Source organism: Mus caroli, unplaced genomic scaffold (assembly GCF_978045245.1).
Source record: "Mus caroli unplaced genomic scaffold, Mus_caroli_1 scaffold_7, whole genome shotgun sequence".
Taxonomy (NCBI): Eukaryota; Metazoa; Chordata; class Mammalia; order Rodentia; family Muridae; genus Mus; species Mus caroli.
Genome location: NW_028227262.1, coordinates 47,760,311 through 47,821,258, shown reverse-complemented (window position 1 = coordinate 47,821,258; position 60,948 = coordinate 47,760,311). Strand labels below are relative to the sequence as shown.

The window sequence follows — 60,948 nt, the reverse complement described above, 5'->3', positions numbered from 1 at the left end:
TAAACAAACAAACATTGAAAATTGCATTCTCTGAGCTCTAGTGAAGACAGAAACAGTACACAGGGACCACAAGAGTGGTCGGCACCAGCGCCTTCAGTGTACTGATGGGAAAACGGAGGCTCAGAGAAGCAATGTGGACACCTCAGATACACTCTTTCTGCTCAGCGCCGTCCGCAGCGCGCAGCTCCAGCCGCGGGCTCCGAACTCGCGCTTCGGTCCCTCGCGCCTCCGCCGCGCACGCGCACTGGGCGGGCCGGGAGCGCTCCTGGGCGTGTGTGGGTGTGCGCGCGCGCGCGCAGCGGGCGCGAGGACGACAGCTGTGGGGAGCGTGCGCGCGCTGACGTGCCGGGCGCCATGTTGGAGGGCTGGTGGTAGCGGCTCGGGGAGGTTCTCGCTCTGTCCGTCTCGCTCCGTCTCTCGCTTCCCCCCGCCCCGGCTCCCTTCGGGACCCCCCTCCCCGGTCGCCGGCGTGTGGCGGAGTGTGTGCGAGGGCGGGGGCGGGCGTCCGGGGGGGCGGGGGCGGGCGCCGCGGCCCCCGGGACGGCGGCCGAGGGAGGTGCCGGCGGCGAGGGACTGCGCGGCGCCATGGACGTCGAGAGGCTGCAGGAGGCGCTGAAAGGTGGGGGTCGCCGCGCTGCCGGCCGCGCGCTCGGGCGGAGGCCGCCCGCGCCTCCCTTGCTGTCGCTGTCGCCGTCGCCGGCGCGGGGCTTTGTGTGGGCTGCGGGCGTGGGGTGGGGGGGAGGGGAGCGCCTAGCACCGGCGCGGCCTCGTCGGGCGGCGGCGGCGGCGGCCTCCGGGCCTGGGGAGGCTCGCACTCATCAGACGCTGGGGCCGCGGCTTGGCAAGCAACAGGCTCGAGAACACTGCTTCCCAAACTTGGAACCGCGGGGTCCCGGCGTTCTGAAAACACCCCCACTCCCTAGGACATGCGGGAGCATTTGGAGGATGGCGGCTCGGTTGGGTGGCTTTAGTGGCTTGGGGCTGGATTCATTCAGATGCACGCTGCGGCGGTCGGGGTTCGGGTCGGATGCCGGGGCTCCCCTGCGCCACACTTGGGGAACACTGAAGGATAGTCTGTGAGGTGGAGTGCCCCCTTTAGGAGAATTTGCACTGCCGGTGAAAAAGGGTAACGAGGAGGTAGGAATTCAGGGTGCACGTATGTGGGTATTTTGAGTGAGAGGCTGATTTTCTTTCTTAAACAAAAAAATTCGTTTTGACACAGTTTTTCTGTGTAGCCCTGGCTGTCCTGGAACTCGTCCTGTAGACCAGGCTGGCCTGGAACTCAAAGAAATCCGCCTGCTTCTGCCTCCCAAGTGCAGAGATTAAAGGCTTGTCCCACAGGCGCCCAGCTGAGTCTGATTTTCATAATTGTTTCCAAATGTAGAGAAAGTTTGAATGTTCTTGTCGAGGACGTAGTGATAACCCTTTTTTTTTCTTTCTCTTATCTAGATTTTGAGAAGAGAGGGAAAAAGGAAGTTTGTCCTGTACTGGATCAGTTTCTCTGTCATGTAGCTAAAACTGGAGAAACAATGTAAGTAGAAACATGGGTTCGTGGTCACAGGCCTACCTGTCATTCAGAGTTGCTCAGGAATGTGGGGGAGAGAGGATTTCAGTATAGTCACGGAATAGATCTGTCCAAATTCGAGACCCCTGGGGATGGGTGAGATAGCCCAACAGGTTAAGGTGTTGGCTAGCTAGCAGGCCTGAGGGCTTGCCTTTGATCTGGGAGTGCCACATGATAGAGCTGATTCCCAAAAGTTGTCTTCGGACTCATACACAAATCAATAAATGAATGTAATTTAAAAAATTGAGATGCCTTAAAGCTCACAGTAGAGGTGAGAATCCTTTCTGCATGTTGCATAACAATTGTTAAGAATTTATCAGAGTTTTTTTTTTAGATTTCTATGCTTTGGCACAAAGAACCTACTAGTTTTAGTTGGAAAGAACTTAGGAAAGAATGTTCCATTGTGTGGCTTTGATACTGTTTGAGGGATTTGTTGAGGATTTTTTTTTTTTTTGTGCTGTTGCATACCCAGCCTTTTGTTTTCTTACTAATTCTTGTAGTTGTTTGAAGTCTAACTTGTATTTATTGCCTTGAGGACTTAAGGTGATTATCTGACACAATCCAGATGGTGAGGTTGTCACTGTCCTGACCTTCTAGGCTAGCTAACGTACATATATGCCCAACATCTTCCTAGGCTCTTTTCTAAAAGTCGCTCTCAACTTACACTGTATTTTTTATCCAAAGGAAGAATCTAGTTTTATTATTCTATAGCTTGTGTGGAAAAAGTTGCTCTCACAGTTTGGCTCAGTTACTCTGGAAGATAACGCATCTTTGTACACTGCTCTGAGTAGTGTAGGGTGAGGAGCAGGAAAGAGAGGAAAGGTTGTTTTGGGTTCAGTGTTGGTGAATTGCCTGCTTAGTTTGAATAATATAATCACTCAGCAAGTGATTATACAGCTTCTCTGTCATTAGCACTGTCCAGTCAGGGCCTGGAGCCACAACTATTTAGACCAGGCTGGATTTGAACTCTGATCTGTATTGCCCCTGCCTTCTTAATAGGTAGCCAAGCCAGGCTGTTTTTATCCTTTTAGGTGTAACCTTCACCTAGCTCAGGTGGTTTGGAACTCAGTAGGTAACCCAGACTGACTTGATACTCAGACGTGCCTCAGCCACCAAGTGCTGGGGTTACAGATGTGACTGCCACCTCGGCTTCATCTTGCTATTATTACCGATTACCAGAGGGCACTGGAGCTGGGACCTAGTGTCTCATGTGCAAGACAAGAGCCATAACACTGAACTACATTCTCAGCCCCCTTAAAGATTTTCTTGAAGCCTTTAATCCCAGCACTTGAGGCCAAGGCAGGCAAATAAATCTCTTGTTGAGTTCAAGCCAGCTTGGTCTACAGAGTGAGTACTGGGACAGCCAGGGCTACACAGAAAAACTCTGTCTTGAAAAAAGAAATATTTTGAGAGTTACCCACACTGGCTTTGAACTTAGGGTCCTTCTGCTTTTTCATCTCTGTAGTGCTGGGACTACACTACTACATGCATGCCCCAACATGCTCAGATCTGTCTTTATTAACAAGTATTCATTTCTTACACGATTCATTTATGGTTGTAGTTTAGCTTTCTAATAACTAGCTGCATTTTAGAAATATCTGGTGTAGTGTATAATTTAGTAGTTATACAAGCAGAACCTTTTCAGTGGTCTGTTAAAATATATCTTCCAGCCGAGCGGTGGTGGCATGCGCCTTTAATCCCAGCACTTGGGAGGCAGAGGCAGGCGGATCTCTGAGTTCAAGGCCAGCCTGGTCTACAGAGTGAGTTCGAGGACAGCCAGGGCTACACAGAGAAACGCTGTCTCAAAAAGACCAATATGACTAACGTGACTATAATTCATTCACTTAATATTTCTTTGCATGTCAGTTTTAAGAATGGAATTCTTAGCCGGACGTGGTGGCGCACGCCTTTAATCCCAGCACTCGGGAGGCAGAGGCAGGCGGATTTCTGAGTTCGAGGCCAGCCTGGTCTACAAAGTGAGTTCCAGAACAGCCAGAGCTATACAGAGAAACCCTGTCTCGAAAAACCAAAAAAAAAAAAAAAATGGAATTCTTGCAGGACATGGTGGTGAACTCATCCCAGTAGAAGATTAAAGGCACAGACAGGTAGATTTTTACCAGTTCAGGTACAGCCTGGTCTACAAAATTCTGTGACAGCTAAGGCTACATTCTGAGACCATGTCTTAGGTGGGGTTAAGGGAACCCTCTCCCGGAGTGGAGAGATGGCTCAGTGGCTGAGATCTGACTGCTCTTTCAAAGGACCCAGGTTTGATTATTGGCAGGCACTTGTAGGCTCACAAGTCTCTGGAACTCTAGTTCCAGGGGATCTTTTCTGGCCTTCAAGGGCATAGAACACACATATGGTTCACATTTATACATGCAAGCAAACACCCAAAGTGAATGCAAGTCACTAGTTTTACTTATAGAAAAGCCTAAAAATGACTAGGTACCATTTTTCAAACGGAGTCCCTAAGTGAGTTCCTAGAGTATCATTGCTGTATTGCCTTTCTTTCTCTTGAGCTGTTAACTAGACTGAGCTATTTCTGTGTCGTCAAAAGAAAAACATTTATTTATTTATTTATTTTTTGACAAAAGATTATCTTAGCTTTGACTATTCACACCTTTGTTCCCAGCACTTTTGGGAAGGCAGAGGCAGGCAGATCTCTTGAGTTCAAGGCCAGCTTGGTCTACAGAGTGAGTTTCAGGACAGCCAGGGCAGTGCAGAGAAACCCTGTCTGGGGTATAGGAGAGGGGTATCTTACCAGTCAGGTCTATACACATTGCCTTATCTGTTTGATTAGTACAGTGCCTATAGTTGATGTGCTCTGATCTAGAAATTCAGCTCTCTGCTCACTACATTGTTTGGCTAGTGTATATTTAGATGTTTGTATTAAAATGAGTGGTGTTTTTATATTCTTTATTACACTTAGTGGAGCTTGAACAATATTTTATTTTCCAAACTACCTGTAGCCTGTCTCTGCTTGCTTTTTTACTAGTTGGGGGTGAAAGAAACCTGGGTCTTGTATATGTTAGCCCAGTGCTCAGCCATTGAGTTACAATGCAGAACCAGATAGGGATTACTTTGTTTAACTGGTTCTGGAGATGATATTCATCACTGGGCAATATCCCCAGTCCAGTACTGTGAGGCTTTTTTTTTTTTTTTTGTCCACAACAAATTCCCTGGTTCTGGAGATGAATGAGTGGCTCAGTATCTCTCACAATTACTACATGAATCTATTTTACAGGAGAAAAGATGGAAATGATGCTAGTGTTACTTCCATAAAACAGGAATGTTAATTTTTTTAAGGTTTATTTAATTTATTTTTGTTTTTTCAAGATGGGTTCACTGTGTAGTCCTGGTTGTCTTGGAAAACACTCTATAGACCAGGCTGGCCTGAAACTCACATAGATCCCCCTGCCTCTGCTTGCCGAGTACTGGGATTAAAATGTGTGCCTGGGTGTTTTCCCTGAATATATGTCTGCACTGTGTGAATGCTGTGCCTGCCAGGATCAGAAGGGAACGTCTGGAGTTTCAGGGGATTTTCAGGTGCCTATGGGTATTTGGAAATGAATTCAGGTACCCTTAACTGATGAAGCATCTCTCTAGCCCCGAGAAAGTTATTTTATTTTTTAACAAATGCTCCCACTTCATAGTGCTTTCCCTCTACCTGTTTACAGGCAGGTTCATGTGTAGCCATAGTGGTCTCTTTATGTGGAGTTGGTATCTGGACATGAGCTTTGTTAATGCCACATTTAGGAGCTTAGTGAGCACAAATGGCCCCTTCAGATCTTCTCTTCACTCAGTGGTGGAGTGGCCAAGAGTATTTCATTTGTAACTGTGGCTCTCAAGTCAGGCTGCCATGGCTCTGGTGATACCTGCTGGACCTTTTGTGTGTGTGTGTGTGTCTTTGTAGTGAAACTGATGTTCGTGGGGGGGGGGGGCGAGAGCCAATGGAGGGAAGAGGGGGGCAGGGAGGGAGGGAGGGAGGGAGGGAGGATTCTTAGTTCAGAGCCTTGACCTCTACCACTGTTCTCTTGTTTCGTTTTGTACAGGTAGGTCCCAGAGGTGCACAATTTGTTGGGCTTTTTATTTTGCTGTCTAGTCTGCCTGACAGGGTTTTGAGAGACAAAGCTGACAATGACATTCTTTTTGATTTCTCTTCTCTTCTCTTCTCTTCTCTTCTCTTCTCTTCTCTTCTCTTTCTTTCTTTTTTTTTTTTTTTTTTAAAGGTAAACTTAAATCCTTGCTAGACCAGTGTTGTGTGACAAAACTTTTCCTGGGGAACAATATACTCACCCCCATAGGGATCTCACAACAGACCAAAACTACGGATACCACCAAAGTCCCACTTGGTGAACCAGTGAGTTTTCTTGGGGTTACTTAGGAACAGAATGACTCAAAGACAGCTGCATTATTACCACAGTCCACCCCAGCGTGGGTGACAGCTCACAAAATCTGATAAACCTGAAGCACACTGCACAGCCTGCAGGCAGCACAACAGCTTGGAGTGTCCTTTCCTTTCCTTTCCTTTTCCTTTTCCTTTTCCTTTTCCTTTCCTTTCCTTTCCTTTCCTTTCCTTTCCTTTGCTCTAAACACTTCGCATCAGCTTCTGGTTCTTCCAGCTTCTTCCTGGTCTCTTCTTTGAAGCTCAGCTTCTCTGAGAATCTTCTGTGAAGCTCAGCTTCTCTTCCCTGAGAGGAATTCATTCTCAGCTTTATTGTTTACTCTGTCTGGGAGTGCCCTAGTGAATCTGGTCAGCTTCAGGGACTTCTTGCTTTGTTTACCTCTGCTTAAAGGGCTTGCCTGCGGGATGGAATGTTTTTTGATCACGGAGGAAGCTGTTACATAGCAGCCAGTTAAAATAAGGCAAGTACCTCAAACAATATGGAAATAATATGCAAAAACTTAGACCACTACTTGGTGCTAAATAAATAATAGCTGTGATACAGTTTGCAGTGGTGGCTGTGATGGGAATTGGAGGTGGTCTAGCAATTGTCCAAGTTAGCCTGGAACTTGCTTTGTAGTGTAGGTTGGCTCCAGCTGGCAGTCCTGTCTGACCCTCCTTATGTTTATATATTTGATGCTTCAGGAAGGATATAAAGTTAGGTAACTTAGAAGTAGTTACTAGTCACTAGGAAGAGCTGCATTATTGCAGTGTGAGGCTTTGATACATTTTGAGGTAGGGAATATTTTGTTTGTAGTACTTTTAACTTAGTAATCATGTAATGCTGGAGCATATTGATTTTTTTTTTAGTCTTAATTTTTTTTTGTTTTTTTTGTTTTTTTCGAGACAGGGTTTCTCTGTGTAGCCCTGGCTGTCCTGGAACTCACTCTGTAGACCAGGCTGACCTTGAACTCAGATCCGCCTGCCTCTGCCTCCCAAGTGCTGGGATTAAAGGTGTGCGCCACCACACCTGGCTATATCACACTTTTAAGTGTGGAATTCAGAGGACACCTTGCAAGAATCAGTTATAATACTTTTACCATGTGGCCCCAGAATCAAACTCAGGTCATCAGATTGTGTTCCATCTTACTAGCCTCAGTTTTTGTTGTGTTTCTTTTTTATGAAAGAAACTATAGATTAAAGGCATATGCCTGGCTCATACAGGAACTTCTGCTTTGGGTTGTTAACTGTCTCTTACCAAACCTCAAGAAAGACAGATTTCATGAACATGTTTTGTATAAGCCATCAAATATTTCCTCTGCATATCCTGCCTTAGTCTTTGTGACTGTTTTCTGTGATATATTCTGTTTAAAATGGGGCTAGGCTTACAATCATATGTACAGATGAAAAGCAATGCAAGGCTCATTCCTTGATGCACTGCGTGTGCTGTGTTCACTTGTATAACATCTTCTCTCTCCTCTTCAGCAGTCTTATTTAAACCCACCAGTAGAATTATTATTTGAGATTGTCATTGTTTACCTAAATTGACTTCATATTCCTACACATCTCTTCTTCCTTCGTGGTACATATAGCACATGGCCTGATGGCTGAGCCCTGTGGATAGGATAGGTGTTTGGGCAGGAATTGGAAGGTTGTGTGTGGTGATGCTTGAACACTATTTGGCAGTAAAATAGGTGACCCACGTGCTCTTAACATCTTTATTTTGTCATTTCTAGTAACTTCAAAGCCTGAACAAATTGTGTAAATACAGTTTTTGCAGAGGCATAAATTTGATATGACATTGATGATTAGACCGAGATACATGCTATTTTACTTTGTAATACATAAACCTAGTTTTTTTTCTTATATGAAGAAGACATACATTGTGGAAGCATTTGAAATATGAGGGATATGAGAGGTTTCACTGATACTGGTGTAGGTTTTGCTCTGTTGTGTCTATAAAAAGAAGGTAAGGTGGCTTCCTTTCAACCATTATCACATTGTCTCTTAAGCTTTGCATGGTAAAGGGAATTTGTTTTTACAGTTTTTTTTTTTTTTTTAAATTATGGTTGTATTTTAGGGATCTTTCCACAGTGATTAGCAGTTATTTCTGAGATTACCACATTTTCTACCAGTTCTGGGCATGGAGTCTGGTCTAACTTTTTAGGGGTTTTACAAAAACAGCATTTCTTGATAAAACAATCTTGAATGTGGGTACACTTTTGAACATTTTTCTCTTTAGAGACAGTATCTTGTAGCTCAAACTGGCTTTGAACTTTGTGTATATGCAAGGATGGCCTTGAACTCCTGATTGATTTTCCTGCTTCCACCTTTGTAATGTTAGGATTAGAGGTTTGTGCTACTGTGCCTGGACTATATTTGAAGGTATTGACTGAGTCCGTGAGTAGGTACTGTTGATGACTCCATGATAGTTCACGGTGCTGTTGTCTTGGATTTTGGTATTTTTTGGTCTTTCCTCCTGTTAGTTTGGTAGGCTCATAATTTCCTTGTTGCTTGACTTTCTTGTATTTTCTGTGGTCTGTGGTCTTCCTGTCTCACTCACTCTGGATATGATTGAAATCACTGGCACAGCCCAAGTGCGGCAACTTTAAAAACATTGTTAATGGTTCTGGAGAGATGGTTCAGTGGTTAAGATCATTTATTCTTGAAGAGGTCTTGTGTTCAATTCCTAGTACCCACACCCCTCAAAAGTCATCTGTGTAACTAGTTCCCGGGGAGCTTACGTCTTCTCACCTCCATGGGCACTGCATTGTGTGCACGTGGTACATAATGCAGACTAAGCATTCATACTGATAAAATAAATCTTTTTTAAAACTTAAAAAAATGTATCTTGACAATATTTTAGGGTTTCCTTTTTTCTCCCTGAGGCAAGGTCTCTCTGTGTAGTCTTGACTGTCTTGGTACTTTCTCTATAGACTACTAGACTAGACTCTAAACCTATAGAGATCTGCCTGCCTCTGCCTCCTGAGTTCTGGGATTAAAGGCACTTGTTGGGAGTTGATACTATTTGCAAACATCGGAGATTGCACTTAACAAACATAGGTGGTGGAGGTCAGTCAGTAAGCCTCCTGGTGTCTGAGTCTGCAGCTGGCACCATACAGTTCGCTGTTACATAGTCAACTTTAACTAGACTAGCTTTAGCTAGAGACATTCTCTAGCAATAAAATGTATGTAGGCCAGTGAGTCACATGTTCTTACCAAGAATTATACACCATAGTAACTATATGCATTACTGTTCTAAGCTATATGGTGCAGTGAGTTCTTGGGAAACTAATATGGACTATAGTGTGTTGCAGTCCATTATTTTGATGGCATGGCGGTGGCACCACACTAGGCAATAGGAATTTTTTATTTTCATTGTATTCTCTTATTCTGTTGATGACCAAACCATAGACCGTAGTATATGACTGAATATTTTAAATACAGATTTTTTTCTAAAGATTTATTTATTATATGTAAGTACACTGTAGCTGTCTTCAGACACACCAGAAAAAGGGCATCAGATCTCATTATGGATGGTTGCGAGTTACCATGTGGTTGTGGAATTTGAACGCAGGACCTTCGGAAGAGCAGTCAGTGCTCTTAATCACTGAGCCATCTCACAGCCCTATATACAGAATTTTTAGTGGTTGTATTTCTTCATAGAAACTTCCATGATTCACGTGTTGTAGTTTGTTTTTACTCATGGCTCTGTAACTGAGTTGGCAGAGCCTGACTTGTTCCCCAGCAGTCCTTGCACCTGTTAGGCTTATGAGAGGCTGGCCTAGAACCTGTTACACTTTTGCTGCTGTCTCTCCATTGTTGTGATTATAGGCCTGCCACCACCACACCAAGCTGGGATCATGCTTTTGTATCATTGGTCCTTTAAAATGAAGACTTAACTATTTTAGCTTGAGCTGATGTAACAACATAGAGGCTGCATGGATTAATAAGCAGGTCTTTTTTCCCAGTTTCTTAGACTGAAATCTGAGGTCCTGTGGTGGTGGAACTTTGTTGTCTGCCTTGTCAGTATTTAATAACACTTCAGAAAATGTCAGCTTCTCATGTCTCTAGGCTCTAACCTAATCATGAAGGTCCCATGCAGATGTCCTTAACTAGCCATCTCGTCAAGTCAGCGCATTGAAGTTTAAAGGCTTCAAATTGTGACTATTGTAAGATCTCATAATTGAGTTGATACTTGTCACAAATTTGTGCAGTGACTGAACCTCAGGTTTACTGATTAAATAGGAGTGTGGGTGCGTTGTTGAAGATGACTTCCTTGCAAGTGTATATTGAGTTGCAGAAACATTTTAGCTGTCCCTTCCACTGTCTTTAAAAGAGCTATGAGAAGGGGCTTGAATTTGTTGAGTATAATCTGTGTGGCTACTTAGGTACTCAACAGCCTGTACATGTGAAATGCTTTGTAGCCCTTGATTCTCCTACCCCCCCCCCCCCCCCATCCCTGGCTCTCAAGCAACTGGATGTGGATGTGTAACACTGGGCCTGACTGAAAATGTAGTTCTTTAAGAGAAATGTTTTGCATAATTTTTAAGAGAAGTGTTTCACATAGTTTATTAGATGAGTCTAGGACCAGTTGGGACCAGAATGAAGTCAACAAATGACTACTGATTTGCTTTGCATTTCTACTTTAAAGAAATGGCATGCATGCCAATAGTACAGCATGTATGTAGGGAGGTGTGTGTGTCTGTGTTGTGTATGGTGTATGTAGGTCAGAACACAACTTCAGATGTCAGATGTCTTCAGTTTTCTCCATCCTCAAGCACTGTGAAGACCAGGTTGGTTGGTACCTTAGGGGACTTGGGAGATAGATGCTCGGTGAGTCAGTATCATCTTGTCTGCATTAGCCTAGCATTCTAAAAGTATACACACAACAGGGGAAAATGTAAAATCGAAATTAACTTTAAGCCGGGCAGTGTGATACCCGCCTTTAATCCCAGCACTTGGGAGGCAGAGGCAGGTGGATTTCTGAGTTCAAGTCATCCTGGTCTACAGAATGTGTTCCAGGACAGCTAGGGTCACACAGAGAAACCCTGTCTCGAACGCCCCCGCCTCCCCTCCCCCCCCCCAAAAAAAAAGAAATTATCTTTAACATTTGTGAACTTTTTCTTTTGTTTGTGTGTGTGTGGTTTGTTTGTTTGTTTGTTTTTTGGTTTTCGAAACAGGGTTTCTCTGTATAGCCCTGGCTGTCCTGGAACTCACTTTGTAGACCAGTATGGCCTCGAACTCAGAAATCCTCCTGCCTTTGCCTCCCAAGTGCTGGGATTAAAGGCGTGAAATATTTATTTTATAATTTGGACATAATTATAACAACTCAACAATGGCTTGTCTTAGTTAGGGTTTCCATTGCTGTGAAGAATCACCATGACCATGGCCACTCTTATAAAAGAAAGCATTTTATTAGGCTGTTTGTCGTTTAGGGATCTTCAAAATATGTGTGCTGTTTCAGGTTAATAGGGTTTATGGGAAAAATCTTAATTTGTGACAAATTGAAGATTGTACAGAGTGCTATATATTAAAGCTCAGATTCTCTGAATGCTAAGGTGAACCTTTAAGTTAGGTAATCTGCTAGGGTGGATGTTTAAATGGCTCATTTGGGAGTGTTTACAAAGAGCTTGAGTTAATGTACTAGTCCCACAACATTTTTAGTATTAAACTATAAGATAAAATTTTAAATTGTGATGGGAAAGTCAGAAGAGACCCTCCACCTGCCATTTCTGGTTGAAACAGAAGCATTCTAAATGTTATCCTAAAAGAGTATATGGGTTTTTAGACAGTACCATAATAAGTTTAAAGACTTTTATTTTGATTGACTTAAATCCAAAAGGAAATAAAAGAGGAAAAAGATATATATTTTTTTTTTTTGCAAGGATGTTGAGTTAGCAACGAATCAGGCTTTGGGTAGGAGGATAAGGCACCTGTGGGCTACGAAGCCATTGTAGTTGGTAGAGCTGTTTCTTGGGGTGCTGCCATAAGGCTGACTGTGCTTCAACTGGTTTCTCTTTCAGTTTCCTTTCTGTTCCACCTTTCAGAGGCAGAATATAACTGTGGCACAGGCATGGTAGTACATACCTGTAAGGCATAGAGACTAGGGCATTTCTGTGAGTTCAAGGCCAGCCTGAGCTATAAGGTGAGTTATAAGCCAGTTTTTTTTTTCTTTATATGTTTCAAAGGTATAAATAGATTTTTTTGACAGGAAGATATGATGGGGGAAAGGAGTCAGTAGTGAATTAGGGATTTCATCACAGGGAGAAGAAAATTCTGGCAGGAACTATTGATGGGAAACATCAGTTTGGTGTTGGACATTTTTAGCAAAATGGAAGAAGTACGTGGTTGAATGGATGAGTCTCAGAAATAAGGTCTAATTGACATACCTAGGTATAAAAACTGTGCTGGGTGAAACCATTATCTGTTCATAAAGAAGAGGTAGGCTGTGCTCCTGAATGCTGCAGCATTGAACATTTGAAAATGAGGAAGAATGGTAACCTGTCCGAATGCTCCTTGTAGAACAGGGAAGTTGAGGTGTTTGAATAACTACTGAGGCCTGGAGAGATGCTCTTCCAGAGATCCTTAATTCAATTCCTAGCAACCACATGGTGGCTCACACCCATCTACAATGGGACCTGATGCCCTCTTCTGGTGTGTCTGAAGACATCTACAGTGTACTTATATAAATGCAACCTTAAAAAAAATAACCACTAGATATAGCAACATGGAGGTTGCTGATGATCCTGATAGGGACAAATTAGATTTAGTGATAGAGCTGTAAGCCTGACTGGGAGATTCACTGTAGGAATTTTACTGGAGAAGACAATGAAGAAATGAGGTGGAAACTAGGAAAGGACAGTAAAGGAAAAAAATGAAGATGGGAGAAATAGGTAGGTGGGGTGATTGACCAGTGAAGTATTATGTACGTATGTGATAAGAGGGGGAGAATGCTCACTCTTGTGCATAGGTGAGCATATAGATTGTTCATCAGGAGGTATGCAAGAGAAAGCTGGGTATTTCTTCCCTAATGCTTCAGTTTTAAAAAAGAAACAGGAAGTGAGGCCATCAAATTGGACAGTAAGGGAGTTGTTGGTGAAGCACTGAAGAGTGAAAATAAGGGTGAGTGCACTAGAAATCCTGGTGGAGTCAGACTTGGGAATGTGAAGTACATAAATGTCTTTCCCTCATCAAGTACTATAAAAGGAAATCTCACTAGAGTTGGACAAAGCTAAGTGATATATGTTTGTTTGTTTGTTTGTTTCCCGGGACAGGGTTTCTCTGTATAGCCCTGGCTGTCCTGGAACTCACTCTGTAGACCAGGCTGGCCTCGAACTCAGAAATCCGCCTGCCTCTGCCTCCCAAGTGCTTGGATTAAAGGCATGGGCCACCACCGCCTGGCCTTTTGGTTTTTTTGTTTTGTTTTTGTTTTTGTTTTTGTTTTTGTTTTTGTTTTTTTGAGACAGGGTTTCTCTGTGTAGCCCTGGCTGTCCTGGAACTCACTCTAGACCAGTCTGGCCCTGAATTCAGAAATCCACCTGCCTAAGCCCCCGAGTGCTGGCATGTACCACCACGTCTGGCTAAGTGATAACGTTTTTTTTTTTTGGTTGTTACTTTCTATACTGATTTGCCATTTGACATATTGTCTTTATCTTTAAATAAAGAAATATAAATGAGTTGGGAATCATTACTGAGAATTTTCTTCTCCTTAACAAAAGGGAATGCTTAAAGTGCCTCTGAAGGTATTTCTAGGGCAGAGACTCTTGAAGTTACCTACTATGTGATAGTATGTTAAGAGTTCAACAAAAGGCTATTTTGCTGGGTGGGAGTGGCACACACCTTTAATTGCAGCACTTGGGAGGCAGAGACTATCTGATCTCTTTGAGTTCAAGGTCAGCCTGGTCTAGAGTGAGTTCCATAAACAGCCAGGACTACACAGAGAAACCCTGTCTTGAAAAACAAACTATAAAACAGTCTCTAACTGATCCATTTTACTATTATTAATGTCATCTCAAAATGTTCCCCCCATCCCCAAGTTCCTATATTTCTTTCAACTTTATTACTTTTAAAGATTTATGTGTATGAGTTTTAGCCTACATGTATGTATATATACCTGCACCACGTGCATACCTGGTGCTCCTAGAGGTCAAAAGAGACCATCAAATCTCCTGGAATTGGATTTACAAATGGTTGTCAACCACAGTGTGAGTGGAGCAAACCTAATCCCACCCCTCCACGAGAGCAGCAAATGTCAGTAGTCTGACAGCTGAAGAGGGGAGCACACGTCTCCTTAAAGCAGTGGTTTCAGCCTTCCAGATCCTTGACTAGACTTCCTCATGTGGTAACACTCAGACATGAAGTTACTCTCATTGGTACTTCATGACTGTAATCTTGCTACTGTTATGAATTGTAATGTAAATATTTTAGGCAATCCCTATGAAAGGTTCATTTGACACCCTTTCCACCAAGCGTTATGACCCACCGGTTGAGAAACACTGCATTAAAGTATAGTCATTCCTGTTAGATTATCCTACATTCTTTTAACACATTAATCTTGAGGTGAAACATGCCTCTGTCTGATAAAATATAAAAAGAATTTAAGTAGGAGCCATGGTTGACCACTTTTAGTCAGTGTCATATGTACAAGCTGCTCTGCATCATTCCTTGGCTTTTGTGACCTTTGGAACGGCTGGTCCAAGCAGGCCCATTATACATGCTTGAGACAAGACTGCCTTGCTAGGATTATAGTCAGGGACCTCCATGCCTAGCAATGAAGACGCATTTTTAAAGTTAAATTATGTGATGGACATAATGTGTAGTGGTGCTCATGTAGGAATCAGAGGATAACTTGCAGGGGCTTATTTCTTCTGCCTTGTAGGTCCAGGGATTGAACTCCGGTCATCAGGCTTGGCAGCAAGCTCCTTCACCTGTTACATACCTTGCTGAACCAGAGAGAGCCATTCTTGATTGTTTATTCCAAATTGATTGCCTATAGGTTTTAAATTCCATGTCATAGGAATCTTTATCTTACAACTGAGATGACAATTTTTATAATGGAGGTGCTCTTAATAATTTCATTTTTCTAGGCACTATGACATCCTTGTTCACTTGATTTTATTGAGCAAGTGAATTCTGGACAGTAAACTGACTAATTCTGCTTTCAGTGTTTAAAGATGCATAAAGTTAAAAATCATCATCTCTGGATTTTGAAGGTGTCTTCTTCCTGTTACTCTTATGACAGTGCCTTTTATACGTCTCTGGTATGTTTAATCAATGAAATATTGTAGTGCTTTTTGTAGGGTTTCAAGATTATGCACATTATATTGTGCTTTGATGTATATATGTCTTGTCAACTCTTAGTGTGGCTGCTTTCACTTACCCTTAAACTCTTTGAATGTGAAAACTGATAGTCATCCTTTGCCTTCAAGGTTTTTTTTTGGGGGGGGGGGTTCGAGACAGGGTTTCTCTGTGTAGCCCTGGCTGTTCCTGAACTCACTTTGTAGACCAGGCTGGCCTCGAACTCAGAAATCCACCTGCCTCTGCCTCCCAAGTGCTGGGATTAAAGGTGTGCGCCACCACGGCCGGCTTCAAGGTTTTGTTATAGGAGCCCCGTTGATGACAAATTCTGGATACTCAAGTTCCTTAATATTTATTATGTTCAACCTACACATACCTTTCATGTGCTGCTTGTCTTGGTGACCTCTGTGCTGTGATAAAATATCCTCATAAAAGCAACTTAAAGGAGAAGGAATTTAGTGTCATAGTGACCCCTTTGACCCCTTGTGATGCAAGGGCGCCACAGGAAGATGAAGGTGGATGTTATTAAAAGTCACAGTGCTAGAGTATTTTAAATGAACCATCTACACTTTAGAATTTGTCTTTTCACCTATATGTTATTTTATGTCTCACTGTGAGATTTCATTTGGTGGTTCTGGGTTTCCTAGTTTTATTTTTCGATGTAGTCCTCAGCAGAAGGGATTAAGGATTGCACTGGTTCTTAACTGGTGGCAGTTCATTTAGCAGTGTCTAGAGGAACAGTTGTTACTTCTGACTGGTGTTCCTGGCACAAGTGACTAGTGTTTGGCCATGCTGCAGAAAACTAAAATTCATAAGGCAGCTTGCCATGACATAGGATTCTGTGGCCCACCATTCCAACATTACTGAGTATGAGAAATTCCCTTTATTTACTTTTTTTTTCTTCTTGTACTGGCTTTACTTAAGTCTTTGACCTTTTCGATTTTTTTTTTTTTTCCTATGCTCATCTTTTTAAGGGCCAGCCTATAGTTAGGACTCTTTCCTAATGGCTTTGTGCCATAGTTCTAAATCACTTGATCTTTTTGTGGCTTCTGTGTATTAGCACTAAAATCTCTGTTGTCAAGTTTCTATTTAACATCTAAAGTCTTTTGAAATAAATTAATTTTGCTAATTGTGGATCTTCCTCTTTGATGTCTTCAGGAAATTTTATGTTGAGATATGCTAATCTGGAACTGGGTTCCAGTGATCTTCTAGCCTCCGCCTCTTGAATAGCTGAGATCACAATCTGTGACACCACTTTGGGACCTTTTAACTGCTCTCAACCTTGTTGTGGTTATTAAAATGAAAAGGGAGGGGTGGGTTATCTTATGTAGCCCCCCCCCTTGAATTCCTGATCTTCTGTCTCCATTTCCCAACTGTTGGGGTTATAGTCTTACATCACCATGCCCAATTTATGCAGGGATCAAGCCCTGGCCATCTACCACATATCCAGCCCTAGATTTAAAAACAAAACAAGGGCTGGTGAGATGGCTCAGTGGGTAAGAGCACCCGACTGCTCTTCTGAAGGTCCAGAGTTCAAATCCCAGCAACCACATGGTGGCTCACAACCATCCGTAACGAGATCTGACTCCCTCTTCTGGTGTGTCTGAAGTCAGCTACAGTGTACTTACATATAATAAATACATACATACATACATACATACATACAAAAGAAAACAAACCTGAGTTTCTGATTGTACTGTTAGTGCAATTTACTGTTCATCTGGATTGCTGTTAGGTTGTCATCAGTTCCATTCATCATTGCTTTCAATGGCATTATTAGTACATCGTCAGAACAGTAGATACCTGACTCCTGATTCAAGCCTTGTTCTCTTGAATCACTTACTTACAGAAGTATAGATGAAGGGAATACACTACTCTCCTAGTTTACAGGGCAGCTAGACAATTGTATGTATGTATGTAGCAATTTTATGTATGTCTGTCATAGCGCATTATTATACTGTTTTTTATAATTGTGAACTTGTATGAAATTACTGTCTGCACAAGAAAATAGGTGATATCCCTAACTTTTGTGTCTCCTAAAACTTAGACTGTATGTTCAGGTATTCACCTTCAATTTTTTTTCTTACACTAATGGTAAGGTGTGAGGATAAAAAAGTCTGGTACTATTCCTAGGGAGACGTGAATGAACCTCGTCATGCTTAATTAGGAAACAATGTCAGACCAAAGTAAAGGATACTACTACCAAAGCTCAGCTTGGTGAGCACTGGCTCAGTTTACATATACTGGTTGGTAGTCTGCTGCTGTGAAGAGACACCATGCCTGTGGCAACTCCTATAAAGGAAACTGTTTAGGGCTTGCTTATACTTTAGGCAGTAGTTCTCAACCTTTCTAGTGCTGTGACCCTTTAATACAGTTTCTCATGTTATACTGATTCCCAACAGTAAAAATTATTTTTCTTTCTGCTTCATAACTGTAATTTTGCTCCTGTTAGGAGTTGTAATGTAAACATCTGTTTCTGATGGTCTTAGGTGACCCGACCCTTGTGAAAGGATGTGTAGTCCCCTAGGGTTCTCAACTCACAAGTTGAGAAACACTGGTTTAGAAGTTTATCCATTATTAGCATGGTGGCAGCAGGCAGACAGTGCTGGAGAAGGAACTGAAAGTTGTATGTCATCATCCACAGGCAGCAAGGAAGAGACAGACACTGGGCCTGGTGGGAGCTTTTGAAACTCCAAAGTCCATCCCCATACCGTGTTGACTTAGTTCTTCCAACAAGGCTGCACCTACTCCAGCAAGGCCACACTTGTTCCCTGTCAAGTAGCACCACTCCCTAATGACCAAGTATTCAAACATGCTAACCTTCACACTGATGTATTTAAAGTATGGAGGAAGGGCTACTTAGAAGAGCAGAAATGCTCCCAGGCAGCTTTATCACCAAAAGCTTATCCTAGGATGGGTGGCTGGTAACCCACGGAACTGGAAATAAGGAATGTACCATGCTGCTTGTAGTTAGCACAGTCAGAGCATGTGTCTTCCAGGCAGTATGGCCTTGGAGAGAGACAGTGCTAGAGAGATGGCTTAGTAAGAGCTCTTGCTATTCTTACAGAGGACCTGAGTTTTGATTTCCAACACTTATATGACAACTTACAACAACTGTCTGCAAAACTTCAGTTTCAGGAAATCTGACACACTCTTGTAGCCTCCTTGGGCACCAGGGACCCAGGAGGTTCACAAGCAAACATTCACACCGAACACCCATATATATTAAAAATGTATTCTTACTGCTTATATGAGCTTGGGATAAGCAGGTGTAGTGAGTTGGCCAGTGTCTGGTACTTGTGAAACAGCTGAGTTGTTTACTGTCTGGGTCTCAAGGGGCATCCCTTAACAACTTCCTGAGTCTTACCAACTTCCTTCAAAGATGGAGCATTTTATTTTGGAGGAAATTACCACACAACAATGATTAGAGATGAAAAATGCATAATTACCCCATGCATGTGTGCATGTTTGTGTGTATGTGGATGATGTTGCAATTGATTTTTCTACCTTATTTGTTGAATAGAGCCAGTGTCTCTTGTTGAACCCAAAGCTTGCTGATGAAACTTGTCAGGCTAGTGAGCTGGCTTCAGGGACCCTGTCTTTACCTTCTAAGTACTGGAATTATAATAGGCAGCTACCATACCTACCTGGTACCTGGTTCTGGGAATCCAGACTCTTGTCCTCGTGCTTGAGTCCTGGGTGCCTTAAACACGGAGCCATCTTCCTAGCTTAGGCAGTTGTGTACTTTATTTATTACTGTCTGACAGGCTGGGACCAGCACCCTGAATACCTCAGATGACAAGTGACTGAAAGTGTCGGGGGTGGGGTGACGGTAAAGTTGTTTTGGCTTATTTTGGGTTGTTTGTATTGTTTGAGTGAAAAATCTCACTGTATGGCACCTGATTGGCTTGGAACTTAAATTGTAGACTAAACTGCCCATAAACTCAGAGATCCCCCTGCCTCAGTCTACCAAGTGCTGGGATTACAGGTGTACGCCACCAAACCTGGCATATTCTGTACTTTTAGTGGTAAGAGACTTTCCTAGTCCATATAAGCATTATAGCATGGAAATTATGAACACCTTTATAATGTCTGTCTGTGTTTATGTTCAGTGTAAGTATGTTTTGTGACTTTTTGTCTTCTAGGATTCAGTGGTCCCAATTTAAAGGCTATTTCATTTTCAAACTGGAGAAAGTGATGGACGATTTCAGAACTTCAGCTCCTGAACCAAGAGGTCCTCCCAATCCTAATGTTGAATATATTCCCTTTGATGAAATGAAGGAAAGAATACTGAAAATTGTCACTGGATTTAATGGGTATGCACATAATAATAGTAGTAATAATTAATTTTAACAAAGATTTTTTTCTTAAGTTTTACTATATCTGATTGATAATTGACTTTTCTTTAGTGATTGTCAAATATTGGTTCAAAAGTATTTTAAATGTTTACAATCTTGAAAAAAACTTAAACTGTTCTTATGAGTTTTGAGGGTGTTCAGACTTTAAATATGCATGATAGCAGTGATATTCCTTTATCAAAATATATTTTAATATTTCCTTTGTTTATTTGGTATTACATCTTGATATTTGGTGAAGGCTTATTTATACGTAAGAAGTTTGTTTATTTTAGAGTTTATGTGTCCTCCTTTCTTCCAGTAACTAAACACCTTTTTAACCTTTTGTAAAACATTGAAAACACCAGGAACATTAAATGAGTGTGATACTTTAAAAACTAAAAACATTGCTATACTTTATTGGTCGTCGTGTTTATATTTTCTGAGGGGAAGATGATGCGTTTGTGAAGTTGAATTGCTGAATGTATTTCATTTGGCACTAGCAGTTTGAAGCATGTTGTAACAGTATGAAATATGGTGAATTGGTTTATGTTAATATAGTTCCTGTTTACTGGGAGGTTTTATGTGAAGAAGTTTTAATTCTATGTTTTTATGCCAGACATAGCCTGATTCTTTGGGGGGCTGGCGTTTGGAACAGAGTCTTACTAGGTAGCCCTGGCTGGCCTTGGGAGTTCAGAGATCCGGTTGCCTATTTATTTATTGTTGGTGGGATTTAAGGTGTGCCGCCATTCTCAGCTGCTTATTCCCATTTTAAGTTTAGGGATTTGCCTACAATATCAGAAGGTTATGCTTTGATATTGGGTCTATTAATAAAACTGCTTTTTCCAGGAGATGCCACGCTTGGTTGGTGTTTAGTTTCATCAGGTTAGTTTTCCCTCGGGTTCTGGAATGGGAAGGACTTCTCTTGACCATGTACCTGTGGTTATTTAACCATATGCCTGCTCATTATGAGTTAGTTGGAACTTTAAAAAAATCACATACCAGGAAGAAGCCATATGTTATGTTTGTTATATGTTGCATAAGATTTATTTTAGAACTGGGTGTATGCAGAATAAACAGACTTCCTTTGTAAAATATTTGTGTTTATGCATGTGTGTATACGTTAAAATGAATTGCTTTGTGAATATTGAGCTAATTTATAAATTAATAAAAGCAAATATTCTTAATTGTATTAAAGTTAGACTAGATAACAGATTAGCAGGTTATTAGATAGAGCTAAAATATAATTTTTTAACCTGTTAAAACATGTATTTATGCTGGGCAGTGGTGGCACATACCTTTAATCCTAGCACTTGGGAGGCAGACGCAGGCAGATTTCTGAGTTCGAAGCCAGAGTGAGTTCCAGGACAGCCAGGACTACACAGAGAAACCCCGTGGCGAAAAACCAAAAACCAAAACAAAAAAAACCCAAACCACGTATTCATCTACTTGAGATGATTTGAGCAGTCATTAAGTGCATAAGCACACTTAAGCATAATTGCTCTTAAGGTGTTTTTCATCTTTGAGCCATAAGTATTTTAGTTCTGGTTTTCAGAATGACTGTTTTTGAATTATTTACTCTAATTAGGCAGGATCTAAGTTTTAACTAGTGATACGAATTTCTACCTGCCTTTTTGGTCTATAATTACATATTTACGTTGAAACATGATAACCTTTTGTTCTTAAGTTCTGAATGTAGAGTTTGATTAAAAAAAATGCATACCCTTTTGCTTTCCATCCAGTTTATTTTCTTTCTTTGTTTTTAACTAATACTGTGTTTGTGATGTCTGTGTAGTTTCTGTCAGAATGTCATCTTCAATTGCTTACTAGCTCTGGATGGAGTTCATTGCTTGGCTAGTGACCGAGCGAGCTCCAGGGATCCACTTGCCTCTGCTTACCAGCATTTGGGATACAAATTTGTGTTACCCACCACCTAAGTGTGCTGGCTACCCAAATTCAGGTCCTCAGGTTGAGGGACAGCAAATATTTTACCCACTGAGTCATTCCCCAGGCTCATTCATCAGCTGGGATTCTTATTTCTAGTATATGTTAATCATGTTTTAATAGGTTGTCTTTGATAAAAGTGATATATCTTTAAATCCTCAAATACCAGAAATACATACAGAGATGTATTGAAATCATGGTGTATGCTGGTTATATATTCATTTTTCAAAAGATGTGATACCTCAGTGAACAGTAAGTACATGTATGGCCCATGTGGTGGCTCATCACACATGTCATCCCAGCACTGAGAAGTCTGGGATGATTTAAGACCCAAATGCTGGGATTGGAGAGATGGCTCAGTGGTTAAGAGCACTGACTGCTCTTCCAAAGGAGTCCCAATTCCCAGCAACCACATGGTGGCTCACAACCATCTGTAATAGGGATCCAGTGCACTCTTCTGGTGTGTCTGAAGATAGCAACAGTGCACCCACATACATGAAGTAAATAAATCTTTATTTAAAAAAAAAAAATCTTAGAAAGAAAGTGAACTTCTAGAGGGCCGTAGTTGGGTTCCCAGCACCCATATCAGGCTTTTCAATAAACACCTGCAGCCAGGCTGTGGTAGTCCACGCCTCTAATCCAGCACACGGGAGGCAGAGGCAGGCAGATCTCACAAGTTGGAGATGACCCTGGCCTGTAGAGTTCCAGCACAGACTGCAGAGAGAGAAAACCCGTGTGTGTGTGTGTAAGGGGATGGGGGCGACACAACCACCTGCAAAACAGCTCTGCTCCAGAGGATTGGATGCTTGCTTTTGGCTTACATGTGCCCTTGTGTGTATGCACACGTATATACAAACTGTCGCTTTTTAAAAACCAAAAAGGAAAGAATATGTAAACGGCTCAGAATATGCCTTTTTCTCTCTAGAGATAGGGTTTTTTTGTTTTTGTTTTTAAAGTGATGCAGGAGAGCAGTACTGTGAACCATGCTTGTTTTGTAGTATGTTTTTACAGAACATCTTTTGCTGGTTTGTTGTTCTAGGTAAGAACATATCACAAACAAGCACAAAGCATAGCACAAACCTTTGTGTGTGTGCTCCTGATGCCTCAGATTGAAATCAAGCTTATTGCAAGTTCTAGGCCAGCACTTTACCACTGAGCTACCTCTTAGCCCTATCACAAAATGTCCGTGTATACCTCTGTGTAGTAACTGAAGTTACTTACTGTAGTTTTGTGTATTCTGTGAATGCTTTTCAGAGTTTTGTGTGTATCTTCTGTCTACATTTTTTTTCTTTCTTTTCTTTTTTTTCTTTCTTTCTTTCTTTCTTTCTTTTTTTTTTTTTTGAAACAGGGTTTCTCTGTATAGCCTTGGCTGTCCTGGAACACAACTTTGTAGACCAGGCTGGCCTCGAACTCAAGAAATTTGCCTGCCTCTGCCTCCCGAGTGCTGGGATTAAAGGCGTTCCCCACCACGCCCGGCTTCTGTCTACATTTGAGGTGCCAGTTTATACTTTTGTAAAATAAAATGAAGTTTTTAATTTAATTGCTATTTTTTTCTTTTGTGGGTGGGTATTTTGTTAGCATGTATGTTTGTGTACCATATTCATGGTGCCCTTGGAAGCCAGAATTCTGCATTAGATCCCTAGGACTGGAGTTAGGAGTAGCCACGTGGGTGCTGGTCCTCTGCAAAGCAGCCATTGATCTTAACTGCTGAGCCACCTCTCCAGCCTTGTTCTGTTTGTTTCATTGTATTGCTGCTGTGCTTTTAGTTTTATTTAAATGCTTCATAGAATCTTAACACATACCTTTATTTTCTAAACTACTTTTGTAAATTTTGAGTAATTTTTGCTCTTTGAATTGTAAGTTGTTTACATCCTTGATCTTTTTTTTTCTTTTATTGAAAGTAGATTTTTTTTTCATACAATATATCTGATTATGGCTTCCCATCTCTGTCCATACCGTTTCCCTTTGGTCTCTCCTGAGAAAACAAACAGGCATCTAAGGAATAATAAAGTAAAATAAGATAAAATAAAAAAAAATAAATTAATTGGAATAGGACAAAGCAAACAGAAGATAAAACATAATGAACACATTCACATACAGGAATCTCATGAAAACAAAAAACTGTAAATCATAATTTTATATATGCGTTAAGGACCTCTAAAATTAAAAAGAAGGCCCTGACACAACATTACGAACAACTTCTCAAGATGCCATTGGGTTCATTTTGTGTTGACCTGCTGCTGGGAAGGGGGGGCCAATCCTTGCTTTGTTCACCCAGTGAGGCTCCCCTGGAGACAACTAACTTTCACTTGTAAGTGCCTATCAATTGCAAATAATATTTTGGTTAGGGGTCAGAGTTTTTGTCCAGTTCTTCTCTCCCACATGACGTTCCCACATGCAGACTCTGTACCTGCGTCTATCGTCTCTGTAAATGTTTGTATGTGCAACATTCCTTCATTCTGTGTTTATGAGGCCTTGTTTCCTTGGTGTTTTCCATCTCCTCTAGCTCTTAGCACTCTTTCTGTCTCCTCCTCTTCAGAGTTCTCTGATCCCTGAGGGGAGGGATTCAATAAAAACATTCCCCTTTAGGGCTAAGTGTTCCAAAGTCTAATTACTCTGCATGTTGTCTGACCAAGGGACTCTGTATTTGTTCTTACCTGTTGGAGGAGGAAGCTTCTCTGAGGATGGCTGAGTGTATGTGGCACTACTGATTTATGAGGATAGTAGACTATCATTGGGAGTAGTTTTATTTCTATGTTCTTTTAGCAGAACAGTAGTATTTGGTTTTCCCTTAGATACCTGGACTGTCTTAAGACAGTCTCAGGTTCGTGGCCATCCAGACACTGTCAGGTGTGGGTTCCATGGGTTCCATGGCATGGAGTGGGCCTTAAATCCAGTCAGGTATTGGTTGGTTACTCCAAAGGCTTTATGCCACTAATGTACAAGTATATCTTGAGAGTAGGTCGCCATTAACATTGTAAATGTTCATGCAGGTAAATGTTTTAGGTAGTAGTATCAGCTTGTCCCTCTGTTAGGTGAGTGGAGTGGGTGGTATCTTCAGCAATAGGGTTTTCTATCAGTTTTATGGAAAACAACCAATAACCTAGGTTCTTTGGGGGTGTCAGTGGGCTCCTTTGGCCAGCAACTTGATTAGATATAACCTATCCTTAGAACTGGGGGTTTTATTTGGTGACAAGCTGTCTAACTAGGGCTTTGTCTCTCCCATTATTTGGTGATTTCATTTAGATTTCTTACGTACATGTATATATTTCAAGAATCTTCTACTTTATGGGTTTTTATACCTCTCAAGTGGCACTTAGTTTTTGTTCCTTTTTGTATTTCCTACCTTACCCTCTTTCCCCTCTTCCTGTTTTATCCTTATTTTAGTAAATGTTGTGTATGTAATTTTTTTGCTCTTTGAATTTCAAGTTGTCCACTGACTTTCCCCTTTTTAAAATTAGAATAATATTTATTTATTTTTAAGTGCCTAAACTGTTAGCTTCTAAGGATAACTGACTTCCTTAAGCAAGGCCATAGAAGACCATAGATATAGATTGGTAGGTTCTCAGGTGGACCGTGAGAACCTGGGTAGTGGTTTTATATGCAGTTAATAGCACCAGTGAATCCATTCATTAAAATGTGCTTACTTTTTCTCTTCCTTTTTCATGGCATAATTAGTTGAGAATTGGTATAACTTAGTACTCCTTCCTTCTTATCCTATCCCCTCACCTTGCCTTGTGATTATGGTCTTGGTATGATAATCAAATAAAATTCTTAAGATTAGAAAGTAGGATTTAAAAATGTAAATGAGGAAAATATCTAATAAAAATTTTTAAAAAGTAGGATTTATACAAATCTCGTTAATTTTTGATACACATTTGATAGAGGTAAACAATTTTGAGCACTGTAAGCACTCGGAGATGATTAACTTAGTTTAAAAATAAAAGCTGTGACATACTGAAGATTGATTTTGGGATATGGGCTGGCACAAACATTAATGTACTTGCAACCTCGGCTTTTTGCCAGGACTGCTAAGCCTTAGTATAGGAAGAACATGCTTCTTCAAATATGGAAATGTTATTGACTGTGATTCTAAACTGTATGAGAGAATACAATTAGGAATCTATTCAGCTTTTAAGACAGTGGCATGTATGGAGTGAGATTGTGAGTGAATGTGTTTGACATGACAGGGACATCAGTAAGTATTGACAGTATGTGCAGAAAGAATCCGCAGTAGCTTTCCTCTTCTGGATATTTACGGCCTGAAGACAGCTCTTCAAAAGACGGTTTTACTGAGGTTAAATTGCCGCCTTATTCCACTGTACATACTAATAAGCATACTGCACTTCCAGGATGCTACAGCTCTTCTCTGTCAGTGTGTCTTTATTCATTCCCTCACTGCTCCCAGTTAGGGTTGTGGGACTTTGCAAAGATTTGGCAGCATCTTACTATTGTCTTACTGTGTGTCTCTGGCTGGTCTGGAACTCGAAGAGCCATCTGCTTTGTTTGCTTCTGAGAGCTTTTTTGTTGTTGTTGGTGGTGGTGTTTTTTGTTTTTTGAGACAGGGTTTCTCTGTGTAGCCCTGGCTGTCCAGGAACTCACTCACTTTGTTGATCAGGCTGGCTTCGAACTCAGAAATCTGCCTGTCTCTGCCTCCCAAGTGCTGGGATCAAAGGTGTGCGACACCACTGCCCCCTGAGAGCTTTTAATGTGCCCTGCCACACCCAGCTTCTTTCTGTTTAGTTTTTGATACTAGGTTTCATGAATAGTTTGAAGACTAAGTAGAAAAGAAAAGCATACTAAAGCTACATGCTACGCATAAAAGTGAATGGCTCTTTGGGCCTTTTTTCCCTCAAAGAATTTACATAATCACTACATTTATATGATTTCCACCCCTTCCTTTCCTCCTCTGGTCCTCACTCTCAAATTAATGACCTTTTAAAGTGTGTGTTGTGTGTGTGCGTGTGCATGTACGTGTGTGTACGTACATACTCGCTCACACATGCATACCGCATACTGAGTTGATTTAGTGTTGCTCATATATATATATGTGTTTTGGGATTGGATAATTTATCAGGGCTCTCATTCCTGGAGAAGACTGATTTTCTCTTTTAGTATCCCTTTATTTTTATTGCCTATAACTTTTTAGTGTGTGTGTGTGTGTGTGTGTGTGTGTGTGTGTGTGTATACCTGAGTATAGGTTTGTGCATGCAGGAATACTTTAAGGTAAAAATCCAGAACTTTTGCAAGAGCAGTAAGTGCTCTTAACCACTGGGCCTTCTTCCTGTGCCGTTTGCCCGTGGTTCTTCACAGTACAAGTTCCCCCTTCGTGTCAGCACATCAACTGATGTTGACGTGCAAGTCTTGTTTAGACAGCAGGACTGTTGAGACTTGATGGTGCAGCTTCTCTGTTAAGTCTAGAAGACACTCACTGTTCAGCAGCAGTCATCTTCGTTCTCTGACTCCTGCAAATCTTTCCACCCCATTCTTCTGCAGTGTTCCCGAGCCTTAAGTGCAAGGGTTGCATTGTAGATGAATCAGTTGTGGATTTTGTATTTTGAACATTTGTGGATTTTTGTAATGGTAATAGGGCAGGGTAATAGATAATGGGTCTAGTTTCAGCTTTTCCCATGTGGACATCCAGTTTTCCCAGCACCATTTGTTGAAGATGCTGTCTTTCTATTTATTGTGTATTTTTTGCCATCTTTTGTCAAGTGTGGGATGGCAGTAACATGCACACATGTGGGTCTTCTGTTTTGTTTCATTGATCTACATGTCTGTTACTGTCAGTTTGATGTTTTCTATATTAGGCTGACTGGTTTTGTTCATCTGCTTAGCTTTGTACTCAGGTTGTCTTTTTGGTGTACTTGGCATTGTTTTGTGCTGTCAGGCAAATGCTGCTGCCTCTTTTACATTCTTTGCCAGAGCAACTTTCAGATTGAATGCTGGTTGATTAAAGATAGAGCCTTGGATTTTCAACAGAAAACATTTATTATAAACAACATTTTCTTTAAACATTTTCTAATCGTACTCTGACATAATGCAAGAAATAGTATTGGTTCTAAGAATGTAAATTTTGATGGGTGTGGTTGTATATGCATTTAGTCCCAGCAATAGTGAGGCAGAGGCAGAACTCTTGAGTTCAAGTACAGCCTGGTCTATAATGTAAGTCCAGGATAGCCGGGGCTCTGTTAGAAACCTTGTTTCACCTCTCCCTGCCAAAAGAATGCGAGTTTTGCTAAGTATGGCGGCACAGTGTCTTCACAGTTGTAGCACTGGATATGGCCAGGGCAGAGTTCAAGGTCAGCCTGGTCTAAAAAAAAAAAAAAAAACACGAGACCCTGTCTTTTAAAAAAGCATGAGATTTACATGTAGTTTATTCAGTAAAAAAACTAGTATGATTTATATCAGATGTGTGTGGTACAGCGAAGATGAATGTTTTTTTACAAAACTTATTTATTTTATGTATACACTATACCTGTACAGATAGTTGTAAGCCTTCATGTGGTTGTTGGGAATTGAATTTTAGGACCTCTGCTCCTCAGAACTGCCCTTCTTGCTCTGGTCGCCCCCCCCAACCCCTCATTCCTGCTCGTTCTGGCCCAAAGATTTATTATTATACATAAGTACACTGTAGCTGTCTTCTGACATGCTAGAAGAGGACGTCAGATTTCATTACGGGTGGTTGCTGGGATTTGAACTCAGGACCTTTGGAAGAGCAGTTAGTGCTCTTACCCACTGAACCATCTCTTCGGCCCAATGTATTGGTTTTGAAGTTAGAGAAATTGGGTTCAGGTTATGGAATTGTCACACACTAACTGGCATCGCTTGTAGGATAGACTATTGTGTGAAAATAAAGGCACTATGAACATTGTGTAGCTGAGGCTTTGCAATTCCCCTCATAAGCAGCATAAGTAGGTTTTAATGGAGAACACTTGAAATCCAGAGATGTATTTTGCATGCCATTTTGTACTTATATCACACTTAGCTGCAATTTTGATGATTGTTAATAATTCTGTGAGTCCAAAACCTTTTTTAAAAATGTGTTTGTTTCTATATGTTTTGCCTGCAAGTATGTCTACATACTGCATGAGTACCTGCTTCCCACAGAGACCAGACAGTGTTGTTTGATCCCTTGGGACTAGAGTTGTGAGCTGCTGTATAGATCCTGGGAGTCAAACTCGTTCCTCTGGAAGAGCAGCCAAAGTTCTTAACTGATAGCCATTTTTCTCATTGCCTCCAAACTCTTTGTAAAATGATTGTTGTTCCAAGTCTTCTTTCAAGACTTTCACTCTTGGATTTGCTGTGATGAAGGAAAAACTGCATTCTGTCAAAAGTGTTTGGTATATTTAACTCTGCAAGTTCTTAGAAAATAGTAAAGTTTGACTAAATGTATATAGGTTATATATAAAGTAGTAATGGAGCAGAGTCTATTTAAAATACTTTTGTGTCAGAACTAATTCATTATACTCTAACCAGTAACAGAATCATAATCATTATATGATGTTCAGTAAAATGTTTGGGAACAAAAGAAAGCTCGAGGAAACCTTCTGTTTGTAAATAAACTAACAATTGTCATTTATGTTATCTCTTATAAAAAGTTCAAATTGAGTGGTCAGAGGGTAGAATATTGTACTGATCTTTTTTTGGAATGAGTTTTAAATCATTGTGTTTTCTGCGTTCCTTTTTATTGCTCTAAGTGACTCCTACATTCATTCTTCTGTAACTTAACACATGGTGGCTTGATAAAGCTGTGATAGCACATGGTGACCTGATGAAGCTTCACTGTGAAGTTCTGCTCCTAATTTCTCACACTAATGGCCTCAAACTATAAAATTATTTTGCAGTATCCCTTTTACTATTCAACGGCTATGTGAATTGCTAACCGATCCAAGAAGAAATTATACAGGAACAGACAAGTTTCTCAGAGGAGTAGAGAAGGTAGGTGTCTACCATGGGATAAGTTTGAAGAAAGCTGCTTATTTACTTTTACTTGGTTTTTATTCTTTATTAAGCATTAAAAAAAAACCCAAAAACAAACCACCAGAGAGACATGAGAGTTGACAGTGCATTGTAAACATCACTGGGATTTCAGAAGTCAGAAGCACACAACTTGAGTGGAAACCATTGAAGTGATGCGTATTGAGTAGAAAGGTCCAGTTCAGACTATGGGTGGAAGGTAACAAAAAAAAGAATATTTTGGAGAACGGAAATAACTTAATACACAAAGATGGTGTAATTGAGTTTAAAACTTAATTCTACTGTTCATTATAATTTTTGTTTCAAAGTCAATCCTTTTACTCTGGGAGCAGGAGTCTAAGACCATTAACTTTGGGATTTTTCAGCAGTTAGGGCTTATCAGACTGTGTTTTGCTGAGTCTTTGTTATCTATTAGTGGAATTCTGAAGGGCAGCTTCACAGTTTATTTGTACTTAAGCTTAAGGGTTCGGAATAATTGTGTTTGGGGGTTTTTTATTTTTTGGATGAACAGGTAGGGTATCACTGCCTTCATTTGCCAAATCGGTGCTACGATATTTTATATTCTGAGCCAGGAATTTAAACAAAATTTGTTTCCTATGAAATTTGGATGATAGGGCTGTGAGGCGATCTTAAAAGTACTTTTCTTCTGTAATCGCCAAAGGAAGGGGGTTTGGTCTCTTTTTGGGTTCCAAAATACGGTTTGAAAAGAAGCAAAACAAAACAAAACTAGTAACAATTTAAAAACGAACCAACATTCTCCTTTACAATATGATGGCGAGTTTCCAGGGATCATAATGCCACTTACACAATTTAAATTATTGGAATTGTTCTTCCTGTAAGAAAAGAAAACACTTAATCTTGGTATAGTGGTACAAGCTTGGGGGTCAGGGGCAAGCCAATCTCTGAAATGACTATCCTGATCTACATAGTGAATTCCAGGCTAGCCAGGGCTTTAAAAGAGGGGCAGGTTTGGAGATGAGGCCTGATCAACTTGAGACTTCTGTGGACTTTTACTCAAGGACATACATGCATTACAAGATAAATAAGAATATGATATAAGCCAGGCATGGTGGCACATGCCTTTAATCCCTGCATTTAGGAGGCAGAGGCAGGCAGATTTCTGAGTTCGAGGCCAGCCTGGTCTACAAAGTTCCAGGACAGGCAAGGCTACACAGAGAAACCCTGTCTTGAAAAACAAACAAACAAACAAACAAACAAAAAGAATATGATATAAATAAATATGGTAAAGCAAGCCAACGGCTGTTGCAGTCAGACCTGAAGTCTTGCTGTTTTAGTTTTTGCTTTATTGGCATTTATTTATTTATTTATTTATTTTTGGTTTTTCGAGACAGGTTTTTCTGTATAGCCCTGGCTGTCCTGGAACTCACTTTGTAGACCAGGCTGGCCTAGAATTCAGAAATCTGCCTGCCTCTGCCTCCTGAGTGCTGGGATTAAAGGCGTATGCCACCACACCCAGCTTGGCTTTTATTTTTAACCAGTTAACTTTTGAGTTGGAGTAAGCTTGCCCCACATGCCGCTGATTGTGAAAATCTCCCACAAAGGGTAAACAGTTTATGTTCTGTGATTTAACTTCACTCATCAGTGTACCGGTTTCTCTTGTTTCAGAATGTGATGGTTGTTAGCTGCGTTTGTCCGTCTTCAGAGTAAGTATAGAGAGTTTGTTTTTGCTTTTGATATTACTATATTCTAGTTTTAAAATAGTGTTACTTAAGTAATCTACATTTAGTTATTTCATATGTAACTAAACATGATAGCATCTATTCATTGTGAAATCTACTACCTGGTCCCTGAGGTGGAATATAGCCAAAATAAGGTTCACGTGAACCAAAGAGATGGGTTAATTATTCCAGTTCTGGCCGCGTAGATGTGTTTGTAGGGGTGGCAGGTAGGTGTGCAATAAGATACTTCATGGTATTCTTCATGATGGACAAGTATTGCTAATTGTCAAGATATCTAGATCCAAATTAAGGACTTGGCTCCTGGCATCTGTTCAGCCGTGGTAGTGTTAGCATTGAGCTCACATGCATAATTCTTTGTTGTGTGTGGATGTCCCTAGAAATTGCAGAAGGGTAGTGCACCCTCACCCCAACCTCACCCCAGCACATTCAGAGGCTGGGGCATGAGAAAGGCTGGGAAGAAAACGCTGCTGCTTGCATAGAACCACTACCTTATTTAAAAACAAAAAATTTAATTTTAGAACTCTTGACTTATGAGATAATCTATTGATGCTTCTTGTTAGAAGAACCAAAAAAATTATGCTACAAATTTGATTTCCTTTTGAATTAAATGTTTTGCTTTTCTGATGAATGTAAAGTTAGCTGAAGAACATTTCAAGAGATTTGAAAGCAAGTGTCTATGTTTTTTTTTTTTAAACCAATCTCAATATTGGTGCATGCATGTGCTAATGTGTTTGAATTTGACAGCTATGTTACAAAAGACATTCTAGATTTAGATTTTTCTCTTTTTAATGTATTTATTTTGCTTCTTATGTATGTAAGTGTTTTTATCTGAATGTAAATATGTATACCTTGTGTATGCATGGAGTTCAGAAGGGGGGCATTAGCTCTTCTGGAGAAGGGGTTAATGGATGGTTGTGAACCACCATATGGGTGCTGGGAACAGAACCCAAGTCCTCTGGAAGAGGAGCTTGGGCTCTTCCCGATGAGCCAATCTCTCCAGCCCTATACCCAGATTCTTACAAATTAGCCATTCACGACCCTCCTTCCTTCCGTTTCTTCTTGTAAGGCTTTATTTTATTTTGAGACATGGTCTGAGTCTGTGGCTCTGGCAGGCCTGGAACTTGTTCTGTGGTCCAGGCTAGCCTTGAACTCATAGAGCTCTACTTGCCTCTGCCTTTCAGTATTAGGATTAAAGTCTGTATTACCATGCTCACCTGAAGTGTTTTCTTTTACTACAGGAAGAACAATTCTAATAGCTTAAATAGAATGAATGGTGTTATGTTTCCTGGAAACTCACCAAACTATACTGACAGGTGAGAGGATGGTGCTTTGTTTTGTGTTTTAAATTGTCCAGAGTGTCTGTTTTCTGGTAGTATTCAAATTAAGGCTCGGTATACTTTTTTTCTTTTAAATACATATTTTATGGGGAAGATACAAGATAATATGTTGTATATCTTGGACACAAGGCTACATTACATAGGGTAAGGCACAGATCCAAAAGCCAAAATTATTGCAAATACTTGTGATGTGTACTTTAGAAGGGGTGATTGTGTGTGTTTAGTTATTTTTATTTTTTATTACATTTTTATATTATTTCTTTTTTTTTTACATTTTTTTATTACGTATTTTCCTCAATTACATTTCTAATGCTATCCCAAAAGTCCCCCATACCCTCACCCCTTTTATATTATTTCTAAAAGTAGAAAATGATGTTCATTTATCTCATTACAGGTCTAATATAAACGGGCCTGGAACACCTAGGCCACTTAATCGACCAAAGCTTTCTTTGTCAGCCCCTTTGACAACAAATGGTTTACCTGAGAGCACAGATAGCAAAGATTCAGAGCTGCAGCTAAGTGAAGAGAAAGGCCACAGGTTTGTGTGTTTTGTATTTGAAGAGATAGAAATGCATAGAAATTTAAGAACTGTTAAAGGTTTTATAGCACTATTTACTATTCACAAGGTGGAATGGACCTTCTATATTTAATGGGCTCCATTTGTGGGTTTGAAAGAGTCAGCCAGTAAAAGGTCAGAAGTCATTGAGGGAGAAAGTTTGCATCTGTCCTGGTTAGGAACTTTGTCCCCCGTGCCTAAGAGTGTTCATTTGCATTATGTCACCTAGCATTGATTCACAGGTAAGGGAGATGATTGCCCTGGGGGTTCTAGAACTTCCCATGGGTCCTGAGGGACAGACCAGGCCTTAAAGTGGCTGAAGGAGATATGGCTTCTGTATTGCATCAGTACAGCTGAAGGTAGATGTAGAATTTTCATAAGCTCACAGATTGGTCCTAATGAAACAGTTCAGGTTGCTTTGGAAATTGTTTTCTTAGCATAGATACTAACATTTAACTTCATAGTCAGTTTGTTAAGTTTTTAAAGTTAGAGGTGAGAATGTAGATTATGAGGAAAATACTTTTATTAATGACACTTTAATAACCATCTGCAGTGATTCTTCAGCCTCTGAATCAGAAGTTTCCTTACTGAGCCCTGTTAAAAATAAACATCCAGATGAAGATGCTGTGGAGTCTGAGGAACATGAGGTGAAAAGACTGAAGTTTGACAAAGAAGGTGACGTCAGAGAGACAGCTAGCCAAACGGTGTCCAGTGAAGTCTCTTCAGTTAGAGCAGAGGAAACGGAAACAGCAACTCCCCCTCCTGACAAGGACAGAGAAAGTCGAATCAGGCAGCACTGTACAGAAGAGGAGGAGGAGGAGGAGGAAGAGGAGGAGGAGGAGGAGGAAGGTGAGAGGGGGTGGAGTTCATCACCCTTCTTCCCCACACAGTGCACACTGGGCTCCTCTGCATGCTGCTTGCTGCTGAATTTGAGGAGCTATGAGCCATAGACACAGGAATCATGAAACTTAACTGGGTGTGTCTTGAAAATAAATTTAACTGCAACATTTGCTTATTTCTAGAATCGTTTATGACACCAAGAGAAATGGTCCCAGAAAGAAAAAATCAAGAAAAGGAATCTGATGACGCCTTAACTGTGAATGAAGAGACTTCAGAGGAGAGCCATCAGATGGAAGGCTCTGGTGTGTCTCCAGCTCAGACAGACTCCGCTTCAGAAAGGAGTGACAGTGCAGGGGCCTCAAGGAGTGGCTCTGACTGCCTGGAGACACAGGAGTCAGGAGGGCCCCCTTCCAGTAAAACTGGAGAAAGTGTGTCAGTGTCGTCGTCCATGGAAAATGAGGAAGCCACAGAAGTCACAGATGACCCAATGGAACAAGACTAACTACTTAAAAACACTTAGAGGCAGTATTTTACATACAGTTCTGGTTTTACACTGTATAAAACTTTTAAGTAATAAAGTGGACCTTTAGTTTTACAAGAGAAACAGGCTGTAAAATAAAGAACCTTAAGAATAAACCCTGAAGGTTGTATGTGGAAGAGCTGTGAGTATGGCTCCTCTGGGTCCCGCTTAGTGCTGATTTTCTTGTTTGGTTTGGTTTTTTTGTTTGCTTTTTTCCTGGTGTACTCAAATCAGTGGTTTGTGTATAGATTTTTTTTTTTAATTTAGAATTAAAGTTTTTAAACTGGAAGATAATTATAATTTTGAAAACTTTAAAGATGATCTCATTTGGTTTATACATACACAAGGAAGATTTTTGTCTTGTCTCTAGCAGTTTCCATAATTTGGTCATAGTTTAAACATGTTAACATGTCAATTAATAGGGTTTCATGTGGTTTCAGATTTTTATTGTTCGACTGTACAATGGAACCTTAAGTCATATATACATATATAGATTATCCTGAGGGGGGATGTTATATTTTTCTGTTTCTATAAGAGATGAATACAGTGAATACTTTTTTATTGGTAATGACTGAGTTCACTTCTTTCAGAAGACATCTTCTCTTCTGAGTAGTTGAGACAAAAATCTGGCCCCTGTGAGACCCTGGGAATCTTTCAGTTTGTTGAAATACCAGGTTAAACACATTCCAAGAGATCTGTGCAAACTAAATTCTTTTGTATACTTCTAAGGTGCCTGAGACAACAAGACTTCATTTATTTATGGAAAGTGTGCTTTATCTTGGGAGTTGCGCCCAAGCATTAGCTTGCTGTTTGTAGAATGAGTGCTTCGGAGCCTGACATGAAACCATCTCAAGAGCCCACAGGTCCCATAACATTTGATTGCTTTTCTGAACACTGTCAACATCACATCTGTCTTTCTGAATAATCCTATATGCCGCATGGCACTGGTGTGAAACATCACTGTACTGGAAGAATTAGTAGAGGACTTCAGTAATGTACCTGAGCTAAAATGACTGAGGCGTTAGGGGTACACAGAAACCACCATGATTTGTATAACATTTTGAAGTGAATTAATATTTTTAAACATGCTTCTTCAACAGCCAGTGTTATATTTTTCAGATCAACACAAAGCACAATGGTTACTACTCTATAAACTCAATATTTTCAAATTCACATCTTTAAAGTCATGCAAGCTGCAACTTCCCTGTCAGAATTACTGGCTGCCAAATTTATACCTGTTTCTTCAGCTGTACTTTTTGATATTTAGAATTTTTAAATTTCTGTAAAGTAGATTTTGTAGACTGTAATGTGTTCACTGCCTTTGTGAAGCGGTATATAATTGTATAATTTCGTGTGTAACTGAATGCTTGGGCTTTCAATACAGTATTCATATAAAGCAATAAATATTAATGTTATGAAATATTGGAGTACATTTTTATCAAAATACAAAATCCCTTTTTTAGTTTCAGACATCTGAGGTACAGGGATGGACCTAATAGCTGATACAAACAGTTTCTCACACTGTATCCTAAGCTTCGGGTGATCGGAGGGAAACCACAAGGGTTGGATTTTGACTGCTTAGACATTACTATGGCTAAAAAGATATTTGGCTCCGTTTGTTCATAAAGTAATATATACTGACTGATGACCTTCAGGTTCACAGCAGCTGGGCAGTAGATTTATGAATCTGTCTAGTAAAACTGAATGTCGATTTACTGTACCCAAGGGGGTGAAAATCAAATGTAACTTCAAGGTTTTTGGCAAAAAGATTAAAATGAAGCAAATTTTAAGTGTGACATTCATTTGTAATGGCCTGTTATAGTTGAGGGATTGACAGAGCAGATTTTAAACATTTTAGGTTTAGAGTTTTTGAGATTTTCCTTAGGGTATTTATGAGGTTGTTGTCAATAAACCTGTTCTCTAAGCTCCTGTGACCTTTGATAGTCTTTATTTATGATGCCATGGACCATTCACAAACAAGTCAGTTTGCTGCTGGTTAAAAGTTGAAGATGTCCCATCATGAATAGAGGTCTGTGGCTTTATTTGTAAACTTGCAATTGCTATCTGCAAGGGGAAGTGTATTTCTTTATTAAATAAAGTACAATTAATAATGGTGAATGTACCAAAATGACATCACTCAATTCTATGAGAGGTCTGCATTTTAACCTATAGTTTAATAGCTTTAATATTTATTAGCTATTCCTATGTTGATCATAGATGAAAGTTGTTGCTGTTTATACAGATACATGTAGGATACTGGTGAAGGGTGTCTAGGGCAGTTGTAATATTAATCACCGTGTGAAGCCATGTTCAGACTGTGGATGCATTGGCCCTTTGGAAGTCCATTTCCACACGTATTGTTAGATTCACTTACAGGAGACTGCAGGAAAGTATCAGTTCTAGTGAGAACAGAGTAATTTGTGAATGACAGAAAGACACGTTTCCTTAATGGACCCAGCGAAGCCCTGTGAGATCCAAGAGGGAGGGTCAAGCCTTTCTGTGGCTGAAGTAGCTGGCTCTTTGATGTTGAACAGACTCCTAACCAGTTTCTCCTTTCCCAAGCCTAACTCAGATCTGGGCAGTGCTGAGGTGGGGACAGAATACACATGACATGGTTTTGCCACTCCTCCCTTTTAAAAAGTGAAAACATTTTGAAAACTCTTCACTTCTGAAAATGTAGAACAGAAGTGAGTAGTGAAAATATATTTTGAGGGTTAGTAAACTTAATCCACTTAATTGTCACAACTACGGTCTTTCCCATATGTAGCCAGAGCAATGGAGTTACAACTCTGGCTTTCGAAAGCTATTCCAGAAACCCTGCCCCAGAAAGTCTTAAAGCATTGAGATCCCTGTGTTTTATTTTGGCAGTGTAGATAGGCATGTATTTATGCATTTGTAAAATCAATTTTTTTCAAATAATGTATGTAATGTACTAGCTTAAACGGTACTGGGCAGAGCCTAGAGCTACTGCAAGGATTGAATGTGAAGCCTGTATCGAGGGTGGAAATGTACCTGCAGAGCCACAGCAAACTGTTCCGGGCAGTGTTTCAGGTTGCCTTTGAGCAGGAGTTTCTTAGAGCTATTGGTTTTGATAAACTGAAGATCAGCTCTTGAAATTTGTGTTAATCATGAGATGAATGGATGCAAAAACACCTTGTAATTTCATATGGAATTATGAAAATGAGCTTGATGGGATATTTGCCTAACAAGGATGATGGTATGTACTGGCTAGAATACATATATTTCACGTTTAAAAAAATAATCCGGATACCAGAATTCTCTTCTTTCAATTTGGAGCCTAGATCGATCACTTTGCCAAATAAATGTATTATTTTCATAATGCAATAAAGTATAAACTAGACGAATGTTTTCACGCGTGGAATCACTTTATTTACTATGCTGATGCCTCTGCCTCTTCCCCATTGCCCTTCAATTGAGCGGGCCACAGGGAGGAAGTGTCATGACACGTACGCAAAGTGATTGGAGGATGCCAGCAGGGAGCCGTGTAGCTGCACGGGCAGTCGCGTGTGCAGGTCTCTGTTGACATAACTTGGCATTAGTTTGCAAGCACTGATTTATGTGTGCGATGAAATAACCTGAGAAACACCCCTCCCACCACCACCACCACCACCTTGAGGCAAGTGTTGTAGGGTCAGAGGAGAGCACCCGGATTTCTTATTTCTCATTCCCGCTTGAACTTTGTGGTGTCACAGAATTGGCACTAATAATGGAAATTTGTAGTTGATTTGTACTTTCAGGAATTGGGTGGCCGCTGGCTTCTTTGCTAAGGTGAAGCTAGTGAAGCTGGCCTTAGTTTTAGAGTTTATGGTCTTTGGGTTCAGTGTACAAATATTTTTTTTCACTACCCAGAAATGAGTAGTGAAAATACAATTTGAATGTTGATCATTGGATAATTTTAATCCTGGGTTCAATTCCTAGCACCCACATGTTGGTTCACAGTCACCCCCAGGTGGTCTGACTTCCTCCCTCGGTCCTATGCGCATGTGGTAGATGTATATGCACACAAAACATCCATACACATAAAGAGGGAGGCAACTAAGGACTAGGTGATTTGATTTCTGGTTATGAGGGAGGTCGATCAGGATGATCTACCCTGATGTCCTACCAAGGACACAATGTGGGTCTCTTCGGGCAGTCTCACTCCGGTTTCTGGTTAACTTACACACACCTAGCAACAGCACACATAAAACAAATTCAAGTTCTGTCTCGATGCTTTTAGTTCCACATATCTCACTTACACCTTCCCCGTCCAGCGTGTGCCCTTACCCAGGGAGCTTAGCACTGGGGGTGGGGGATTGAAGCTGGATTCCTCGGGTTTGAATTCTAACTGCCACAACTTGTTGCTTGGGTAATCACTAAAGCAAGAGGGCAGTCTGTTAGGAACCAGAACAGGCTCTGGTGGGTGCTGGAAGTACTAGTTGGCTATATTCACATAAGGCCAGGCCTAGTACTGAGTAGCACTGTCCTGTGTTCACAGATGAGGTTAACATTTGCAAATACAGGGTACTCATCACTGCCTGCTGGGACTCACCATAGTGAAGCATGGGGCACACAATGAAGACACCCCCTTCACACACATCATTTATCCAGCAGATCTTTGTGAAATGTCTGAGTTGGTGCCTAAAAGCTGCATTCCCCATCGTTTTAGCTGCTCTTGGGCCACATCATAGTCACACAAACCATGGCTTCTTTAGTGTCCTGTTAAGTGGTTTTGTGGTATTTCAACCTGTGGCCAGTTCAGACAGCTTCACCACTCTCCTCCCTCATTCCCTGGACAACTGCAAAAGCCGTAAAAATTCAGTACTTAAAGAATGGTTCAGCTGGGCAGTGGTGGCGCACGCCTTTAATCCCAGCACTTGGGAAACAGAGGCAGGAGGATTTCTGAGTTTGAGGCCAGCTTGGTCTACAGAGTGAGTTCCAGGACACAGAGAAACCCTGTCTCAAAACAAAACAAAACAAAACAAAACAAAACAAAACAAACAAAAAGAATGGTTCAGGCAATATGTGACACATCTCTAGGTCTATGGTGGTGGAGGAAGAGACAGACAGACAGACAGACAGACAGACAGACACACAGACACATTATCTGGATGGTAAACCCCATGCTATATTTCACCTCACATGGTAAGTTGCAGTAGTGTACTAGTATTTACGTGTAATGTACTGTCTGTTCTAGCTTGCTTCTCTGTTTCTGTGGTAAAGCAGCTAGTGGGAGGAAAGGATTTATTTTGGTTTCAGGTCACTGCATCATCAAGGGAGACAGAACTGAAACAGAGACCATGAAGGAACACTGCTTGCTGGCTGGGTCCCCAAGCCCCGGCTTGGTCCACTATCATTCTTACACAGCTTGGGTCCAACTGCCTAGGGAGTGCACTGCCCACAGTGGACTGGGCCCTCAGACATCCATTAGGAATTTTAGAAAATGACCCCTGGATATGTTCATGGGCCAGTGTGATGGAGATAAATCTCTAGTTGGGGGTGCCTCTTCCTAGGCATGTCAAGTTGACAATCAAACCTAGCCATCACAATAAGAATACTGAAGGTGGCCACTTGCCTTCATGATATTACTGCAAACACCCCCAGGTCACCATGCTGGTCTCGCTCAGCTTGACAGTCTCGGTTCTTCTGAGGAATCTTGTCCTTTCTCCATTGCTCCCACTGGCTTGTCCTTTGAGGAATGACCCTATAGGAACGAAAAACAGCCACACTTGTTTGTGGGTGGTTTCCTGTTCTTAGGTTCTGCAAACTCATGACTGCGGCTCGTTAAGAAAACACAGAACTTCATTCACTTGCACAAAGACCGGTGACACGCTTTACCAGTGGCTCAGCCACTCCTTGCCACTGTTGGTGGGTTTTGGGAAATTGGGTTAACTCTTGTCTCTGAAGAGAATCTTCTAGAAAACACAGTCTATGGTTATTCTCCTCAGTACACGGGCTCCACCAGCTAGAGTGACTGAACCCTCGCCTTGGCTAGAGCAACTCCAGTGTGAACATTGTGGTACCAGCTGCGAGATCAAGAGACATGTCTGCGTTTCCAAGTTGAGATGTGGGACTTAGATTTCTCTGGAAGAGCCATCAATTCGTGTGATACTCATTTGTTCATAACTTCAAATCACAGCTCGGGGATTCAGGAGTTACTGGTGATCAAAGGAGATAATACACATTAATGTGACAGGAGTGCTTGACCCTCAACAGCAGGGACAGACCAAGCATGGAAGGTGTCCTTTTGTGTGACTGTCCTGTGTCAAGGGGCTCAGCTTTGAAACAAACAAACAAACAAATCTTTATTATTTATAAAGATACTGTCCATAACATTCTGTTCCAGAGACACCGTATTCCAGAGGCTAAGAGCCAGCAGCAAGGGGCCATGAGTTAAAGATGGACACAAGCAGATCTAGGGCTGCCGTGCAAGGATGAGGTGACTCGCAGGCTAAAGTGTGGTCTAAGGTTTCAATGCACAAACCACAGCTCTCATCTTAAAGGGAACAAGACACAGTTTATTCTGGAGCTGTTTTGAGTAACCATGACTTGTGAACAAGGTTACTCCAAACTCCATGCTCCAATGTGGAAGCAGTCTCATGAAGCTTTAGAGTGGGATAGATAGAGCATAGAATGTCATAAATCAAGGCAGGTTTAAAATATATTGGTGAGAACATCAGAGAGGCAGAGCCAGCACAATGAGACCAGGGGAGCTTGTCCGTGGGTCTCAGATGCTGTCTGATGAAGTTCTTTAGCTTTTGGGTTGGTGGAAGCTGGTGGTCTGGTCAGTTAATAGATTCCAAAAGGCTTTTATCTGTTAGTCATGTGATGTGAGTTTGGAGGAGGAGGGGGGGGGGGAGGAGGGGGAGGAGAAGGGCCAGGGAAGGGCTTTTCCAGAGGGTCTAAACTAGCCTGAAGTAAGGTATTCAGTTTCTGGACCTATCTTCTCCACAGAACTGCAGTTCAAACAGGTCAATCACCCCCTGCAGACAGAGCCTTCCCATAGGAATTCTCATTTTCACACTCACAGCAGGACCCACCGATGCTAGAAAGGTCTAGAGTGCTCAGGACGACTGCCTAGGTGACTCCAATAGAGCACTTAGGTAGACGATAGAGCCATCTTTTCTTTAGACATTCATGGAGGGAAAAGGAAAACTTTCCATTTTAGTGATTGGGAAAGAGATCCAAAGAAAAGCAGGATTTTGTGACACGCGGGGAATCGGTACTTAAAGGCCAGCCTCTACAGTAAAGTGGTTTTAAAAACATTTTTAAATATTTATTTATTTAAAAGATTTATTTATTTATTTAATGTAATACACTGTAGCTGTCGTCAGACGTACCAGAAGAGGGTGGTTGTGAGCCACCATGTGGTTGCTGGGATTTGAACTTTGGACCTTTAGGAAGAGCAGTCGGGTGCTCTTACCGGGTGAGCCATCTCACCAGCTCTTATATTTATTTTTACTTTATGTGTATCACAGTGTTTTGGCTGTGTATATGTCTGTGTACCTGATGTACTTGTGGAAGCCAGGAGAGGCCCTTGGATCCCCGGCAACTGGAGTCAGAGATGGTTGTGTACTGTCATGTAGGTGGTGGGAATCGAACCTGGGATCCTCTGGAAAAGCAGCCAGTGTTAGTGTCCTTAACTGCTGAGCCATCTCGCCAGCCCCATTGTTTCCTTTTTTTCCTTTTTGTTTATTTTATCTATGAGGGCTTTATCTGCATGTAGACCTGCACTTGAGACAAGGGCATCAGATCCCGTTACAGATGGTTGTGAGCCACCATGTGGTTACTGGGAATTGAACTCAGGACCTCTGGAAGAGCAGTCAGTGCTCTTAGCCACTGAGCCATCTCTCCATCCCCTACCTTTAAAGTATTTATTATGGTTTATTTTTTATGTGGGTGGGTGGGGAATGAACACATCACTGCATGCGTGTGGAGACCGGAGAACACCTTGCAGGGGTCCCGTTCTTTCCACCCTGTAGGCTTCAGGGCTCAAACTCAAGGAGAGGGCTCAGGCTGGAGCAGCAAGCGCCTTTACCCGCTGAGCCACATATTGGAAGATGCTTGCATTTTAGCCACTGATCTGATGTCTTGTCCCACCCTGGTTATGAGGCATGGGGTGAGCAGCAGTAATCAGGAGTGATAAACATCTCAGCTCACCTGAGAAGGGTTCAATGAAAGCCGGCATGGAAGTCGGGAACTAGGGAGGCTGAGGCAGGAAGGTTTAGAGTTCAAGGTCATTTTTTTTAAAGACAGGGTTTTTCTGTATAGCCCTGGCTGTCTTGGAACTCACTTTGAGAGAGTCTGGTCTCGAACTCAGAAATCCTCCTGCCTCTGCCTCCCGAGTGCTGGGATTAAAGGCGTAGAGTTCAAGATCAGCTTGGGCTGCATAGTGAGACCGCATCACAAACGGAACGAAGCATTTGCAAGCTTTTTATAATCCAAACACTCGGGGTCATTTAACGTTTAAAATTGATGGCATGAAGTTCCACGCCTTGGCTCTACGACACGCAACCTGAAGGAAAGGTCATGAGGTGGCTACTTTTCAGGAGCAGGGGGAGGTAGCCAGTTCCTCCTTACCCACCTCAACCCCAGGAAGTAGCTACTGCCATTGCCCCTACTGCAGAGAGAAGACAACATCTCAGAGAGGTTGATTCAGTTCTCTAGTGACACACAGCTGAATACCATCTGATGCTCAGGTTTTCCTTTGGTCTCTAGCTTTTCTTGCCTGTACAAGGAATATTTGTAATAATTTCATGCTCATTAAAAAACCCTTTCCTCGTTCCCTTTTCTCTACTTCTTCCAAACTTATCAAGTGATCTTAGTAATGGCATTATCCATGTCCCCTTGGAAGTAATCAGTATGTAAAACTGGGTGGAGTTCAGATGCCTCTCCACTGCTCCCTAGGCTTGTTGGTTACTCCACAGTCTCTCTCTCTCCTCTCCCATTCCCTCTGTCTCTCCCTCTGTCTCTCCCTTCCTTTTGTTTCTCCTTTTCTTTCCGTCTCTATCTCTTTCTGTCTCTTCTACATCTTCCCCTGTCTCTCTGTCTCTTTCTCTCTGTCTCTCTCTTTCACACACACACACACACACACACACACACACACACACACACACACACACATGCACACACGCATGGGTATGATGTATATGGAACCAGAGATGTCTGGTGTTTTCCTCCATTGCTCCCGCCTTGCTGTTTGAGACGTGGTCTTTCTCTGTACCTAAAGCTTGCTGCTTTGCCGAGGGGGCAACCCCTCAGCGATCCTCCTGGGATCCACTAGGCCCCACTGCTAGGATTACAGATGCTGTGCCTGGCATTTGTGAAGGTGCCAGGGATGGGGCTGACCTCAGGTCCTCCTGCTTGCATTGCAGGCAAGCATTTAACCGACCTGTGAGCGCCCACATCCACGGGCTGTCTTCGCTGTTTTGAAGGTACCATTTGAAGAAAGACTTTGTGAAGGCTTCAGCTAACAGGGTGTTCAGTTTCTTCAGTGGAGTCCCACTGCTGTTGCTCTGTACATTTCGCCCAACTGTGACTTAAAAACAAACTTAGGACAAAGACAGCTTGAATCTCAGTTGTTATAAAACCTCGGGCACCAAGAAGAAATCCTATGTCTCGTTACTGTTATCACTGTCCCAACAGGTAGCTTCTTAGCCTGCTGTCCCAAATAAGTGTTCCCATTTTGAGTTTTACGTCTTAGACAGAGGTGACTCTAAGAAAAATCTCCAGTTTTCCAATGTACCAGACATGTCATGTCACTGATGGGGCAGATTCATGGCCTCGTGGTGCCCCCTTGTGGTCATGAGTCTATCTGCAGGGTGGTGTTGGTTTTTTTTCTTTACAAAAAGAACAGAGGAAGGAAGGAAGGAAGGAAAGAAGGGAAGAAGGCCTTACATATCTTTCTTCACCATTTTAAGGTGTGACAGACCTGCCAAAACAATACAATTCATCAAACTTTAATCTCTGCGTAAAATGGACATTTTCCTCAGCGTTCTCCACTAGCCTTACAGTGAGAGCTGCCAAAACATTTTGAGTGACAACAGTGAGCCAGGGAAGGGAAGCTGCCATGTGCATGTGTGTGAGAATCAGAGCTTGGACCCAGAAAGCCAGCGGAGAGGTGAGGAAGGTGTGAGCTTAAGTGCCTGGGGCCCGAGGCTCAGTGCACTCGTGCTTTACAGAAGGAGAGTCCTTCCTTGGTTGTGTGCACTGGCCTCTGCTATCACGGGGATACGACTTCACAGAGACAGGGGCACATGTAAGCAACACACAGAATAAAGACAGTTTCAGAAGGGAAAGTGCTGAGGTGGGAAGGAAACAGACCTGTGAACGTTGTTACGAGACCCGTCTAGACCCTCAGTGTGTAGTTAGAGAAGACTCCTGGGTTGGTGAAATGTTTTGGGGCATAAAGGTGCTTGACACACAACCCTGGGGATCTGAATTGCATCTTAAGAACGTGGTGGCAAGAGAGAACTGACTCCCAGAAGTTTTCCTTGACCTTCACACGTGTGCTGTGCCACTCACACCCGAATTCACATGTAACATCCGACACCGCCCCTCTCTTTGTCTCTTGGGCTCTGTCTGTCTGTCTGTCTGTCTCTCTCTCACACACACAAATTTTAAAAATCAAAACTGAGAAGTCCTTCCCTGACTAACAGCCCTGTGACACTTGTCATTGCAGAACAAGTTATGAAGAGAGTCTTAAATCTAACACTCCTGTCACGAATAGCCCCCATTGTAAAACATGGAGAAACCAAGCCGGTCCTCCCCTGGAAGCCTCACCCGATGGTAGCTTTCACAGTGCTGGGAGATGCTGGGCTTCTGCAGTGGAAAGGAAGTCATCAGACCCACCCCACTGCAAACCCTTTAAGCTCCAGCAACTTCCCGACAAAGCCTGTGTGCTGTGAATAGGTTTGCCCCCTGCCTCCAACCCCATATACGCATGTGTTTCCATGCTTGGCTTGTGTCAAGGGGCACTATTAGGAGGTGCGGCCTTGTTGGAGGAAGTGTGTCACACTGTTGGGGTGGGCTTTGAGGTCTCTAGGCTTAAGCTCCACCCAGTGTGGAATTCCAGTCCCCTTCTGTGGATGAAGATGTAGAACCCTTGGCTCCTCCAGTTATGATGTCTGCCTGGATGCTGCCGTGTTTCCTGCCTTGATGATAATAGACTGAACCTCTGAACCTGTAAGCCACCCCCAGTTAAATGTTTTTTTTTTTTTTTAAATGAGTTGCCTTGGTCATGGTGTCTCTTCACAGCAATGAAACCCTAAGTAAGCCACACCCACTGATGCAGTAGAATTATAAATGTCATGAAGGTAACCAATCACTTTTTGGTTCTGTCAAAGACCTGCTCTATGAGATGGAACTCCTACTTGGCACCATAAGTAGGGTCACAGACTGTGGCTACATAGGCCAGAGGCCCTGGGAGGGAACCGAACACTATTATTCCGCTGAACGGACATAGTATAGAAACCGCTCCCAATACCTAGTATATCTCTCAACCTTCAGCAGAGAAACTGCTTCTTGCAATAGATGGCGATTAATTCTAAGACACTCAACTTAGTCTGGTCCACGTCTGGAGAATAAGAGACTGTGGAGTGCTTAGTCCTAAGTGGGACGTACACATAACACGCCTATAGCCAAGGCTCCGCGATCTTCAAGGCTTAGGTGGCAGAAGGACTGTGAGAGACAGAGGTGATAGATAGCCCCAAGTCAGCAGCATTTTCCAGACACACCAGGAGAGTTGCACATAGAAACTCACAGCAATTGTGTCAGCAGGCACAAGCCCTTCATAAACTCAAGTCAACTGGAGGTGGACAGAAAGCCCCACCTCTAGCTGAGGGGCTATTGGTGATTGGCATCTACTGGGAAAGGGAGAGTGAGTTTTCTTTCAAGTTGTTAACCCTGGTAGGGTGACAAAACGCAGGGCGGGTCCTATGTCCAAGAGTTCTTAGGCAACGGGAACTGGACTCAAAGGTTAAAACAAAAACAAAAACAAAACAAAACAAAACAAAACAAAAAACAGAAACAAAACTAGAAATTGAGCGTAGGAAGATGAAGCCAGAGCGGGTGGATCTTAGAGTTGGGGGAAAAGAGGTCGATTGATCAAGACACATGTATAGGAGGGATGGCTCAGTGGTTAAAAACAAGAGAGCCGGGTGCCCACAGGGCGGCTCACAATCATCTATAACCCCAGATCCAAAGGGTCCGATGCCCTCTCTGGCCTCCGCAGGCACCAAGTGTATGTAGCACACAGAAAACGCACACTCATGAAACAGCCACACACACACAATAAAAACAAACAGCTCTTTAAACATACATTGTCTGCCGTTCTCACGGAATCCATTAAAACCTTGCTTAAAAACTCTTTCTTCATCCGTATGCACTCTGAATGCCCCTCAGTGTACGGAGCACAGGCTGAGAAAGGGCGCGTGGGTTTGCCAGGTCACTCTTGGATCCAGGACTCCTGTGAGGGGAAAGGTTCCAGGAGCGGTCCTGGGCTGTGCCTGCCTGGGGCTTTCTGATGGGCTGTGGAGTTTTCCCTGCCCGCAGCTTCATTCTGCCTTGCGCTTTCCCACAGCCTCCGCAGACACCCCTGCCGCAGAGGGCAGCTTCCCGGGTCTCTGAGCGGCAGACTGTTGGGAGAAAACCGGGGCTCCTGCCCCGGTCCCTTTGGCCATGACTTCCCTTCCATGTATACCTGGTCCTCACTATTTCAGCAGTGGCAGAACAAACAGACTTTGTCGACAAAGAGGGACCTTCAGGGACTTCAGCCTTAGCAGGTGGAGCAGGGTGACTCCAGATCTGGACCCATCTGGGGTGAAATCCCAGTTCTTATTCTGGAAGGCCTGGAGACTTCACATAGAGGGGGAAAAAGTCTTCACTTGGTGTGACTTAGGTAAGGCAAATAACAGACAGAGTTGTTTGTGCATTGTCAAGTGGGGGTGACCGTGTCCTCGAAGATTCATCTGAGGATGACACATGCAGGGACTAGGAACCCGTTGTGTGTGGGCCCACCAGCTACCCACACTTGCATTTTGCTTTAGCTACGACTGAGCATGGTAGACAAGAATCTGCTCTCAGGGAGAGGAGGCCCCGCTGTGCCTGAAGCTCTGCTCTCATAGGTGTACAGAATACAAAGCCGTGTTCTTACACAGTGGCATTCTGGAGCTACGGCAGGAGGATGGAAAGTTTGAGGCTAGTCTGGGCTACACAGTGAGTTTCAGACCATCCTGGGCCATGAGCCCCAATGTCACTGGGGTGTGTGTGTGGTACTTGTGCCCCACAGCCAGAGTTCCTCTGTGACTCTGCCACTGCCATTACCCTGTAAGCTGTCCCATGCTCCCGTTTCCCCAGTGAAGAATGCTTGCTCCGGGTGGGGAGTGACACACCCAGGTCGGTCAGTGGTACCGGTTTGACTCACTACTGGAAGTACTGAAGAGGCTGGCCCAGGTGGTGGAGGTGGGAGGCAGGAGCTAGGGAGTGGTGATGAAAGAAGAAAATTACTGGACACCTGAACTTTTCCTGAACTCTCTTACCCCTCCCATCCAGAGACTGTTCCCAGAGCACTCCTGAACTTTTTACCCCAAGGTACCCCCTCCCAATTGGAAACTGCTCCGGGAACATTTTTTAGATAAGGGGTCTCCTGGAAAAAACCTAGTCCTACCCCTCCTAACTGAAGACTATGCCAAGAACATTTTTGAGATAGGGGCCTCCTGGTACTACCCCAGAATGTTCCAATAGATCGAGTACATTGCCAAAATATAGGACACGACCCCTTGGTTATGTAAAGCCCCTTGGCAAAGCCCCTTGGTGACGTAAAACTTGTACTTTTCCCCTGGCTATTTCCTATAAAAGCCTGTGAAAAGTTTGGGCCAATTGTCGATTCTCCTCTGCACCTTGCTTGGTGCATGAGTTTCGACCCCAGAGCTCTGGTATATGTATTTGCTTGCTGTTGCTTTATAAAATCTTACACTCTATATATCTTAAGTTCGGTCTCAGTGTCTTCTTGGGTGCGCGGCTGCCCCGAGGCTTGAGTGAGTGTCTCCCTTTGGGAGTTTTGGAGTCTTTCAGTGACACACTGTGGGAGTGCAGGGGCAGCCCCAGAAGGCAGGCAAAGGCAAGAGCAGGGCTGTGCTCTTCTTCACCTTGCCCGGCCTGAAGCCACGTGTGGGTGAGGAAGAGGCCCTCACTGGATTAGAGAATTCACTTGTGAGAAGCCCAGAGCTGTTCAGGAGGAACCAGTAGTGACCAGGACCAAGCAGCTGTTTTTGAAAATCTTTCTTTTTTTTTTTTTCCTTGGTTTTTCCGAGACAGGGTTTCTCTGTGTAGCCCTGGCTGTCCTGGAACTCACTTTGTATCTTTCCCTAACACACCGTGGATGAACCCAGGTTTTTCTTCACATTTGAGCAGAATATTTAAATATTCTTAAATATTTATTTATTTATTTATCTTTCTGTATAAGAGTGCGGCTGGGCTATGGTGGCTGGCACACACCTTTACTCTCAGCAGTGAGGAAGCAGAGGCAGGTGAGTCTCAGGGCTACACAGAGAAACCCTGTTTCAACAAACAAACAAACAAACAAATAACAACAACAAAAGAAAAGGAAAAGAAAAGAAAAAAAGAGTGTTTTTGCATGCGTATGAATGTATGTATGTATGTATGATGTATGTGTATGTATCCATATATCCACATTTGTGTAGGATACCAGAAGAGGCTGCTGGATCCTCTAGAACTGAGTTAATAGACTGTTGTGAGTTACCATGTAGGTGCCGGGAATTGAACCTAGGTATCTGGAAGAGAAGCCAGCGAATGCTCTTAATCTCTGAGCTGTTTTCCCAGCACCTACAGCAACTCTTTAAGATGAGTGGTCGCTTGGCCCTACACTGCACCCCTCCCCACCCATGGTTTTAAGATAGAGTCTCACTGCATAGCCCATGTTGGCCTTGAACTCATGTTAAAACTCTTGTCTGAGCTTCCCAAGTGCTGGCATTACAGGTGTGTGCCACCAAACCTGGCTCCCTCTTTCAGTGTTCCATTTTTTTTCTTAACTTTGAAAACCAATCCTGGTAACTCCGAAGCTGGGCCGTATCTTTGACTCGTGGCGTGAATGTGAGAATCGTTTTAAATCTGCAGTCTCTTTCGATGCCTTTAGCTTTGGACTCTGGCTTGCTGGGGACCTGCATTCTAACGAGCAGGAGGCAGGCATGGCGTTCTGAGGCACAGCCAAGCCTGGCAACTGTTGGGCCAGTCTCTCTTCCACTTGTCATTTCCTCCTTTGCTTAAAGTGGCATATTCACCACAGGACCAGTGGTCACCGGCTCAGTGGGTGGTTCCCAGAATGGGACCTGCATCTCCACCTTCATCCTGGAGCCGACAGGACATGAGACCCCTGTCTCCGAACTCCCAATGGAGCCCAGGAGGGAGCCACCCTGGGATGCACTGCCCCTCTGTGTTTAACAAGCCCTCTAGAGGCCTCTGGTGCTGGCTGAGGTTTGAGCAGCAACTGGTGCATGGCATTTTTTTTGGTTCTGGACACAGGACCCCAGAGTCTGGACTGTGCTCAACCATTTTCTCCAGTTGTGAGGTGTTTGGTGTAAATCCTTTGGGAAGTCGATCTTTCGTGGGGAAGAGAGTGGCTCTGGGAAAATGCCCCATACAAGGACTGCATTCTCTTGTAGCAATTGATTAATTAATTAGTTTGGTAGTTCTGGGGATCAAACCCAGGCCTTGAAGCATGCCAGGCAAGTGTTCCACAACTGAGCTACGTCCCCAGCTCTTCTTAAGCTAATTTATGATATAACTGGGGGTGGGGAAATGCCAATCTCCTGCCCCCACCAGCCTCTTGAGCCAGCTACTGTTAATTGTTTGAGGGAGCATTTCTGTTTGTATTTATATTACAAACCCAATATCCACTTGCAGGGAGTAGGTTGGGGGAAGGATCCCTCCCATAACACACACACACACACACACACACACTCTCTCTCTCCTCTCCTTTTTCACTCAGCGGTGCCCACGGCCACTCCTCCAGGCCATGGCTTGTCCCCGACACTCTTTTTGACTCCTGGTGTGAAATCTCCGGATTGATGTTCTTACTGATGAATCTCTGCCCACCGCCTAGTTTGTGGCCGCCTACGGTCAGCAAGGTGTCCTTTGGACTGCCACGGATGGCAGAGGGTGGAGCTCAGAAACTCACCTGCTGCTCCCAAAGACAACTGGGAAGTTTTCAGTGTTGGAAACATCAAGAAATACGGGGGGAGTGGCGTTCCAGTTGGAATCGTGTACACAGTGGTGGAAGGACGGGGACTTAGTAGGTCTCCCCAAGGAGCCTCCACCATCCTAATGACCCTGTTCCCTAACTGGCCCACCACACACCCAACTGAGGCTGTCTCTTTGGCTTGGCAGCCTGTTTTCTGCCTCAAGCTCCGTCTTCTCTTCCTTCTCAGGCCTGGTGGACTTCTGTGGAAATCACCCGCGTGTGTTCTGTGTGTTCCCATTAATTGGCAGCAGTCTCATCAAAGGAGGTTGCTTAAGAAAATGTTGGCAGCCAGAGGAGGCTTGGAGCTCAGATCCGGTCTTCTTACAGCAGGAAACCCTTTCTTCCCCAGCCTAAACAAATCCCAGGACTTGCCCCAGTTCTACTTCCCCTGCAGGCACAAGTTGGCTTTGAAATCCCAGGGAAAGTGTTCAGGTGTAGCCTTATTTTGGCACAAGCCCCAATTCCTGTTATTTTAAGAGTTTATCCACATTATCCGTTTTCCCGTAATAAAAGTCACGTGTATTCCCCTTTCCGGTTAAGGTTTATCAGTTTGTCTCCAAGGCCAGTTGGAACCTGGGGTTGCAGTTCACATTATGGCCACGAGAGGGAGCACGATGCTTTGAGAAACACCCGAATTTTCCTCAAATTTCTGGCAAACCTCCTCCCCTTACGCCGACCCCTCATCTTGCAGGTTGTTGCTACATGTGGAGCCGCTAATGAGAAATACAACCAGAGATTGTTGCAGGGAATTTGAGAATTCAAGGAGCGATGAGGCCACTAGTGTTGTTCTGTAAATAATTAATGCCGCTGGTCAGCAGGTGGGTGTGGACCGTGCTGGCTGTAATCATTGGCATTTAAAGCTTTAAGTGGACAGTGGCTAGAGGCCGGTTTCATACCTTAATGAGTAAGTTAGACTCTGGCCCCCAGGCACCGTTAATTGCTAAGAACTGACCTTTGGGCTGGACTGTAAAGAAGCACGGATTAATAACATTTTGGTCCCCAGAACTCGTGTGATAATTATCTTTAGCGGTCTGCAGCAGCAGTAGAGGGATCTGGGCCAGACCTTTCAGGGTAGAATTATGAGTTTGGAAGTCCAGGGGAGGACAGAAGGGTGCCTGCCATAGCTGGGCTCCTTTGAACAGACTTGTGGGCCTTTGGAGTGTTCAAGGGTGTTGCTTAATGGCAGAGTCTTTTTCCCATTATATACTTTTTTGTTGTTGTTTTGTTTTTTGAGACAGGGTTTCTCTGTGTAGCCCTGGCTGTCCTGGAACTCACTTTGTAGACCAGGCTGGCCTCGAACTCAGAAATCCGCCTGCCTCTGCCTCCCGAGTGCTGGGATTAAAGGCGTGTGCCACCACGCCCGGCTTTACTTATTTTTTTATTTTATGTGTATGAGTCGCCCCAGCCCGCACACCCCCCTCTCCCACATGTATGGAACTGCATTACATGGGTGCAGTACCCCATTGTTTCCAGAAGAGGGCATCAGATTCCTTGGACCTCTTGGTCCAAAAACCTTGCTGTAGTTTGCTGGGAACTGAACCGGGGCAAGAGCATCCAGTTATTTTTAACGACAGAGCCATCTCTCTAGCCCCCATTCTCATTTTTAGAGAACGGAATGGGTGTAAAATAGCTGAATAATTATTTGCTCAGTTCGTGTAGTGGCAGAACCCTGATTTGATTCCTGTGCTGTGTGGCTCCTTCTCTGTTCTATGCAGGGCTGGCAGTATGTAAGGTAGGGATGGGACAAGGTAGGGACAAGGCAGGCAAAAATCTCTGTCGTCTTGGAACTTACACTCTAGATTGGACTAACCAAGAAAATATATAAAATTTTTATTTTATTTTTGATTTTTATTTATTTTTTTTATTTGTGGTCATGCACTTGCTTGGTGCAATAGTTACTCTCGTCATTGGTGGGACAAACTACCTCGTCAAGGTAAATGAAGTGCTGAGCACAGTGGTGAATGTTTTTTAAAATCTCAGCACTTGGGAGGCGGAGGTGGAGGTGGAGGCAGGCAGACTTCTGTGAGTTCGAGACCAACCTTATCTACATACTGAGTTTCAGGACAGCCAAAACAAGATAGAGAGACCATGCCTTGAAACATAAATACGTAAATAAATAAATAATAAATAAATAAATAGAAAAGAAAGCATCTTAAAGGGAAGACGTGTCTCACTATTGCAGGGCAGTCATCATGCTGCAGTCGCCAGCACATGAAGTCGCTGCTCATACAGCACCCAAGGTAAGGAAGCAGAGAGCCACCAACCTTGGCCCTTAGCTCATTTTCTTCTTTTTATTGAGTCTAGGACCCCAGCCCAGGGATGGCCCTATCCACATTTACAGTGAGTCTTCCCTTCTTAGGTAACCCGATCTAGAGAAGTCTTCCTGGATGTTTTTTTTTTTTTTTTTAAAGATTCTTGCTCCTGTGAGATTGACAAAGTTAACTATCACATGGGTACAGGTGCTATACCACTGAGCTATACCCAGGCCCCAGGATGCTTTCCGTGGCTGCGTAAGAGAACCCAACAGGAGCCGGGCGTGGTGGCGCACGCCTTTAATCCCAGCACTCGGGAGGCAGAGGCAGGCGGATTTCTGAGTTCGAGGCCAGCCTGGTCTACAGAGTGAGTTCCAGGACAGCCAGGGCTACACAGAAAGACCCTGTCTCGAAAAACCAAAAAAAAAAAAAAAAAAAAAAAAAAAGAGAACCCAACAGGGAGCTGCGAGGGGCAGCACTGAGGGTGCAGGGAAGAAAGGCTGCTTTTCAGAGAGTGTCCTTGACTGTGTGGAAGAGAGGGGATGGAGAAAAGACGCCTAAGGAGATGGCTTCATCTACAGGAAGCAACCCAGAAACGGGTCCAGCCTGTGCAAAGGCTCTGACATGGTCTGGGCTGGGCGAAGTGTGTAGAAACGGGTCCAGCCTGTGCAAAGGCTCTGACATGGTCTGGGCTGGGCGAAGTGTGTAGAAACGGGTCCAGCTTGTGCAAAGGCTCTGACATGGTCTGGGCTGGGCGAAGTGTGTAGAAACGGGTCCAGCCTGTGCAAAGGCTCTGACATGGTCTGGGCTGGGCGAAGTGCGTAGAAACGGGTCCAGCCTGTGCAAAGGCTCTGACATGGTCTGGGCTGGGCAAAGTGCGTAGAAACGGGTCCAGCCTGTGCAAAGGCTCTGACATGGTCTGGGCTGGGCGAAGTGCGTAGAAACGGGTCCAGCCTGTGCAAAGGCTCTGACATGGTCTGGGCTGGGCGAAGTGCGTAGAAACGGGTCCAGCCTGTGCAAAGGCTCTGACATGGTCTGGGCTGGGCGAAGTGTGTAGAAACGGGTCCAGCCTGTGCAAAGGCTCTGACATGGTCTGGGCTGGGCGAAGTGCGTAGAAAAACAACCAACCAACCAACCAACCAACCAACCAACCAACCAACCAACCAACAACAAAACAGGCACGTGAGGCTGGGCTTTGTAATCCTGCGTCCCTCATGTCACAGCATGGACTCCCAAACTGTCTCCCAAGAGTCCATCTTTGTCAGGCATATGTGTTGCTGTCAGACACAAGACAAGCCTATGGCGAGATTCCAGCTCATGTCACCTTTTTTTTTTCCAAAAAAAAAAAAAAAAAAAAAAAGAAAAGCGTCTAATTCATTCTTCCTGGCCTCCCTGGTTCCCAAAGGAAGGCCCAGCTGCCAACTCCCTCTTTATTATAATCTCCCTCTGGCCTCCTCCATCTGCCTTGGACACGGGTAGAAGCTGGCACCGTCATCCCAGGACCATCAAGCCCTACATCTTGTTTAACCTGCTGAGCTCTGACACCGGCCTCGGTTCAAGGGCAAGCCAGGCCTTGGGGATGGCCACACCATAGAGGAAAAGAGAAGTGGGCCAGGTAGAGGCTGGGGAGATTGCTGCCAGGCAGACGACAGGCGTGGCCTGATGGGCTATGGTGGGAAGAGATGGAGGGTGTGCCACTCAGCTGTCCATCAACGGGAAATGGCCAGCTGAATTCTGATTTCATAGCATCGTGGAGTCTCTAGCAGCCATTAAAATAAGGAGCTGATGCTGTATTCAGCCTAAGGAGTTAGATCCAAAAGTCTCCATTAGACATTGTGTGGGGACCATTTCCAAGGGCATCTGTATGAAGAGGAAGCAGCTCAGAAGACAGAAGAAGGGGTGTAGCTGAAGGGCTTCAGCTGCAGTTAGGGGTGACCCAATGGTGGGTAAGGGACACGTGACTCTGATGATTTTATGCTTCCCTTCTTAGCACTAAGACAAAGCTGAATGGAGCGTGCTACTCTCCCAGTCTGCCCTCAGAGGGAGCTATGGACCTGGCTCAGCTGCTAAAGAGCTCTCCGAACACGCATGAGGATCTGAGTTGGGTCCCCAGTGCCTACCCATGGTGCTGTGCGCCTATAATCCTAGCACTGGGGAGGCAGGACAGGAGGACCCCAGAACTTTCTCGCCAGACAGTCTAACTGAATTGAGATGCACCGTGAAACTCAGGCTCAAAAACAAGTCAGGTGGATAGAAACTGATGAAGACATCTGATGTTGACTTATGGGCTTAACAAGAACACAAATATAGGTTTGCATATACACAGGAACATATACATATGTTCTAAACACATAAAATCAAAGTTCTGTCATTGTAGCAAATAAGTGAAAACCTTTACAAACTGTAATGTGCATCTAACATTTATTTGGTAGGTGCTGAAGGATGTGTGTTTGTATATATATATATACACATACACACATACATATATGTGTGTGTATAATATATGTACATGTATGTATGTATATATGTATGCACATATACAAATATATAATATATAACACATTATGCACATACAATATATTATATATATAATATATTCTATGTACACAAAAAATATATTTAGTTGATTGATCCACTGGATTCCTGTCACACTGGTCATACACATACATCTGATCAGTTCTTATCTGCATCTATCAGTGAGGAGACAAAGGAAGCACCAGAGAGGGTGACTAACTTTCCTGAAGTCACACAGCTTGCGCTGAGTAAGGATCTGAAGTCAGATGTTGGCTCTGAGCTGCAGTGCTGTGCTGGCCTTACCCAGGGTCTGAGCCCCAGGACTCCTCAGAGCCTTAGTGCGCTATTACACACTGTGGTTCTCTAAAGGGTTCACCAGACCACAGCACCCTACTTCAGGAACTGACTATTCTTGGTGCTTTAGAAAGGGTCTCTGAGGAGCTAGGTTGTGGCTCAGTGGTAGAGCACACGTCTAGCAGATTCATAGCCTCGCATAAAACACAGTTAGAGAACCAAAAAGCAAAACATAAGCTCTATGTGTCATTTTAGTAATTTTGGTGAGATTTATTTTAAAAGAATCCATTTCATGCAAGACTTTTGTTTTCAGGACTGAGCTACCATTTCAAGCCCCGGTGCAAAATGAGCATAATTTTAGATCTCTACCTAATTGATTGTGTATCAAATCCATGGGTTTGTTTTGCTTTCTTGGTACTGACTGGTACAGGTTGGGAACTCTGGAGCATGGGTTGCATGGGGTTTATTGGTAGGGTCCCCATCTGGAGTAACGTCTGCAGCTCAGCTTCCAGAGGTCTGGTGGCAGCTGTAGATGAATCCCAAGCTGCAGTGCATCTCTTGAAGAAGCCACAACACATCTAAGTTCTGGGCACCTAGAGAGGGAGAGGGTTCCCAGTCCCAGCATGGCTGGTGATGCTGACTCTTTCTGATAAGCAACCAGAGACAGCCAGGCATGTGAGCATGTCAGCCACCCCATCCTGTGGTGCACCCCGGCGGGAGGGCTTGGCTGTGCTCTGCTGGGAGCCACTTTTCATCGTGTGTCTCAGCTCACTGATCCACTCTGAGGGGAGCCATGTTCCACTTAGGACATGCGGGAGTGACTTCAGAGAACGAGCCAGGGGTGGTTACTTATTCACAGCAACTCTGCATCGCTTCCCTGGTTCACCATCTTAGTCCCACTGCCTTTGAACCACCAAGCAGTGTCTCCTTGCTTCCTGACAGATACCTATTCAAGCCCTGTCTTGAGTCACACATTCCAGCGACTTCACACGAATGGAGTTGTATAATGTAGCCATTCGGGTTTGGATTCTTTATTTAGCATGGCATTAGAGTTCATGCTTCTTGTAGCATTTATTAGTATAGCACTCCTTTTTACGGGCTGCATAATATTCCATCACAGATCTACTGCTCCAACTCTAAATATTATATTTATGTCCATGTTAGTGCTGCTGCTGGCTTTACTCAGAGAAGCTTCTTGCAGTGTGTGGGGGAGGGGAATGCAGAACCTCACGACTGCCTAATGGGCACAGCTCAGCCCTAAATGGGACAAGTATTTCACCCTCAAGGGCTCAGGGAAGAATGTAAGGGCCACAGGGTGGGGTGGAGTGCTGTGGAATGCTGTCTCCTGGACATGGCGTGACATTGGACATGAACTGGATGTGGCTGTGGGTACCTGTGTAAGAACTGTACATGTCAGGCCCAGCCCCAACTCATCATGGGCAGAAGAGGAGCTCACAAGGCCCAGCCCCTCCACAGGGAGGGATCTATAGGTGGTCGGTGTTGCTGGGAAGGACATTTCTGAGTGTTGGAGCCATGTTCCCATAAACAACCTCTTGCCTATGCTTCTATAGGCACCCCTGAACTTGCGGGATTACTAGAAAAAAGAAACAGGGAAGTTGTTGAGACTGGTGGGGGGAAAGAGTTATCAGGAATGTTGGTGGGGACAAGGGAGAGGGAGGTAAGATTCAGTAGTGGGGATGAGTAGGACCAAATTACACACACACACACACACACACGTCACAGTGAAACTGGTTATTATGTGTAATTAATGTATGGCAATAGAAATAATAGTTCAGGAGCCAGAGAGGGCTCAGAGATTAGAAGCACATATGAGTCTTGCAGAAGACCCAAGTTTGGTTTTTAACATCCATGTGGGTAGATTACAGCCGCCTGTAACTTCAGCTCCGAGGGGTTCTGACCCCTCTTCTGGACTCTGAGAGCACCTTAACTTGTACATATGCATCCTCATACACAGACACAAATGTACACAAGTCGGCAGAACAGGCAGCCTTTAGACAGATGCTATTCCACTCTAGACGTATGTGTGTGAATCTATAAACACAGTGCACGGTGTGTGTGTGCAGCGCACAAAGGACGTGTGCCGCCCCTTTAGAAGTTATGCATCCACATTTACATATGCATATGTAACATAATCTGTCCATTTGCTTGTTCACAACTGGCAGTTCTTACTGTGTGCCAGTCACTGAGGAAGTTTCCTTGGCTCTTTGAGCCTAGGTCTTTTGATCTATAGCAGTAACTGTCCCCTAGGAAGAGGAGTGGCGTGGGTGTTACCTGTCTGGGAGCCATCCAGGTGCATCCTGAAAGCATCAATAGCACCCACAAATCTGATTGATGATGTTTGGTCTCAATTTAGTGTTTCTCATAAGTAGAACCATTGGTAAGGAGTTCCCTCCAGGTAGCAAATTTGGGAAGCTCCCAAAGAGCCATCTTGGGAGGTAAGATTCAGAAAGGGGCAAAGTGCAGCTGGCTGGGTTGTCAATCCCCCTCACTCCTGGGTACCTGGAGCTCTGGCCTGCTGAGCGTATCTTAGAACCATCTCGCTAGGGGACCAAGGGCCAGGCATCTAGTCCCAAATGTCTGCTGCAGTCCATGAAAGACTCATCGAGGGGAGTGGGAGAGTCTTGATGCTCTCCACGAAAGGCCACAGAGAGCCCTCTGGCACAGCAGTTATGGTTTGTGCAGGGCAGTGGGCAGCTTGGCAGATGTGGGCATCCAGGCTGCACCATCTGCTGTGTGCATGAGTGTCCAGAAGCCCACTTCACTCCCTGCTCTTCCACTTCAAGGATCCTGCAGGACATCACGCTCCACTGCCTTATCAGAAAAGCAGGCAGAGCATCAGGCTCGATGTCTTGGTTTTGTTCTAACTTCTGACAGAGCCTGGCTATTCTGGAAATGCTCTCCTGGCTGACTAACGGTGATGCCCGGATTCTGTGTGATACAACTCTCAGCAAAGCGTTCAACACCGGGACCTCAGAGGCCCACTCAGAACACGCTGTGATCCCTGCTCCCCGGGCTGTTTCAGACTGAGTGAAGAAGCCCCTGAGCATAATCTGTGTTCAAACCTATTCATGTCATTGAGATAATTGCAAATAAATTATACTGGGTAGATGAAGGAGTAAACAGGTGGTGTCTAAGAGGATACAAGTATAAAAGTGGCCATTTCTCAGACAACAAAGATGAACACTTCAGTACATTCAGAACTTTGCACTCCCATGGTTATGAAAGCGTTTAGGTTCTATCTCCTTTGGTGGGCAGTGTTGACTGCGCATCTTGTCACCTGTCTCCACCTCCTTCCCCATCTGCCTCTGATTCTGGACTCTGGAAAGCACCACAGTGACACTGTCAGCTTCCTTTAGAGGTGGCTGTGCCCGTGATCCAGTTCTTGTGGGCACGGGCAATGGTTTTGAGATCAGTTGTTTTGCAAGCAGCGGATATACCACCTTCTCCCTATCTGGACTGTCGATGCAACAACTGGAGACTCAGCAGCCATTTTTGTAACCGTAAGGCTGGATGGACATCAGTTGCCGAGGTAAGAGAGACATGTTTGGGTCTTTTGTGAAGTCACAGACATAGCACTGATGTCTATTGGACTTACAATATAACTGAATATTTACATCACTTAAACCATTGTTACCTGAATTCTAAAACATTTCTAACATACACAGCTTCTTTTGAGAACTTGATTTCATGCCTCCCAGGTGGTACATTATGGGTTTGGTTTATGCAAGGAAAATGATGAGCTACTTCAACTAGGTGGACCATCTAGGTTAAAATGCTGATCAATATCAACTAAAGGGACACTAAGGCACCTACTATCATCAATTAGGGAACCTATCCTCAAAGGTGTTGGATATCATCAACTTAGGGGACCCATCCAAAGGTGCATACCATCAACTGGGGGACCCATCTTCAGACATACTGTTCACTGTCAACTAGGGGACCCATCCCTAAAGGCACTCACTGATTAGCATCAATTAGGGGACCTATCTTCAAAGGCATTGGTCATTCAAGGTGTTGGCACCTCCATATGCCACAATTGAAAATGTAAGGCTCTGTGTGTGACCCAGTATATTACAAGAAAAATGTTAGTCATACCTACTATGTGGGAGAGCCTGCAGGGTACCTGGCTAGCACTGTCAAGATCTTGAAGAGGCAGAGTCATGAGAGAAGCTGTCACAGAGCCTAGCAGGCCTTGGGTGGAGTGAACATAGAAGCTGAATGTACACACTAGAAAGGACATGTACACAAGAAAAACATTAATGAAAGAAAAAAGGTGAATCTAGCCAGGTTTGGTGGTGTGGACCCTTTGGGAGGCAGAAGTAGGAAGTACTTGAGTTCAGGGCTGTTCTGGGCTCTATAGAGATCCTTTCTCAAAAACCTAAACGTTCAGTGGTAGAGTGCCTGCTTTCTCAATACTGAGAGGAGAAAAAAAAATTGTTAGTGGAGTTCAAACAGAATCTAGAGGTTCCTGAATAAGATTTGCCAACAACAGCATGGCTTTGAGAAGGGCACGGTGATGATGCTCATGACGTGGGAGCTGAGCAAGGCTCACCTGTGTCCTGTTGTGGGATTGTCCTATTACAGAACTGTCTTGTCAATCACAAAGCTCTTGAAAGGAGTTAAGTATACTATGCATGAGAGGCTAATACAAACACTTAACTGGTCAAAGCGCGGTGTATCAGTGAGTAGGGAGTACCTAGCTCTGAATGTGACATCCATATCACACTCTCTCTTCCCAAGCCCCAGGGGAGCACGGAGGAAGAGGGGATGGACAGATTTTGAGAGCTGGAGGTAGGAAAGGGTTGCTTTGGTACAGTGTCTTCTGTCCATAACGGTCCCTGTTCTCGTGACCTCACAGAGCCCGTGACTGCTTACACATGACCTTCCCAAGAGCCAGCAGCCAAACTTTCAGCACAAATCAGGGAGGATTCACAGAGCTCCAGCCCTGGCTGAGAAACTCTTGGCAGTCAATGGCCACCGGATGAGGAAGAGTTAGTTTTCTTCAGGGGCGTGGGCTGTGGTAGGTTGCCCATGCTCCAGTGGATGGCTCCAAACCCGTGTGCCAATGGGCCACACTAGTCCGACTCAAATGGGTTATGTAGAAAAGAAACCAAATAGGGCAAGAGATGGTGGGGGGTGGGGTGGGGTGG

General features: G+C 43.3%; 1 protein-coding gene across 1 annotated transcript; it reads left to right on the top strand.

The window, feature by feature from the left end:
• The first annotated feature begins 340 nt into the window (after positions 1 to 340).
• Positions 341 to 37,843, top strand: Ppp4r2 (protein phosphatase 4 regulatory subunit 2). Its single transcript, XM_021165494.3, has 9 exons — positions 341 to 619; positions 1,450 to 1,531; positions 19,394 to 19,564; positions 29,374 to 29,467; positions 31,133 to 31,170; positions 32,445 to 32,519; positions 32,938 to 33,081; positions 33,653 to 33,948; positions 34,122 to 37,843. The coding sequence occupies exons 1-9, from the start codon at positions 586 to 588 to the stop codon at positions 34,439 to 34,441; spliced, it is 1,254 nt and encodes a 417-aa protein (XP_021021153.1). The 5' UTR covers positions 341 to 585; the 3' UTR covers positions 34,442 to 37,843.
• The last annotated feature ends 23,105 nt before the right edge of the window (positions 37,844 to 60,948 follow it).

Coding starts and splice junctions, on each gene's coding strand:
- Ppp4r2 (XM_021165494.3), top strand. CDS start 586: ATGGACGTCGAGAGGCTGCAGGAGGCGCTGAAAG. Junction 33,082..33,652: donor AGTGAAGAGAAAGGCCACAG/GTTTGTGTGTTT, acceptor AACCATCTGCAG/TGATTCTTCAGCCTCTGAAT. Junction 33,949..34,121: donor GGAGGAGGAGGAGGAGGAAG/GTGAGAGGGGGT, acceptor GCTTATTTCTAG/AATCGTTTATGACACCAAGA.